This window comes from Urocampus carinirostris, chromosome 2 (genome assembly GCF_059441175.1).
Source record: "Urocampus carinirostris isolate Australia breed hairy pipefish chromosome 2, RoL_Ucar_1.0, whole genome shotgun sequence".
Lineage (NCBI taxonomy): Eukaryota > Metazoa > Chordata > Actinopteri > Syngnathiformes > Syngnathidae > Urocampus > Urocampus carinirostris.
The window spans coordinates 31358489-31430577 of NC_142350.1; the positions used below are offsets into that span (position 1 = coordinate 31358489).

At 38.3% G+C, this 72089-nt stretch overlaps 3 pseudogenes; 2 read left to right on the plus strand and 1 right to left on the minus strand.

Annotated features, from left to right (window-relative positions):
* Positions 1-13969: 13969 nt before the first annotated feature.
* On the minus strand, positions 13970-14109 carry LOC148371648 (U2 spliceosomal RNA; annotated as a pseudogene).
* A 19018-nt stretch (positions 14110-33127) lies between these two features.
* On the plus strand, positions 33128-33300 carry LOC148371649 (U2 spliceosomal RNA; annotated as a pseudogene).
* Positions 33301-33457: 157 nt separating this feature from the next.
* LOC148371650 (U2 spliceosomal RNA) lies at positions 33458-33621 on the plus strand (annotated as a pseudogene).
* The last annotated feature ends 38468 nt before the right edge of the window (positions 33622-72089 follow it).

Sequence of the window (72089 nt, forward strand, 5' to 3'; positions counted from 1 at the left end):
TATATATATATATATATATATATATATATATATATATATATATAATTATTATTATTATTTTCTTTTAAACAAAACACAGTCATTTCATTGTAATACATTTGAGAGAAGTGGATATGTTTCATTGATTTGGGTCAGTTTGTCATTAGGGTGGAATGGTGGGTCCTGAAGGGCAGCACGGCGGCACAGAGGATAGATAGATAGATAGATAGATAGATAGATAGATAGATAGATAGATAGATAGATAGATAGATAGATAGATAGATAGATAGATAGATAGATAGATAGATAGATAGATAGATAGATAGATAGATAGATAGATAGATAGATAGATAGATAGATAGATAAATACTCTATTCACCCCCGTAGGGAAATTCACAGCGCATGTGCGGCACAGTTCTGAGGTCATGAGATTGAACTTCCTGTGTGGAGTTTGCATGATCTCCCCGACTTTGTGTGGGTTTCCTCCGGGCACTCCGGTTTCCTCTCACATTCCAAAAAACATGCATCTTAGGTTAATTGGCCGGTCCAGATTGTCCCTAGATGTGAATGAGCGAGTGAATTGTCTCTCCCTGTGTGCCCTGCGACTGGCTGGCAACCAGTTCAGGTCTCCCCAAGTGTCCCCTGCCCACTGCCCGAAGACGGCTGGTATGGGCCCCAATAGGTACAAGTATTATATAGCAATTACATTTTGTTACATTTATAAGTTGCATCATGCTTTTTGAGGACGGATGTGGCCCTCGGTGAACATTATTATGACATCCCTGTTCTAAATTATTTCTTTAACAGTTTTGTGAGTTGTACTGTTCTGTACTGAATCCATCATCCATCCATCAGTTTATCTTTATTATCCCTTTCAGGTTCAAAGGTGAATTGGAGCTCATCGAACTACGGTGAGGTGAGGGCTGGAAGTTAAATCATTATGAAGGATACCACTATTGACCCCGACCCCGACAGAGAAGCAAAGTGCTTGACGCCAACCCTCAGTCAATTTACTCCTACAGTGGTGTGAACAAAATGCTTCTCAGTTTCACACATTTGGATGGATTAAGCTTTTAACACTCGGTGAAATTCAGCACTTGTTCTATAAACACTTGCGAAGTGTATGTGTCAGAGGATCTATATTAAGTGTGACCGAGCTGTAAATGACCAGAAACGGTGGCGCATCTGTTCCCCGGCCTCGTAACTTTAACTAACTCTCACGCATTGTGATTCAGTTGGAAGTAAAATGCAAACAGTTTCAGGTTTCCAACATTATTTTGAATGGGGGGGGGGGGGGGGGGGGGGGGGGGAATGCATGTGAATATGTGAGTAATGTAAAATTTTCCCGGGGTGAGGAATCTGTTGAGGTAATGGTGCCTGAGGAAATCTGGCTCAGTACATGCAAACAGCATGCAACATTAGTTTGTGACTTCTAATTTAATAAACAATAAAAGCAAAGTTTGTTCACTTCCATGAAATATTTAGTTTGATGAATGTAAAACTATAAACATATTCTCTGCACACATGTATATGGATCTTTGACGTCTAAGGGTGTCAGCCGGAATGGTTGTTCTCACGGTTAGCCAATGAACCTGGGTTCCAAATTACATTAACAAAACATATATTGATTTTCCATGAACCACATCCTAAATTGCATGGACGCACACTACGTCTGTTTTTATATATTACATACTTACTTTTTCAAGTACAATAGTACAATAATAAGAATAATACTTTTGGTACCACTCTACTCAGGTGTTTCTCAACCATTGTTTTCCTTTAAAAACCTTTGCTGACACCATCTCTTGGAAATGTTTAAAAAAATAATATCCCTCACCAGTTTCATGTATATTTTCAAATATTTACCATATTGTCTAAATTGACAGTATACAGATTTATAATGTATAGTTGTTGTGGCCTATAAAGGTCTTAAAAAATATTCACTTTGTGATTACTGTGGCTTAGTAGGTGATACAGGTTATTCAAGTTAGGGGGTGGGGTTTGAAAAGAAAAGAAACAAAATTAAGTGCAACATTTCATTTTATGTATTGTATTATTCTTTGCAGTGCAATCTTGAACAGCTTCATCAAACAAAATAATTTATTAAAAGTACTGTACTACCTAATGAGCAGATAATTAGCATAGAAAAATAAACAAATGTAATCTGCTACCACCTACTGAAAAGGATCAATGATACAGTTGATCATTGAAATAAAAGCAAATATAGTGAACAGTGTGGTATGATTTTTTTTTCAAAGATACAACTGGGCAATTAAACCAAAAGGATGTATTTCATAAACAGTAAACTAAAGTAGTCCTACCAGATAGAGCTTCAGCATGTCACAAAACTGAGTTCACCCCTCACATTTGTGCAGGGATTTCATCATAATGTTTTAGAACAACACTACAGAGACAATGCTTTGACACCATGAAAGGTAATCCGTATAAAACTTATATAGCAGTTTAAATTAATTTCGCCCACAAACAACTCCAAATCTAGCCATTAGTAGCTAAACCCCTGGTAACAAAAGTGAGTACACCCTCAAGTAAGTTTCGATGTTCAATATTTTGGGTGGCCAATATAATTTTATAGAACCAATCTAATCTTCAAGGACATGTTATCACCAGAGGCCCCTTCTCAAGGTTTCTCTTTTTCCTCACTCTGTGGTTTTGAGTTGTTCCTTGCCCGCATGTTGGTTTAAGATCAGGTAATTGTGTAATTGTAATCCTGTGCAGTCCTTTGAGACATTTTTGTGATTAACAGCTATATAAATAAATGTGACTCGACTTGACTTGACAGAGCCTCACTAATTGCCACTGAAAACCACTTCACCATGACAACATGACAAAGTTGAGGGATATTTGAGATCTTATGTTTCTCCACCTCCCGCTTGAGGATGCGCCAAAAATGTTCTTGGCCAGTTCATCCCCTTTTCCTTTAGCCCCTTTAGAGAAGCCTTTCGTCAACTTTGGTGTATTTAGGGTCATTGTCAGTTAGGAAAATCGCTCTGTGAGGGAGCGGGCTGGCTGGGATCAAGGAATCAATGGGACAGAAACCAAATCGTCAAAACGGAATTCAGACCTTTCCTGCAGCAGCCAAACTTAAATAGTATATTGATTAGCCGATTAAAGGCAAGTGTGGTTGTCAGAGAACCACAAGCTATGCCCCCTTTTGACACACTACCTGCAGGGAACAGAGGGAAGCACAAAACACAAAAACCAAGAACAGAACACTTGAAATGTATGTGAAGTAAATCCTACTAGTATTGCCTATACCATTTTGGTTAATTCCAAAAGGTGAATTGACCACGAAAAAAGAAAAGAAAAAAAAAAAAAAAAATTATATGTCGTCAAAAAAAAACAAAAAAAAAAAACAGTAGTAGTTATTTGCTTATAGTAAAACACAGATATTTCATTTGGAATAGATCAATAGAGAAGTCCTACTGAAAGACTTTACCAAGCATCAATTACCAATTCTTGTTGAGCTTTCATAAATTGAAGAAGCAGGCCAATTGTGGCCGCTAGACCTTGAGCGTGGCCAAAACATCTGTATAATGAGGAAATCCCAAATATACTGTAAGAATATAGCCTCCACTGAGAAATGATTTATATGTTTTTTCCATGCACAAAGTTGTTGAAATTAAACCACTTAAATTGGCAAAAATGTAAAAGAATGTGGAACTTCTGGAAAAGCGTCTCGAAAATTGTCTGGAAAAGCTTCTGAAAAAGCTTCTATCATTTTGCGCAGTTTGTGCCTTGTGTTTACGAGCCTCAAAAAGAGGTCATTGATATAAAAAAGCCAGACACTCCAACCTGCCTCAGAGCAAGGCCTTTTCTTTATCTCAAGCCGGGCTTTCCAGCAGCGCTCCAGGGCTGCAGCCGACATGAAACTTCTTACAGGGGGGGAGGAAAGAGAAAATCTGCATGCTAGAAGAAACAAGATGGACATAAAAGATGGACTAAATTGCAGCGAGGACTTTTCTTGTCAAAGGCTAATGGAAACATTTCCGCACAACACAGGGAGGGGACGGCAGTCTCCATTATCACAGCCCAACAGACGGAGCTGGCAGCAGTTCCGCAGAAGCGCTGAGATGCACGCATTGGCCCGGCTTAGCGCCCTCAGCTAGCCCCTCAGGCCTCCACCTGAATTATCTGTGTCAACAGGTTCCAAAATGCCCGCAAGACTCCCATAAACGCACAGGCAGGCGGAAATCACACTTAGGAACTAACTGTTCGTCTGCTTTCTCCCTTGGCTTTTGTGTCACACACTTGCAGTAACATCAGGTCCACCCAACCATTTTAAGTACCATATTTTTCAGAAAATAAGTAGCAGGTTTTTTTTATAATTTTGCCATGGGTGCAACGTATACTCCGTTGAGACTTATATGTCAAATTATTTACACATTATTATATTAGTGAGTAATGTTTTATTTTTGTATTTTATCAATGGTACCTTATATTACTTTGCATGTTATTTTCAAACTAACCCAAAGAGGGCACTCTTTTTGGGACACAGATAACGAATATTTGATTGGATTTCGTGATTTGAATTGAAGATGATCGTTCATTAAACATGCTCTTTTTGCTAGAGATAGCTGGATGAATCTTAATATGTTACAAAGCTCGACTTATACATGTTTTTCTGCTCCTTAATTGTACATTTTTTTTGGCTGGTCAGACTTATACTCCAGATAGTCTTATAGTCTGGAAGATAACACAGTAAAGAGAGGATGGCTTTTCCGACCATGTTTTGTATAATGCTCATGGTCAAAACCATCTTATTTTAAACGTACCTCCGTCTGATTTTTCATTAAAACATTAACAGCGCAAATTATTTTGTTCAGCCTATTTTGATGAATGAGTCACTTGAAAAAGTCCCAATTTCAAGGATCTACTGAGGGTGGTGCTGAAGCACAGCACAGAAACACTGACAAGTGCAGTAAAGTAGATCTTGTGTGGACAGGGTTTGGGACACAGGTAGTCAGGGGGCGAGGCGACAATCACGGTCCAAAATGCAGGCGAGGGGTCAGTGTTTCAGTACACTCTATCAGCAAGGACGACAGTCCAAGTGTTCGGCAGGCGATTCTTCGATACGCTGGGATAACTACAATGCTTTGACAAGAAGGCTTAGAATGCGAGAAGGAAGGCAACAAACTATCACAGAGCCAAGGGGACACAATGTTTACTTTGTGCAGAATGAAGACTCGTAATTTGAGGCTAATAATGACAATAAATCGCAGCTATGGGGAGGAAAATTGAAACAGGAAGTGAGTGACCAAATAAGGTATGGTCAAAAGCCATAGAGGGGAGAAAAGGAGAGAGAAAGACACAAGATTGAGAATGCAAGAACATGACACCCAATTTAGCATTCTGTACATCAACAAGACAGGGATTAATTGGTTTAAGATCAGAATATTGTTGATATTCGGGTTTATAAAGCCATGTAAACATGTACCATAGTCCAAATAAGCTCTTCTTCAGTGTTGAAGGACGGTAGTTTTCTTTTCCTTCGCATGTTAGTTGAATTTTGGGTGATAACAATGTTGGTATCATCAACTGCTACTATTTTTTTAATGGCAGAATATTATAGACACCATTGTGATAGACAAGGCCTACATTCTAGCAATAGTGTGCAAGTGACATTTAAAGCATGCTTTTTATAATTGTTCTGTATCCTTGCAAAACACTGTTTTTTTCTCCATTGTTTATCAATATCCAGCTATCAGTTATTATGACAGCTTGGCGCTGTATAGTAAAGCTTCTTATGCCTAAACTGCTAAAAGTCCATCTGAAAGTCATGCTGGTCTTTTCATAGTTGGATTACTTGTTTATGTAAGCCCATTCTGCTCATTTAATGCCTAGTGTGCAGGCTCATTTGATTCTCCGACATTTTTTTTGCTTTTTGTTGGTGTGGCTAAAAACGTTGGACTTGTAGTACAGACACTACTTAATTATACATGCTAACTCTGACTAACACGTGTATATGTTCACATCTCCCTTGACATTTTCATGTTATATTATGTCATTATTACAAATATGCTATACTTACATTCATACAATAATACAGAGCCTCCCCCCCAGAAAAAAACGGTTTGACCTATTGCCATATTTCAGGCTTCAAACTACAATATAATGTAAGAATCAAAAACATGTGAGACATTCCATGTTCTGCTAACAAACACAAAAAATAAAAGTAGAAGTTGGAAAAAAAATTGGCCCCCTTTGAGTTATTAATTTGTCCACCGCCTGTTGCTGTGATCACAACCACAACTCTTTTTGTCAGGACCAGAACGGAAATCGGATCCAATTGCGTCACGTTTCTCACAAGTTTTATTAAAGGAAAGAGGAAGGGCTGCGCCCACGGTCCGGTGTTCACTAGGCGCGGGAGGCAAGTCGCTCTCGTACTCGGATTTGGATCTGAACACGGAAGTGGAACTTCCGTAGCAAGTAATGGCAGTGTCGAGGACGGAAAAAACAGGTCGATAGCCGGTACAGGAGAGCGAAAACGTGGTCGGGGTCGGAAGCAAGTCGTAATCCAGGAAAGGAGAGTAGACATGCTCAGGGACAAAAAAGGTCAAAAGCCGGGACAGGAGAGTATACGTGGTCATGATCAAAAAAGGGTTGGAACCGGGGAAGAGACAGGCGCAAAAAACGGGTGGGAGTCAGGGTCGAAAAAGGCTTGCCTAGTGTTGACAAAGGTTCACAGACGGAATGACAAAAGGGGACAAGTAGGAGTGGGTTTAAATAGGGACCGGGTGCCAATCAGAGTCCGAGGCAGTTGGCACCAAAGGAGCGGGCATGGGTTATTCACATCGGTAATCATGACATTTTTAGGTATGTCTCTATAGGTTTCACACATCTTGAAGCAGAAATATTTGCCCATTCTTCCTTCAGTTACTTAAGGATTGGTGGCAATGGTTTGTGCACAGCATCGAAAATCACTTTTTATTTAATAGCAAATTTTAAATGTTAGATTTTTCTTGTTTGTGCAAAAACACAAATTCTAATCTGAAACCTTTCCCTGGATTTTAACATACTTAATTGAGTCATTTAAATGATGATCAACAGTCTACTAAAGCCAATTGTGTCAAGTGCAATTATGTGATAAAGGCAAATTCCAATTTGTCCTTGGTGACAAAAGTAAGCTTGTAAAGTAAACTTCAACAAAAATCAAGAAAAAAATGATAGAATGAATTATTCTCTGCATTTTGCTCATAGAACTCACAAAGGTTGAGTTCTGATTATAAAAATAAACACGGGACTACAACCCCTAAAATAATGGTTTCAAATTGAAAGAAATGTATGATTGCCAATGAAGTAAACAGCTTGGTTGGGGAAGGCAAAAAAATAAGGAGCAGTCTTGATGTATCTACCAATCATACTCTGTAGTCATCCATATATAATAAACCCAGCTGATAAATGTTTTAAAAAAGGTACTGCATTATTTATATTTCTCGGGTCTACTTTTAATTGATTTAGTGCAAAATTTTACGGAAGATCAATGTACATCTGAGATTTCTCAGGGGCTATATTAAAGAAAAAAGACATCAACTGTCATGATATCAATAATTAACCCAAATGAGTAGGTACTTGATAACAGCAGACACATAAGTCTTCATGAAGGACGGCAGTAGCTCAGGAGGTAGAGCGCTCGTCTTGGTATCAAGGGATCCCAGTTCGAATCCCGGCTCGTCCGTGTTACATGTCGAAGTGTCTTTGGGTAAGACACTGAACCCCTATTACCCCCAATAAGCAGGTTAGCGCCTTACATGGCTGCAAGGCCGCTATTGGGAAATGTGGAGCACATTGTAAAGCGCTTTGGGAAGTCATTGACTTGAAAAGCACTATATAAATGCAGATCATTTCATGTATTATTTTTATATTATAAATCTATATTTTTGGAACTTACAATCTAAAGAAAATTCCCAAAGGTTTTTAATATTATCAAGAAAAATCACAATCATGTCTGTTGAGCTGCCAAGGCCCTGAGAGAAAAGACACAGAGAGAGAGACAGAGAGAGAGAGACAGAGACACAGAGAGAGAGAGACAGAGAGAGAGAGACAGCGAGAGACAGAGACAGAGAAAAAAACTGCCTTGCTGTAGTGTACTTGAGTGTGGTCAATGCCCTTGTTTGGCTGCCTGAAGTTTTGAGTTCAATTACTGACTGGTCAAATAATTGGAAAAAAAATGAGAGCAGTTCCAGTCAGAATGGATAGTTCATTCCCAGTTTGGTTTCAAATTGTAGCTTCTGTCTCTTTTGGTGTCCGTTTTGGTACCATGTGAATCTAATGTCACAAAATGTTGCATTGTTGCTCTTACAGGCTCATTTTTTTGAAGATTTTTGGGAGGAAATGAAGGGATGATGATTTATGTTTATTTTTTTTTTTCTTCATAAAAACACATATGCAACGTTAACTGCATGTATTTGAAAAAACAAATGTGATTACAAGTATGTTTTTAATGTTCTACTTGAAGTAGTATCATGCAAATATGTAACCTCAAGCATATGACTAATTAGAGGATGACATCAGAAAAGTAAGGCTATCCAGCGCTATCGTATTCCAGTAACGCTGTGACACCATTTTCTTTGCATGATGTTGCCTTGCCATTACGTAAAGACGTCAGATGGTTTGGACTACTTAGATCTTTGGGACCCTTTTGAAACCATTAATACAACATGATACGTATATCCCAATTCAGCAAATGCTGCGTTTCAATGCCATCCGCTCCCCTTTGGTCGCCACATCGTCACTGAAGTTTTCCAACAACTATCAAACAACATGCCGATACCAAGTAAATTGAGAATAGCAACCTCAACCACAACAACAAACATTACCCATTGGAAATCAACACATGGACTGATCACGATCAAACAAGTTAATTTGGAAGTCTGCAACGCAAACCTATAACTAATAATTTAAATGTTTGCTCGTATATAAATCTGCTAATTGGTTTTAATGTATTTGATGTATACTGCTCTCTGCAAACAAGTCCAAAAAAGTGTGGGATTTGAGGTAAATTTCCAAGAACAATTATTGGATATGATCAATGCTGCCTCGTTCTGCTGGTTGTAAACTGTGATCCCATATGCAACGAGGAACATGAGTTCAAAGATATAAGTAAACAAAAAACAAACCTTGCATAAAATAAAAATTGGACCCCTTAGCTATCATGTTCAAACAACTATTAAACTTTTATACTTAAAACAGTAGTTACTTGTGCTCTAAGGCAGTGATTCTTAATAATTTTCTGTCATGTCCCTCCCAAAAAGTATCCAGGTTAATGTTTATTTTTATTTTTTTATTTTGTTTTTTCATGGGGTCACATGAGGGTGTGCTCAACTTCGTATCTATATTTCATACTCAATGCTTATACTATGGGCTATATGCACGGCCTTGAGATTAAATATAAACAATACACGCTAATGGAAGTGCCCCTGCTTCCCATTGCAGTGCAAGTGCAATTGCACTTAAATCTTTGCAGAGTAGAAAAACAAAAACAAGAAAACAAAAGCAAAGGTCAAACCTGCCGCATAACCCCTTGACCGAGCCTTAGCCTGCCCCACTATTTGAAAACCATTGTTCTAAGGAATGATTTTCATGAGCATGTGATACCATACCAAACTAAAAAAGACACACAAGTGCTTCCACAAAACTTGCTTGAAACTGAAGACTTAATGTATTCTACTTCACGAGGCAATTAAAATGACTACTATCTATTCATTCTTCTTTCCCTGCCACCCTTTTTCTACCCCACATTTGTCCGTGCTCTCCATCTTTTCGCACTAACTGGTTTTCTCGCTCAGACAAACCGCTTGATAATGGAATCATCTCAATTCAATTAATGGTCCCGCTGTCTCCCGTCCAAGCAGCGCAAAACACACTTCCACACATGCTGCCCAGGCTTTCGTCTCTCCGAGCTTTAATGCTCCCTGACACCAGTAATGTTGATGATAGCAATAGACGCTGAATACGCTTCTTTCTCCCTCCTATTAATCAGCAGTGAATGATTGTGAGAAAGAAAAAGGGAGGTAGTAGGAAAGACTCTACATTAACAAGAACGAGGCTAAAATTATGTTTTGAGTTTGGTTGGTCATTTACACCACCAGGGTTTATGTATAATAAATGTACATTAGTTAGAGTTAATCACTACTTTTTCCAAAAACGTAACTGGGTTAGTAAGTGAATTACCTTACGGTAAAAGTAACTAGTTACCAGGGACAGTAACTATTTTTGTTACTTTAAAAAAAAAGTTGTTGGATGTCAACGAATTTGACATTTTCCGAACAGTATTCAAGCCAGTTGAAAGAACAGACAGGTAGTTGGGTTATAGTTATTTGTAATTTTTTCCAAATCACCATCAACCGATTTATCATTAAATTGAAGTCCAACAGGAATAAAAAGCAAATAATAAAATGAAATAGAAATCAACATAAAGCCCCAGAAAAATGTACGAAAACAGGCACAAAAACGGAAGTAAACACACAAAAAACGCACGTAAACACGGACAAAACATACGTAAACACTCACAAAAATGTACGTAAACACACAAACCTGTACATAAAAACGCATGGAAAAGTAGGTAAACAGACACACAAACTTACGTAATACACCACTTTGATTGTCTTTAAAGAAACCAGCATTGTTACAACGGAAAAAAAAAATAATTATTCATATTAACCCATGACTGAGAAAAATAACACCATTACATAACCACGTTATTTATAATAGCTTTATCCCCAACGCTGTACACCACAAATAATTATCTGGCGTGAACTGGCGTCAACTGGCATCATTACCCAGTCCCAGATTATGCTATGGAGATCTGATTGATATTGAGCAGGTATCTTGAATTGCTCGCAAGCCAGGTGTGCATGAGAACTTTTGGCTTGGAGATAACATTTACTGGTTTAACGCATTTAAGGCAGTAGTGCAACAAACAGCATGTCTTTACCATTAGGAGCACTGTAGAACATTTCTACATTTAAGGTGGATAGGAACAAATTCGTGGTTTTTCCGATGAAATGCATCAGAATACAAAATATGTGAATGTAACGTCTGCTTCTTACTATATCCTGGGTATTTTTTCAAGCATATAGTTTAGGAAAGTTGAGAAAAAATGATGAGTGATCAAGGATATGCTTGAGGTCTTTTATGATACATTTTCGAGGGTTTCAAAATGGTGGAAAAGTCACATCTGTACAGATTGGAGGACAAATAATTGCCACATTAATCACATTAAGTCAGTTTAAGTTTGATTTATGTGGAAATGTAAAACAAGTCAGTAGAAGTATAAAACACAGCAGCGGCAGCTTCTCTTTTGATATAAAAAGCAGCCATCCTTTGGCCTGAGCAACAAAACATAAATTATATCCCCAAATTGTTATTTCAAAATTTACGTTCAAAATATATATGACAAAAATCAGAGATCACTTACAGAAAACTGCTACTTTGTTAATAAAAAAAATGTGCTTATGACAGCACTGTGCTCTTAACCCTTAAATGTGACTTCTGTGTTAAAATTAGGAGTGTGGCGTTAAATTGTGAAAGAGGAAAAGAGGAAAAATGGAAGAAAGCATACAAGCAAAAGGTGGTTGATTTCCCTCTCGTACCATAGTTACATAGTAACACTGGGAGTTGAAATGTAATTTTTATTCTCCGCATTTTTACAGCATTGGGAAATGAAAGTTTGTGTCAAGTTTGTTCTCCTCCAGAAAACATATTAAAATAAAAATACATTTACAACCACCTTTTCCCAAAAAAATTCTAAATATTTTTGGAAAAATTGCCATTGACTCACCTGTGACGCTAACGGGCCGCATGCGGGTACCATACCTGTCAACCTGTACGGTTTTGCCGTACAAAGTACGTTTATCATGCATTTTAAGACGTGTACGGCGTACGAGAAAATTTGTACGGGAAAACGAAAATTTGTCAATCATGGGTACGATCCGGTATACACCGACTATCACAAAACGGCAAATCAATCATGTCAAAGGAGTTCGCCGCGGTAGCCTCTATCTCGAAGCGAGCGGTTTGATGTAGTGAAAGGAAGTCAGTCTATTTTTAGAATGCAGGCTGTTTTGGCTCAACTCATTAAAGAGAGCCGGCTCTCAAACAGCTCACTTGCTTTGATGCATCATATTACGAATTATTGTGTTGTATAAAGAAGTTAAAAAAAAGGAAGTATAAAAGGAGAAAATGAAAAAAAGACAGGTTTGTAGTTATCCCTTTAATCAGTATATTACCAATAATTATTTAATGCAGAAAATGAATTCATAATTTGAATCAGAAAATGTATTATTCTACTGCATGTATTTCCTTCTACAGTGAACGTCCAAGCTACTTCATTTTAAAACTTTTTTTATATTAAACCTCATTCATGTCGAGCAACTCAGGATCTCACGACAAAATGTTAAATAACAATATATAAGATATAACGAAACACATGTACAGTATAAAATGTTAAACTACATAAATACACGTTTGGAAAAAAAATATGGTGTAAGATTATTTTGTATTTTGTAAGAGAAAATACGACAGGTTGTAAGGGCATGGAGCCGTGGAGGTTGACAGCTATGAGCTACTGATCCGTGGGTTGCTGACCCCAGCCTTAGTTAACAAAAGTATTCACTTCTGGTATCATCTTTGGGTCATTCCTGAATGGAATTATTATTTTTGTTTAGTACTAATCTGTATGCTTGTCAGTAAGGTTGTGCGAATGATGTTAGAAGGCATTTATAGTTCGCAGGTCTTACTTGTAGCTACTAGTGTCCCAAGCTGAGCATGTGCCTGCATGCACACTTCTCTTTGTGTGCTTGACACCGTCTTATTAAAGTGTCATTTAGACAGACACTTCTCAGAGTCTAGCCCCAGGCTGCCTGATAGATTGTAATCATGGACTAAATTACTACTTTCCCAGGCTGTAATAATGGACTCTGAAAGTGCGTCTGAACATGAGGGTGTGTGTGATAGAAGCACCAAGAACCTCATCACTTGTTGGCGTGTGTCCGTTATGAGTCTGGTAAAATTAACAATTTTCCTGATTGATTTATGACTCACTTTGTCACTCATATCTGTCTTCACTTTCACTGGATTACAATATTTCCATATTCTTGTCCACTCTATGAGATGTTGATATGTCAGAATTAATCTAGCTTTGTTTTCTACTTTATACCTTAATGACTATTTATTTGTGTATAACGTGCACTTGTGTATAATGTGCAGTCCTAATTTGTAAATAAAAATCGGTGTAGAGTTTTGTTTTACTTTTTCTCAGGTCCAACTAAGTATTGTGGGTGACGGACGTTGAATACGTGCGGCCATGATTAAAATCAGGTATTGACAATGCAAACTATGAAAACAATACCAACATAAAAAACATGATGTATTCAATTATTGTCCTTAAAGTACAAATAAGAAATACCGCAGAGTTTTTTTCCTTTTTTGCGTTTTGTTATCTTTCAGGACGACTTTCTGTTTTTCTTCATTCTCTAACATTTGTCTCTGGTACCTTGAATAAAAATAATATAAAAATAGGTAAAATCTCTGGGCAGTATGGCGTCGCGGTGGTTATCACGTGTGCGGCACAGTTCTGAGGTCAGGGGATCGAACCTTCCTGTGGGGAGTTTGCATGCTCTCCCCGTGCTTGCGCCTCTCGGCACTCCGGTTTCCTCCCACATTCCAAAAACATGCATGCCAGGTTAATTGGCCGGTCCAAAGTGTCCCCAGGTGTGAATGAGCGAGTGCGTCTGTCTGTGTGTGCCCTGCGACTGGGTGGCAACCAGTTCAGGTTGTCCCATGCCCTCTTCCTGAGGATAGCTGGGATGAGGGGGGTGGTTTAAGGGTTATTGTTCTATTTTCTTTATTCATTATCCATTATCCGTTATCGGTCAGTTCATAATACGCTACAAAGCCAAGGAGCCGGGACTCTTACTCTCAGCCAAAAGGCCAAGCTAAGGTCCTAGCCCTAAAGCCTTGCTGCGATCATTGCGAATGCACCGTTCCCAGAGGTACTGCAATACCGGGCTGATGCGTGGAGTGGACAGAGCAAGCTCTTATTCCATCTCCGGATTGCAAAAATCAATCGTCACATGTACGGTATGTGATTTTAACTGAGCATAAAGTACTCAGTTCCACAACCACAGCCTGATCACAGTTTTAAAGTACTCAGTTCAACACATGCCGACTCAGTTGGGATGGGCTCTAGCACCCCCGCGACCCTACTGAATATAAGCAGTGCAGATAATGGATGGATAGATGAAATCTAATATGTTTTGTATGTCATCTATACCACTGGTGGTATAGAAGATACAATTTGTCACTCTAACCGCCACAACCTGTGTTTCACTCCCGTTGCATGCAATGTTTTGCAATTGTGGTTAGCGATATTTTTCAACTAATCAAAATTTGTACAAATGCTGTGATATGAACTAATATAAAAACATAGCAAATATTGTGTTTTTATTTGCCAAATACCTGATAATATCTTATTATTTATAAAATGATTTGGAACATTTTCTATGAATTAAAACATAAAACAAAATATGGTTGCTATTATGAGTGGCAAATCTGAGTGGCCCCCGTAGTAGTTTTCTTAAGGTTTGTTTCCAATGCTTAATTTAGTATTGGGGTTAAGGTTTCATTTATTTTGGTTAAGCCTTTGTTTTTTCATTTTGTTTTGTTTTGATATGAGATGCATTTATTGATTGGAGTTTTAGATGTTTACGTTTAATTTTTATTATCGTTAGACCTTGTGTATAACGCACGACCAAACTCTGAGTTCCTTTAAAAAAGCACGTTAAACACAAATACTATAAAACAAAAACAAGCTTTATTTTTGAAACACCACATTGAACATCGGATCAAAAGTGTATTTGTTTTGCTTGGTGGGTTATTATATTTTCAAAAATGTATGTCTTGTGATCATAAGGTTTAATAAACATAATTAAAGGGAGCAGAAAGGGGTTGTTACTTGGAAGGGGAAACAAATATCCATTACTTTGATGTGACAGCGATGACGGCAGTGTCAGGAAACACTTGAATGTGTTGATCTGTGACTCCAAACCACTCAAAGACCATATCCCTGCAAAGCTTCCTTCGCTTGACTATTTTAAAATACCAAGAAGTGACGAGGACGTGCACATATATGCACGCACACCCACACATAGATCAATTACAAACCTACAAGTGCCGCTTTACTTCCTCCGAACTCACACTTGTGCGCAGAATTGCCCTTTAGAAAGGTGCAGTATGAAAAAAAATGCCGTTCCTTTTACTACCTCTGACCCTGAGAGAAAAAAAAGAGAAAAAAAAAATGCTCACCCACTTGCCCTGCTCTTATGTGCTCTACTCTCAGACCTCCCAGATTGCATCTCAAAGTGTGGCCACTGAGAAGAGGATGTCAGCAATAAACTGACCAGGAGACGCCACTTTTTATTTTTGAGGTGTGTCTCAGAGCAGTTTGATTTGCATATTTGAATAGTAAAGTAATTTGGTCATATTAAATGCATAGTGTTAGTAATCCTATAGATTATTAATTCTATTTTGGTATCGTTGGACTGATAATAAAGATATACAAATATGAAAATATACATTAATTTATACAGACACATTAATTTATACATGTTGCTGCCGTCTATCCTTACTAGGTTCGCAGGGGTGCTGGAGCCTATCGCAATGAACTTTGGGTAGCAGGCAGAGGACACCCTGGACTGGTTGCCAGCCTTACCCAGGGCAAACAGTGACAGACACCCATTTAATCACACACTCATTAGTAGAGACAATTTGGACTCGCCCACCGACCTGCCATGCAATTTTTTTGTTTTGTTTTGTTTGGTAAGTGTGAGAAAACCAGAGTGCCCGGAGAAACCTACTCTCTGTCAAGAACCCCTTTGGCATTGTGGGAGCACAGTGAAAAAATCCAGATAGGTACAGGAAACGGTGGTCAGGTAGCGTGGCAACCATATCTAGAACACCATTTTTTAGAATCATATTTATTGTATCAATTGTAAACCTAAGCATCGAAGGCGACAATCCAAAAGTTCATCAGGTGGTGATTGTGATCCAGAAGAACGGCAAGGGCACACCGGAATAACAAAAAGCTAAGAATAGAGTGTTTGGGATGTGACAAGAAGACAGTGAACTAGTGAGGAGGCATAGTACTTATAAAGAGAAGAGGACGAGTTGTGATCGGTAGAACCAGACCAAAGAATAATAAACCCATAAGTGATTGGCCTAATAAGTTATCAATAAGTTATTAGTAAAACACCATAAACACAGGGATCTGAGTAGCTGTGTATAACCCACTCACTAAGTGGTGAACTGTGAGGCAGATGCTAACCAGTCAATTGCATGTCGTCATACACATGCACACAGGTACATATAGTATACATATTGTTTTCATACACTTGTTATACTAATATCACATCGCTGTCATGTGAAAAAAAAATGTCTTGGAAATGTGTTTTCATTTTAATGTTAACTAAATTGGCTCGAAATGGTTTGTTTAAGAGTTACATAAAAAGAATCGTCAAGATTAAAAATACTGTAGGTAAAAAAAATACATTTTTCATCTTCCTGAAAGAAAAACTTGCATCTAAGAAAAATTAGAAAAAAATGAGTAGGGTTGTATGTAGCTTTTAATATGACGTGGTGTGTTTGGGGGAGGCATTTAAAGAGCATTTTTAGTGCAGCAAGTAAAAATGTCTATGATGGGGTCGGCAACCCGCGTCTCAGGAGCCGCATTTGGCTCTTTAGCGCAAACGAGTGGCTTCCGGACGCTTTCCCCAAAATGTTTACATATTAAAATTTGTGGTAGCGAAATGTATGTTTGTTTTAATATGGTTTCTGTAAGAGGAAACACATGACACGTAATACTTTTAAGTTTTTCAATGCTGTAAACTATGTGTAATAAATAATACATTTCTGGTACGAGTTCAGGAGCTGCAAGCTTAACTCGATGTACCACTCTTCGCTTTCCTCTCACTCTACTGTGTCAGAAGAGTTGTGCAGCCCAACCTCCACCCGTTTAAAGGCATAGCATCACAAGCCAGGCAGGAGGCTGTTTTCAATAAATTGGTGTATGTTCAGATTCAGATTCGGATATACTTCATTGTCATTCTTGTACACATGTATACAGAACAAAATGTCGATACATCTGACCCGCACAGTTTCCTTAAATATACAGATATAAATATGTAGTATTGAGTTGGAGTATTGAAAATGGATTTTATGTACAACAGTGCAAAAAAAAATAAAAACATTGTAGAGTAAAACACGAAAGTGGGGGGTCATATAATGTACAAAAAAAATATATGGATGTGCAATGGTAGGTAAATAATGAATAACTGCAAAAGTGAAAAAAAACTAACCGAGGAGAACAGATGATTCAAAGTTTATTGGAAATAATGATTCGCATTCATTGACAATGTGGAAGGATTGCCTAAATGTTTGCTCTAAATAGAGAACAAATGACAAAAAGAGTGTGAAGTGAGATAAGTTGCAATTGCATCAACTCTGACTAAATTAGATGTCGGCAAAATTGATATAAGAAGTGGATTGCATCTTTAACCTTCACTTCCATCATAATTTGTATTGCAATGTAGGTGATAATAAAGTGTCGATAACTGTTTGGAAATGGTTGCCAACGTTCCATCCATCTATCCGTTTTCTGTGCCGCTTTTCCTCAGTAAGGTCGCGGGGGGCTGGAGCCCATTCCAGCTATCTTCCGGCAGTGGGCAGGGGGACACCTTGAACTGGTTGCCATTCAGTCGCTGGGTACACATAGACAGACAACACACTCGCTCATTCACGCTTAGGGAAAATTTGGACTGGCCAATTAACCTGACACGCGTGTTTTTGAAATATAGGAGGAAAACTAATTGTCCATAGGAAACCCGGGGAAAACAATGGTTACTACATGATGGATTTTGGTAACAATTCAGAAAACTTATTTGCAGAGTTCAAGAACAAAACCGAAGTAAGACAGAAAAGCATAGACATTTATTTCTAGTTCGGAAAGAGAAAGGGCCAAAAACTGGCCGACAACATCATCGATCAGTAAACCCAGAACCTTCAGTACCAGCAGGGGATGCTGCTGCGTTTTGCCTTTGCACTGACTTGGTTGGCATTCTCTCAGAAAAAAAAATAAAAATATTGTATTATTATAATTTATTTATATGTTCCCTTTTAAAAACATTACTGTTTTCTTTTTGGAAATGCTCGCTGTTTATTTATTTGTTTTTTGCCCGAATAATGGGTTCATTTTGAACCTTTCCATTTTGACTGTTTCTTTGAATCCTCAATATGTTAATGACATCTAAAATTGGATTTCAATATTGCATTTCTCTCATTTTATCAAAGAAATAAAACACACTGTAATTCATTAATATTGAAACTTCATTGCATGCTTCAATCAAGTAGTGTCGTGGTGCATCTGTCACAATGTGCTGCATTAATCCTGATGTTTCATTATGTATTTGTAACCTACTTTGTCATTTTGACAGTAGGCCAATATGGCTAATATAGATGCACGTATAGCTTGTGTTGCATTAAGTTTAATATGTACTGTAAATAAAGCTTTCACTTTTTTATTTGTATTTATTTTTTGGACGCTCCAGACCTTTTGGTATTTTGTTTTCTTTGTTCAAATATGGCTCGTTCAACACTTTGGTTTGCTGACCCTTGCTCTATGACTTCCTGTATGGCATTTTGTATTAAATGTCAATAGACATTTGATAACACTTGTGACATAACTTTTATTTCGGTCTCGAGTGAATTTTCCTTTTTCAACAGATTGTTGGCAACGTTATGTACCATATGTGTGTAAACTCTCCAACACACCCACTTTATAATTACAGACTAGTTGTTTTTAATATCCTCTTGCCTGGTCTATTTGGCCAGTGAGGTGGCAATTTGATTGGTCAGCTGTCTGCCTTTCCTGTCTGATGATTGGATTTGCTTCTCATGTGTCTGGAGCACGCCCCACTATACCAGGATGAAGCAGATTAACGAGATTTTCTGTTTATCTATGCTCACTCCCCCATTCTCTCTTCATCCTTGGCACTGTTATTGGAAGAAAGTGATAATTCCCTAGCACTTCAAACGAAGCCCCCCTAACTAAGACACCGCTTAAGTCTCCTCAGAGGAAAGGCTGCCTGCCTTTGCACAGATGTCTCTGATTAAATCTCATAGAGAGAGGGGAGAGAGCGAGAACGAGAGCGAGAGAGTTGCCTTCTCTCTCACCCACTGCCTCCCGTCTCTCTATCTGCCTCTCTGTTAGCTTACTCAACTGGCTCGTGACAAAAGGGCCTTGGGCGATGAATAAATTGCTTTGGTTTGAGCAGACAGAGAAGTTGGCCAAACAAGCCGAATCAGTGCATTAGAAGCAAATACCCCCTCATAGACTGGAAGTTACCCTTTAGCACAGCCATTGACCGTGAGTGATGATTATGACTAATTGAAAGAGACTTTTGCTACCTGTAACGCAGCTTCTGCAGCTTGAGCCTACTGGACTAAGGAACACAAAGTGAGTGTGGCACAGTGTGATTTTAAATGGTCACAGCAAGATATCTGCAAGAAGTAACTAATGTGAAAAATGGAAATAGCAGGTTATGATCCATGGGTGTAACCAGCCCGTTTTGGTGGGTGTTCAAGCATCCTTAAAGTGAACCCAAGCACCTCCAAGAACCAGGATGTTTTTAAAACTCTGTTTTTCTTTAATAAAGGACAGGCTAGGCTTATATGTGATGAAAAACGTCAGAAAATAAATAAAAACAGTAAAACATAACAAACATGTGAACATTGCAGCGTCAGAAATACTCCACTGTCTTGTAAATTGATTCCTAGCACCTTCCTTGCCACCAGGCCTGCTCTTACTTAATTCTGCTAGTGTCAATTGCTGCATAGTGGCACAGTCTGTGGAGGGTCCAGTATATTACGGTGAAAGTATATTACACGGTGGTTATATTGAACAACTTTTTAACCACCCAAAAACCGTGACTTTTTTTCATTAATAGATATCACTCCGGGCAGCCCGGCGGTGCAGTGGTAAGCGTGTGTGCGGCACAGTTCTAAGGTCTCGGGAACCTCCTGTGTGGGTCCAAATCCAGCTACCGGACTTCCTGTGCGGAGTTTGTATGTTCTCCCCGTGCTTGCGTGGGTTTCCTCCGGGCACTCCGGTATTCCAAAGACATGCATTTCAGGTGGATTGGCCGGTCCAAATTGTCCTTTGGTGTGAATGAGCGAGCGAGTTGTCTGTCTGTGTGCCCTGCGATTGGCTGGCAACCAGTTCAGGGTGTCCCCTGCCCACTGCCTGATGATTGCTGGGATGGGCTCCAGCACCTCCGCGACCCTACTGAGGATAAGCGGTGCAGCTAATGAGATGAGATGAGATATCACTCCTTTTGGCTGCATTGAATCAAATGCCTGCAACCGGTTGGCAACTAGTTCAGGGTGTCCCTGCCCATCGCCTGAAACCAGCTGGGGTGGGCTCAGGCACCACCTGACTCTACTGAGGATAAGCAGTGCAGATAATGGATGGATGGATGAATCAAATGCAACGATGATCAAACTACCTTAATTACTACATGTTTGTAAGCTGTATGTGCGTGATTGTCTGATGAGTTACACGCTTCTTCTGTATTTGCATGTATGTGTGTTATTTTTTAAAATAATTGAGTAAAATCTTGGGATGGTATAATAATAGTGTTTCTGTTCACCACAACCAGGGAAGCAACTGGCCCTGACCAGTAAAGGCATGCGATGACTAACAGCTACAGGTCTTCAAAGACATCTAAAAAAGAAAAAAATCACTGGAATATTCAATCTTTCCGACCTGTATAAAATCCGCCATCCTCATCCCTGTCCCCAAAAGGTCACCGACAACCAGCCTCAATGACTTCCAAATATGCAGTGTAACTGGAAAAGTGTTAAGAGTAAATAACTCCCAAATGGAATATAAGTAGGTAGGGATGTCATAATATTTTTTCCAGATGATACATTTCCACAGATTACGTTAAGTCAAGTCAAGTCATTTTAATTTGTATAGCTCATTATCACAAGGAGTCTCAAAGGGCTGAACAGACCACAGATGATTGTAAACCACAAACTATTATTACACCATCCCCTGATCTAAAACCTAAATGAGGGCAAGGAAAAACTCAAAAACCTCAACATGAGGAAAATGAAGAAACCTTGAGAAGGGACAGCACATGAGGTAGTCCCCCTTCCAGAATGACAAGGCTGCAATGGATGTACAACAACAAATAATACACACATATTGTCAACATAAAATAAAGGTTATTCATATTCTATAGAATAGACGTGTATTTTAAGCCTAGATTTAAACAGTTCCACTGAGGTTGCAGATCGAATCTCAGGGGGAAGAGCATTCCACAGCACTGGGGCCCGAATGGAGAACGCTCTCGAACCTGCGTATCTCTTCTTGGCTCTTGGGATCACTAGTAGACCAACATTTTTAGAGCGAAGGCTCCGGACCGGAAAATAGGGCGAAATCAAATCTGAAAGATATGAGGGAGCAAGTCCTTGCATGATTTACGTTACCTTAACTATAAAAATTGCATTACTCAGAACAATTAGAAAAAGTCAAAAAATGGTTACATTTTATAAACAATGGTAGCACCTAATTAGACTTATACTGCTACTGGCTGGCAACCAGCTCAGGGTGTCCCCTGCCCACTGTCCTAAGATAGCTGGGATGGGCTCCAGCACCCTGCGACCCTACTGAGGCTACGCGGTGCAGAAAATGAATGGATGGATAGTCTTATATTTTTATATCAGAAATAAATTTGTATTAATACCATGTCACAAGTTTGTTGAAACAATCGCTAATGAGCAAATATTAACTTAAAACATTTTCCATCTGATGGTAGCATTACTGTTTTTATATTTCTCATGCCCTGATGGCCTTACCAACATCTGACGAATTAGTAGGAAATATTAACAGAAAAATACTAGATTATAAAATGATATCTTATGCAACCATGGCCTAACAGAATATTGGTACGGCTATTATGGCATACTTGGCATGTACATTGTTAAGGTGAAGCTTACTTTGCTTAAAAAATAGTCTTTTTTTTTTTGCAATGCCACTTACGCTGTAATATTGTTATAGCTGAAACAGCTCTCAATTGTAATGACAACACACGCTCGTTGATTCTCACCTTTTTTTTTGTTAGTATCTTAACACAAAAAGACATCTATTGCCCAAACCCAATCACTAAAGGATATAACTCGAACTTTCAAATAAGTATCTATCAAAGCTCACCTCCAAATAGCACTCCCCATCCCTTCCTGAAAGTTGTGTAATGCATTCACTAAAACAGATATACATACTAGTACTGTAACAAAAAAATAAATAAATGAAAGTATTTTCCCAGTATTTGATACATTTTAGTTTGAATCCGGTTTAATTCAAGTTTGCAAAACCAAATAGCTTTTCTAAAATGAAACAGCAATAAGATCATTAGAATTACTGGGCTAATTTGGCTAGCATGTACTTAAGTAGATCTGATGGGACTGAGCACTGAAACGAACAAACTGTCTGCCAGAAGTGGTTATGTAAACAAACAAATAAACAACAATGATTCATGTTAACAAACACAAATTTGTAAGCAAGTAATATCACTAAATAAAATGTCTTTTATTTCAGTTCATACTGGGCTTGACAAGTGTTGGGACCACGAGAAAGTGCAACAACCGCTATTGCTCATAGAAGCTCCGACCTACCGACATTGTACCATGTCCCTATAAACACAATTATTTTTCTCAGTAAAGAGTACTGTAACGCATTATTAGTAAAATATTGTAACTCAACTGCTTTTAGAATACGGTCCGTTACCCTGCAACTTGTAAAGGGCATAATCATAGTTATAGTTAAATAGTTATGTTTGATGTGATACAAACCTGCACATTTCCATCTGACTGGACCAAAGCTCAACATACAATTTGAAATTATCAACAGCATTTTATATGAAAGAAAATCAATATGTCCATTGTACTTTCATGGACAAACCTAATTTTGAAAACTGCGAATAACTGTCCAATTTTCCTCAGGCTTCATTACAGCTTGAGTTCCACTGATATGGAACTGTGTGGGATTTTTGACAAATGAGCCCCCACTCTGTTGTTGCCATGTATGAGCATGTATTTGCAAATGTATGGTAATAAGTTTGGATATGTGCATGGTGGCATTTGAGAGAAAATGAAGGCTTTGGCTGAGCAGATGCATGCCAAAGACAAAAACATCGATCACATATACGCCCCCCGACACAAACCCCATTTACACCTGGCACCGGGCTACCTGGCATGAATGGTGGTCACGGGAGTCGCTTCAGATCATCTAGGAGGGTATTTGATGGCCATGGTCTCATTTTGCAATAACCTGGCAAGGTCCAAATTCATTAGGGTAAAATTTGGCCCCGGCTGCTTTGCTGTAGTGCCCACAGCATTTGGCCTGGATGCGCTGGGTCGAGCTGCAGAGAGATTTTCCTGGATCCGGAGAGGACCATTAGCGGCTGCTTGTGATGATGGTTCTGCTCCCCAGTGCCCTATTCAGATAAATGCCTTTGAATGATGTAAGCGTTTACCATCTTCACTCACACTCATTGGACGGTGAACAGAGTAGAGGAAAGAATAGACATATTTTACCTTATATTATAAACCTCACATTTTTCTACAGTACTCATGATGCATTATAGGAAAGGGGATAGTATAATTGTTCTGACTACATACCAACTGCAGCAGTGGTCCTCAAACTATGGCCCGAGGGCAAATACGACTCACCTTCGCATTTGGTCCGGTACCCTGAACAATACGATAGAGCATTTTGATGTATTCTTTATAAACTGTACTTATTTGTATAAATGCATTTTTTTTAATTTTACCTGAGAAAAACAACTCATAGGCTGCATGTGCTTTTACTTGTTCCAAGATTCAAACCCATGTCACGTTTATAAGAGTGCTTAATTCTTACCAGAAGACTAACAGATATGTTGATGACCTCATATTAAAAGGCATTGGGTTTTATCTCATTATCACACTGCAAATTTCAATTTTGTTGTGTTATCTAAATGTCAAAATGATAATAAATTTGTTGCTTAAAATTCTTTGAATGGAAAATAATTGGTTGTTATTGTAACATGTGAATTGCACAACAAACATAACATTCTTCTCTGGTACCATGAGTAAAAATAGTGTAATAGTGAGATAAAATCTATTGCCTTTTCGGAGGTCATCTATAGCACTGGTGGTCCTGTGCTCTAAAAACTAAACTGAACTTAGACCTGTTAAGACAGTGTACAGTGCAACAGAGAGTTTGTGTTCCATCGATTTTTTTTCTCCTTGGTTGATCTTTATTTCAATCATGGAGTAATTATGTAATTTCTGCCCACCCTTGGCATAAATGTAATGTGGCTATAATAGCATAGATGTAGCTACAGTCTTAATCAAATCGATATATTTGTCCTAAATTTCAGGCAAGTGTAAAACCTTCTTCTTGTGCACCCTGGAACTGCCTTGCACACATGAGGTAATTTGTAGTAAGATTCAAAAGTTAATTTTATATTTACACAAATACGCTTTTTTACTCAATAGTATGTCTGGGGATCTGTTTGATCTCGACCCGTACATCTGCTAATTAAAGAAAAATGGCGTACACCGCCAGCAGCCATATATTAATTTGTCGGTCATGTAGGTTTGCATGACATTCTTGTTTTATTGGTTTTCAATTCCTATTGTTTTTTATTATGACATGTATCCCAGATAAATCTGCCTAATTGTCCTTGCGGTGCTCATTAAAATGTCAAATCATCTATTTTAAATTAGGACCTGGCGTTGTGAAAGGGGATGTCTGACATGAGATACTAGATCTATGGGTTCCAATATTTAAAGAAGACTCGGGTGGTAGCAGTCATAAAGCAGCCTCTGTAAAGACAAACAAGACAGAAACACCCACATTTCTAATTAAAAATAGAAATCAAAGTTTAGGTGTGCGTCATTAATCCGGGATGGCTTAGATGTATTAGTATATTATTTGATGATTTATCAATCGAAGATAACGCTGACCACATTGCAAAACATAGAGTGCAACGACATATCTTTACCCACAAGACACATAGGCTCGATTTTTATTAAAACTATTTAAATCGTGCGTGGACAATATAAAATATGTACCGACAATTTCCTATGCCTCATGTTAAGAAGTGAGGCCTATCTAAGAAAGGTGTTTGTATGTGTGAATAGTGTAGTAATAATAATAATGAGAGTACCTTAGAACATATGCTCAATCGAACTGACATGAAGTCACACACCACAACACTGCCGCTGGGGCATACCAATGCACAAATAGGTTTTACCATCCCTCTAACAGAAATAGTAATTAATAATCAACCGCGTTAATAACAGACTTTTTCAGGCTGTGCCATTTTCAAGAATTCTTATCATCTGCTGGGATGTATGGTGTTTGATTAATGATTACATTTCCTTAGCAAGGCCTCGTCTCTTTATTTATTTTCCTCGCCTTGACCACATTGAAATTTCAGTTACGGTAAAGCTGTAAAGTACTGTAAAAAAATGTATGCGTTGGGTTCATCATTTTTGTTGTCAATAATTGATTTTTATCATGGCTCCACATATTTATTCGTGATTTACAATACCTAGTTTGGCCTTATCAGAAGTTAAACTAAATTGTATTCAAAATTTTAATCAAAAATTAGGGGAGCAAAATATTATTGTTTGCACGCAATACTCAGAGCTAGAACCAGTGGGCTAAAGGACAGCTTCTTCCATCAGGCTGTCAGGACACTGAACCTGCCCTTCCCTTCCCACTCTTTTGCTTTCTGCCAAATAAATGCAAAACTGCTCTGTGTGGATTCTACTTTGCATATTTTTCATTCAAAAGCTATATATTTGTACTTTTTTAAAGGCAAAAGAAAACGTGCTGCTATTTGTTTTAGCAGCTACTGGTTATTTGAATTGTGCCTTTTGTATTGCATGTTTACGTGCTTAAAAGAGGGACTGACACGTTTGACAAGAAAGTTAAAATTGAAATAAATAAGTTATATATTAGGGGTGAGTGAATCAATCTAAATGCTGATAGTATTGATACTAAGCAAGTACTTAGATCGGATCGACCCTATTGTCCTAGGATCTTTACTTTGGTCGTCCATCAATTTATTTAAAGTGGCAATTCTCTGCACATACATTGCAATGCACTTACAACTAGAGTCTGTCTCCAATCATTACCCTGTAAATATCTTTTGCCTATCAATCCTGAGATTATTTTTATCTTTTATTCTCCTTCAAAACTCTATTATGTGATTTTTCCTGGATTACCACCGCAAATTGTGTTGTAAACAATATTCATCACGTTATCATTAATGAAAATACAGACAATTCTAATTATTTTGACATTCTTTTCAAAACATGGTTCGATTGGAGGTATTTGAGTTGAATTGTTGACATTGTGATACACTATTTGTATTACCGTTACATTGCAGATTTATTTAGAGGTTTTGACCCTCTTGATTTCTCTTCTGAAAAAGTAATGGTGGAAATATGTATGTGTTTGTATTTTGTTAAAGTTCACATTGTAGTTTTTTAATAAAGAATAAAATATTTGTTGTTCCCAAGAATGTAGTGCTTTATAACTAAAAGGTATCCATATTGGATCGGTATCAATCGATACTACCATGTATTTACTTAGATTGGAGCGATACCAAAATCCCCATGTATCACCCACAGTATATTTATATATATATATATATATATATATATATATATATATATATATATATATATATATATATATATATATATATATATATATATATATATATATATATATATATATATATATATATATATATATATATATATATATATATATATATATATATATATATATATATATATAGGTTTGTTTGTCCATATATATACACACACTGTAGGTGTGTATGGATATAAAATAGGATTGGCCGTTATTCCATTGCATTTTCCAGAGCAAATGAACTTGACAGATGGCATTGTCACCTAAAGCCTTGACTACCAACCTGATTATGCAGAAAACAATACAATAGAGCAGAGCAAGGGAATCATTACCAGAGGATGGGATTGGGAGTTTCACGGCACAGCCCGACACCTCGCCGACAGGCTAGGACACTGCAGCAGAGCTGAATAGAATTAGACTTGTGAAATTGAGCAGCAAGAATGAGTTTAACATTAACTGGGTTATGGTCCGGCAATCTGTCATCAGGCCTCAGCCATTGTCTAGGGCTGCTTGTAAAGCATATGAACTCATCCGTCATCTACTGGTCTATTAATGGCTCCAGCTCAGGTTTAAAACTGTTGATGTATGGCAGCCGGGACAAACATTCCTTGTTGCTATGTGTATGGAGTATGAGGACTCCCTTTCAAGGTGTATGTTTTCCAGCATACATTAGTAGGTACCCGTGGTGAGTTCAGTGCTGTACAGTATCCGTTGTATCTACTTTTGATCTTAAATAGAGGGTAATTGAAAACTTATGGCCAGTGTCGGGCACGTAACTGAAAAAAAGTAATTAGTTAGAGTTACTAGTTACTTATTTTAAAAAGCTACCACCCATAACACAGATACCTAAAAGGTAGCACATTACTCTGAGAGTAATTATCTAGTTACAAATTACAGTGAACATACTCGAATAGGTGCCCCCTTAAACTGCTTTAACACAGATAGAAAACCTGTACACTAACCTGTAGAATCAGTGAACCCTACATATTTTTTGACTTTTGCAATCTTGAGAGCTTGCAGACAACCACTTAACCGAGGCTCTCCATTTTTTGATTTTCTCTCTGGGCTTCAAACCACTAAAGACTTTCTAAATTTCTGTTTACTGTCCAAGATGTTTTCTTTTTTTCTACCGGCATGGCGAATTGCAAAAATATTTTCACGAGAAAATTACCAAATTTCTGTAAATCAAGTCACATGTATTTGTATAGACCATAATCACAAGATGACCTGAAGGGTTCTCACAAGTTGTAATCCCCCTTCCAGGATGACCAGGGTGCAAAAGAATCTTTTACCATAACATTATGTGCTCACGTCAGCCTTATTGATTACCCGTTTGTTTGTTATTCCTGTTCAAGCCACGCCTCCGACCCCATGTGTTACGTAAGATTTGCTTCTGGTGACAAAGTACCAAATATGCACATATAAGCAGACCCTGTATTTGTTGTAAATACAGCTTTGATGCTAGTACATACAGTAGGTGGAATGTCTGCATAAGAAAGGATTCAACAAGCCTAGTACTATGCGATAGAGACGGCACCACCATACCTGTAATTAGGTGTACTTTGAAGGTGAACAAAATCCGTTAACTGAAAGTTCCTGGTGGATCAAGGCTTGTACGTGACATCATAATTGATGCAGGAGTAATCAGCAAGCTTCATTTAATAAGTGGACATTTGCAGTTTACCACAATGGAGTAATGACATTAGGGTTACAAAATTGTATTTACATCAATCCATGAACACGTTCCCTAGTAAAATATTAGTGCTAACACTGCAGTAAGTAAATACCGCACTGTAAGGTGCACCGGATTATAAGGCGCACCCCCCAAAAATAGTTATTTGTCCTATATTTTCCATACATAAGGCGCACCATACATAAGGCGCACCAGACTATAAGGCGCTACAGTGGGAACGTCAACAAAACAGTCAGATAGTCCAGTCAAACGTATTAACCCCTAACATTTCGACGGCTCGCAAAGAAGCAAATGCGTGTCTTAGACAGGTACGGTGTCTATACGAGGTCAACAATCACTCAAATATGTTATTCCACAAATTATTAAAAAGGTTAAACTTTTGGGATTTAAGGAATGCCAACCATTTCTTAGTTTCTATTTTATTTTTTGCTGGCAACTGTGTGGACAGCAAAGTAAGAATTTCATCCTGCAGGGAAACTTGGTTCTTTACTGTGCATATGACAATAAACACTTTGAATTGAATTGAAAAATAGACTTATCACAGAAACATCAAGATCAGTCTGAAACAAGATACTGGGAAAATATTAAGCCAGGGTAGCTCACCAAAGTCGTCTTGCAGCCATCATGTTCAATAATAATACACAACCACGGTCCTCTTATATCCGTGGGTGTAGTAAATCCAACCGTGTAAAATATTTACATACTCCAAAACACGCAATAATGCCGACGAATAAAAGATGAAATCTCCGAGAAGCAGACGTTGCTTGTTGCTAACTGTCCCATAATTCCGATTGACAAATACAGACTACTAAAAAATGTTTTTTCCAGCCCATAGAGCAACCTAACTTGAGATTCACATGTTTTTCGACCAAATGCAGGCTTTGCTTTATGCCGTTTTAGCACGAGCCTGTAAATGCTAAAAAGGACCGGCCTCCTTTACCTCTGAATAACTTTAGCCAGTAATGACCAATTCAAATGATGTTTCACACATTGGTTAGGAAATGAAACGCTGGTATATATATCCCGGCATACACCGCAGACAACTTCTCCTACGGGCAAAAAAATCTAGTCGGCAGCTGCTTGCCTTAGTCGCGAGACCTTGCCACTCAATATTGATCCATATATAAGGCGCACTGTATTATAGGGCCCGGTCACACAGCCATTTGCATCTGTATCGAGGCTGAATCACGGCCAGAAATTTCTGCCTGTGAAGCAGACGCTGTTGGACGCTTTGAGATCGCCATACAGACGAGATACAGCAGTGCTTTACACGCGGTCGGAAATTCACACACGGTTGGCCGCGCGAAAAAGTTTTGCGCTGCTCAAAACTTTAGACCACGTGTTAACCGCGGGCGGCACACGTGGTACACACGAGGCAATGACGCGGAAATGACGCGGGACGACGTGCTATGGCCGCGGCCAGGTCGTGGTTACACGTGGGCAGGACGCGAAATTTCAGCGGGTAATCGTGGGTGGAGCACGGTCATAGCATGTTCTGCGCCTGTATCGCGGTGTTATTACGTGAAATTAGCGTGTTACGCGTGTGACGGTCAATCGCCTTTCTCTGCGTATATACAGCACGATTTGCCGAGCACACGTCAGTTGTGCTCGAGACGTCAAGGGGTGAACATGGATCCCCGTCACCGTAGTGACCTCGTCTTAATCCATTTTTATTTCTTGACATTTCTTTTCATTTCATAACAAGATAATAAAATAAAAATGAAAAACTATTACAATAACCTATTGGCTTCTTCGGTGCCATAGCTTGAAATCTTGATCTTCACGGGACTGAGTCTTGAGCGGTTATAATTTCTACAGCCCGGTGTTATGCCGAGAAATGCATCCCTGCCGAGATTTGCATCCCCTCGCTACTACAACCACTTTTACCTCGTTTTATCTCACTTTTATATCACTTTTAGGGAATGTAATGGCGAACATATAACCAAATCCCCTTCGTCTTGCATTTGTTGGGAATGTAATACAACATAAACCATTCCGTCTTTGTTTTTGTTGTGAACGTAATCGAACGGTAATGCACACCGTATATAAATCACTTTTGAGAACTGATATGCACTCTACCGTAAAGCGTATTATGCAGAAATAAGCTTTATGGTAGAGTGCATAACAGTTTCAATACGAGCGATTTGAATAGAAAAAGGCAAAATAAACATGTTACCTGCTCAAAAGTGATTTGTATACGGCGTGCATTACCGTTGGATTACATTCACAACAAATACAAAGACGGAATGGTTTATGTTGTATTACATTCCCAATAAATGCAAGACAAAGGGGTTTTGGTTATATGTTCGCCATTAAATTCCCTAAAAGTGAGATAAAAGTGAGATAAAACGAGGTAAAAGTGGTTGTAGTAGCGAGGGGATGCAAATCTCGGCAAGGATGCATTTCTCGGCATAACACCGGCTCGGCAGCTTTTATACCCGTGGTTCACACGCGGAAATGACGCGGAAATGACGCGATGAGGGAGCGGAACAGTCGCCGGCGTCTGTTTTGCGGGCATACCACCGATGAACAGCGGGTTGGCCAATTTTGCGCATTTTCCATCGCGGGCAACCACCGGCAAAAAAAAATCGCAAAATTTTACCCGCGATACAGACGCAAACGGCTGTGTGACCGGGCCCATAAGGTGCATCATCAGCTTTTGGAAAAAAAAAAGGCTTTTAGGTGCACCTTATAGTGCAGAAAATATGGTATAATAAATTATCTGTTGTACCCATAAGTCTACTTTTCATCTTGAATAAAGTGCTATTAAAAACCCATGTCACGACCATGTTATACTTTGTTTTCATTATAAGTGCACTCTGAATGCATTGTCTGCTTATGTTCAATATTGTATTTGTTTCAATTAAACATCAGAGCTTGTAATGTCATGTCAACATTCCATTTCTCTTACAAATTCAAACACTACATACTCCCTGTTCAATGAGCTTGCCCTTACCCAGAGGCAATTTTGTCCTCGCTGCTTAGATGCACACTCAAACGGGCCTGCATTACACATATTCACAATATACTGTATAGTCTGTAAATCTTAATAAGTGAATGTGTGGATGGACAAAATAAACTATTCCATAACTCCAAATATTTAGAAAACTAAATGGGATGAATGCATCCTTTCTCAATGTACGAGAATATGTATACGTGTGGAAGCAAGTGTGTATTTTCTTTTTTTATATATGAACTGAAAGTTTGACATTTGGTTATTTGCAATGCACACGATAAATGCGGTAGTTGCAGACTGGCACAAATAAGACACTTTGAGTTTGTCGCAGGAAGTTTGTTTTGCACCATTTTCACTCCAACTCAGTTTTCTTTTTTCCCTCACGGTTTTGACGGTGCAAATTTACAGGGCACAGAATTATGTCTTAAAACACTTGAAAAGTGAAGCCATTATGGGGGGCTCAAGCTTAAAATGTGACTTTAAAAAATGGCACAATGAATTAATAAGTGTGGTTTAATTCTTAGGCATTTACATCTGGAATCGATACACAAGTTGGAATACCCTGTTCCATTTTAATTTTTGTTAGGAAATAACCCGTTTTGGAGTTAAATAAGGAAGCTAATAGACTGAAAAAGCCTTTTCTAAAACTTCAATACTTTTTAACAGAGTAATTGCAAAAACAGCGGAATATAATTCAATGCATTCTAAAGTCATTAAAATGTGCAAAATCAGGTATCATAATATATTTTTGCATCCTTGTGTAAGGACCAGCACACAGGGTAGACCCAATCGCGTAACGTTTTCTCACAATTTTATTGAAAGAAAGACGAAGGGCAGCACCCGGGATCGGATGCTCGCTGGACGCGGGAAGCCAGACGCTCTCGCATTGGATTGTGATCCGAATACGGAAGTGGATCTTCCGTCGTGGGCGATGGCGGTGTCAGAAACGAAAAACGGGTCGATAGCCGGGACTGGGAGAGCAAGGCGTGGTCGGGGTCGGAAACGAGTCGTAAGCCAGGACGGAAGAGTAGACGTAGTCGGGATCAAAAATGGGTCGGAAGTCAGGTTCGGGAGAGCAGACATGGTTGGGATCAAAACGGGACACACGGGAGCAAAACCGGGACAGCCGGGCGTCATGGTCGAAAAAGGCTTGCCTTGTAAAAACAGAGGTTCGCAGACGGATTGACCACAGGCGACCGACAGGACTGGGTTCAAATACGGACAGGGAGCCAATCAGAGCCCGCAGCGTTTGGAGCCAAATGAGCGGGCACAGTTGATTCATGACGACTTGCAAATATTTTCCTCAATATTGCAATATTTAAACATAAACATAAACATAAATATTTGGAAGAACAATAATGTAGGTGCAACATGTTTTTGATACAGCGTTTCGGTCATTTTGTTGTCGCAATATCCAAATCCAATTGGTTTGAACCAAAATTATGTTTTTGTTGACTTATTTTTTAAACAAAAACAAGTGAGCTTGTTCTTCTAGAATACTGTGAAGTTAATTTCAATGCATTTTGACAGTAAGTCTTTCGTCAATGTTATATTTGAAATTGAATTAATTTGTATTATATACTTATATATGAATTGGAATTGTCTTGACAGTTTATGATAACAACATAATTATGGAGCATGATGAAAAATAGCTCAGCTAAAACAAAGATGTAAAACATGGCACCGAGATTAAAACTAGTGTGATGATGAGATAAAAATCAAAGCCTTTTGCTTTGACAACTACTATCCCAGTAGGTTTGCGGCTAGGATTCAGCACTGCCATGATCTTTGATTTTTGCAATCCGGAGATGGAATAAGAGCTTGTTCTGTCCACTCCACGCATCGGCCCGGTATTGCAGTACCTCCGGGAACGGTGCATTCGCAATGATCGCAGCAAGGCTTTAGGGCTAGGACCTTAGCTTGGCCTTTTGGCTGAGAGTAAGTGTCCCGGCTCCTAGGCTTTGTAGCATATTATGAACTGACCGATAACGGATAATGGATAATGAATAACGAAGATAGATCAAAAACCCTTAAAAACCCCAAAACCCCCTGCCTTTTGGTTAAGATTATTGCGTAGTTTACAACTTATGTAATTACAATTGTGCAACTTTGATTTTTGCAATCCGTAGATGAAATAAGAGCTTGCTATGTCCACTCCACGCATCGGCCCGGTATTGCAGTACCTCCGGGAACGGTGCATTCGCACTGATCGCTGCATGGCTCTGTGGCTAGGACCTTGACTCGGCCTCTTGGCTGAGAGCAAGTGTCTCGGCCCCTTGGCTTTGTAGCGTATTATGATTTGACCGATAATGGAAAATTGATGAAGAATATAGAACAATAAACCTTACAAAATCCCCCCCTCACAGATACAATACAGGTTCGATTCCTGGTGCATCCAATACTGACCAAACCAGATCAGCTATATTTATGACTAATCAATCATTGTCAATTAACAGTGATAAACTACCTTAAAGCACACCTACAGTTTGATTTCATTTCCGACCCAGTACCAAACGGCCTAGTACTGGTCCACAAGGAAAAATACAAACTAAGTCAACTCGAAGTGACCAAATCTTACCATTTTTTTTACATTTCTCTTTTCATTTTGTTGCCCATTACTTTACAAGGTTTTTGTTTTTTGGGCGTACCAGTTGCAGGAAGATGGCAGACATTTACTTACTAGTAATTTTCAAAAACGCATGATTATGTGATAAGTAATTGTTTTGCTTATTATTATTTTTTTTTAATGAATGAAGCTTTTTTGTTACATCCATGAGGCACTAAATAATACACAATGTCCCTTTATGTTGCACAATCCTTCTTCAAGTTTGAGATGATGCAAGCGAACAAGTAAAAAGTGAGAAAGGCTGTAAAACAAACAAAAGCGCTTCGATCTTCAATGTGATGAATCACTGAGTTGCGAATCCCTATTTAAGTTAATTGCTAGCAGCATGAGAGATTCCTCCCTTTCTCCTCCTCCATGTTCAATATCAATTTTCAGGAAGGAGCGAGAAACGGAGAGAGAGATAGCGCTGGCCTGTTCCCCAGAGTCTCACCAGTGGCCTCACTGATAAAAACTGCACTAACAGCACTTAGCCATTTCGTCGAGCGAGTAAACAGACGCACAAACACACACTTGTGCCAGCACACAAGCTAACACAACACACAGCGACTCTTATTCACAGCTGTGTGCGGTAATGAAGGAGAAAAGATGGGCCAATCGAAGTGAAACAGGGAACAGGCTGGTGTCATCTGCTCCGTGACCTTCTGAGAAGACGCAGTCTGTGTGTGTGTCTGTGTTTGTGTGTCTTTGCGTGCATTTGTGCGTATGTGTGTTCTGCTGAAGAAGTCTAGAGGTCAGACCTGTGCTCACTGGAGGGAATTAACATTAGTCTGCTTTGCTAAGGACAGGCTGTTCCCCCTGGAGAATGCAGGAATTGCGCGAAGCCTTTTTTTTTTCCTCCAGGACTTTTACTGCTATTTTGTGTTACTCGGACAAATTACCAGACTAAAAATCACACCTAAAAAATGAAAATTGGCTAGGAATTTAAACGTGTGCTCTATGATCTGGCGTATCTTATATGCAGATACAAATGCATACCGCTATTTTACCATATTTGGGGATCAGACTTGGATAGCAACAGTTAGAGTGCTAAATCCTAACCACCAGACCACAAGGGGCATAGGTGCCATATGAAAAGGTATTGGGTTTTATCTAATTATCATAACGGTTTTAGTCACGGTACCAGATATAAATGTAGATACAGAAAGCAAATAAAAATTGGCATAACATTTTGTTTCACTTTTTTGCACTTCAAACTCAGCATTGTAAGTGACAAATGTTAATAATGTGCGGCTATGATTAAGATTATTCAGTGTGATAAAGGTGATATCCGAACCAAGGCTGGCCTGACATTCAGGTCGGGCCTTAAAAGTCAATCATTATGTCCGGGTTCGGTCGGCCTGTCATGATTACTGATTCGGGGCACATGCGGCTGCCCCGGTGGCGCCAACAGCCCTGGTCGCTGATTGACTCCTTGCCACTTTTTAAACCCCCCGACTCCCTGTTACCGGCGTCCGATCGTTGCGAACCTTCAGCTCCCGCTAAGGCAAGCCATCCGAACCTGACTCCCTGATTTTGACTCCTGTACGGCTCCAGGCTTCGACCTGTTTCCGTTTGATCACGTCTCTGCTCCTGCGCCCCGACAACCCGACCTGCTTTTCCCTCTTCGACACCGCTATCGCTCGCCAGAGAAGTGCCACTTCCGCGTCCCGAGCGACCTGCTCCCCACAATCAACAGTCACTGGATCGTGGGTGCCAGGTTACGTCTCTTTTCAAATAAAACTAAGAAACTAACGCAATTGGGTTCCCGTCTCCGTTCCTGGTTCATGACACGGCCTTGGCTTCTCTCGCGCTGTTTTTTGTTTTTGTTTTTTTAACTATCCACCTGCCATTGTGCATTTTTTTCTTTGTGAAGGATTCCAGCAGCATCTTGCAGTCCTGTCCCCTTCTTTTGTCAGTGTACTCATCTGCGCGCTTGCGCTTGTCGTCCTTGCATGCCTTCCATGTCCTCACAAATAAAATATGAAAATTGGGGTTTACTTTGAGCTCAGTCTCTTGAATCGAGTTTATTGGGCAGGCTCGGGCTGGGCCAGGCAGGCTTGGGTCAGGTCGGGCTAAATTTTTCCCTCTAAATGACAATATAAGCTATTAACGTAACGTAATACTTAAAATGTGTTTATTCAATATCCTTCAAAGTAAAGTTCATCATAGAGATACACCAGGGACTTGTTTCCCTTTCGTAGTTTTTTGCATTTATTTATAGCTTTCAGGAAGACTTTCTGTTTTCTCTACTTTCTAACACGGTACTGTGACTAAAATTAGTGTGATGATGAGATGAAATGTAAATGTCCGTAATTATGAAGACATATTGAGATTTTTGTTTATGGTAAAGTTTTGTACAAATTGACATTCTATGTACTATCGTTTGCATTGTTTTTAAATGAATGCATCGGATAACTGTTCTGCCTTTGAGAAACCCCAGCTCTTACTGTTGTTTAAATTCCACGCTCCTTATAGTCCAGAAGCCCTTACATATGAAATAATAAGCTGTACTTGCCCAAGACAAATTACAGCATGGTATTTAAGTGATCCGTCAACTGTGATATTACAAAAAGTCTATATTTGGGGGGGTACGCATTTTAATCAGGTACACTTTAAATTATGGAATCTACGGTAAAATTAATTCCAAGTAAGTACAAGTGTGTGAGGTGAATGGCAGATTTCTTTATATTTAAGAGGATCGCAACCACCTCAGAATGCATCACAAAATGTGTGAGCCAAGTCCACTCACAGTCAATAACGAAGGCAAGTGTGTGATGGAGTGAATAAAAAAAAAAAAAAACTGCAAATATGTTAAAACTGGATTATTTCCGCTAAGCCAACCACAAAAATGGAAAACAGAAAAGCGTCACCCTTCAAAAAAAGGTTATTTGCTTTTTAGGGCCCTTCTTATTATGAAGAAATTATCAATGATGTTAGAAATTATGTTAGGCGGACAGTGTGTATTATTTGCTTCCTCCTAGAGGTTAACAAAACATTTTATTCAGAAAAAAAATATTTAAATAATAAGCAATACTCTTAGCCTGGAGAGGGATGGGCGGTGTACTTACCCAAAGTATACATCAGGAAATGGTGCCTGTACGATTCTAGTGGTTAAGGGAAGCATATGAACTATCATTTGGAGTAAATAGCTGTGAGCAGAGCTCAGCTCACTGAAATCTATGCAGTGCTGTTCGCACCAGAGATTGCTGATTTCCCTTCCATATTTGTTTCTGCACCAACTTGCATATACATAATTCCATTCTAGCGCATCGCTGTTCAATTAGAAATGTTTTTCTTTCCACATTGAAGTTTAAATTTTTGTTTTAGTTTAAATATTGAGAGTTAACATTTAGTAATTAGATAAATTATGGCCTACAAATGTAAGCCTTTATACTAGTGTGAACTTGAAATGACAATGACAAAGACTTGTCGAAACAAAAAATAACAGAAGAATAAACAACAAAGATATTTATTCCTTAAATGGGAATACAGTATTTTGTATTTTACACAATGGTTAATTGAATTGAACTGTCTTTATTGGCATTAATAACAATGCAAAACACATGTATGCAACTTGTATGCAACAAGATATGACATGGCTCTCTTCAATGAATGAATGCTGAATGAATGAATGAATGAATGAATGAATGAAGGATCAGCCTTTATTGTCATGATACAACTCGACATCTGGAGGGCTTCTCTTTTTAGTGCAAAGCAAGACAAATTGAAAGGAAAAAAATCTGTAAAAGAATGAAAATGTAAAACAACATATGAAAACAATGTAACAAGTACTGTTTACAAGGGTGGAAACATGCAGTATGTTGGCCTGGAGAGGAATGGGTGCCACCAGACTGTACTTGCCCAAGACACACCATAGGAAATTGTGCCCCAACGACCCTAGGGGTCTAAAGAACCAACCAAGCAACTAACCAACCACCCAACCAAACCACCCAACCAACCATCCAACCAACTGTTTACATGGATACATACAGTTTAATTACATAAAACTGAGATTATCTGAGATTTTGTGGCTGATACCCAGTGATGTGCAGTCAGGGAAGGCAAGTGATGCTTTACTTAACCTGTCATCATATAAATTTGAAATTAAAAGTATATTAAATGTCAGGCAGAACGGAAGGAAAACAGAGATCTCTTGCACTCGTTTCTTGGTTTTTATTGGAAGGAAGGAATGACAAGGCGTGATTCTTCGATCCGTTGTTTGACGGATTGAGGAAGCTTGACAGGCGGGCAAAGGCTTGGCGGAAATGGTCGCGGACAGGCGGAATCGTCGAGTTGTTGGTCGGGGCTGGAGCAGAAGGGTGTCGTCGTGTTCGGAAATGTGATCAGGAATCAGACGGGAACATTCGGAAACGGGTCGGCAACGGAGATCAAGTAGAAAAACAGGAGGCAGGCAAATAGTCGAAGGGAAGGGCTTTCTGAGCAGATGGCAACAGGTAGCATAGTACTATCAGACAGCTTGTTTCTGGAAGCTGAGGAATTAAATGGACAGGGTGCGCCAATCAGCTGTCCTGGCTGTTGGTGCCAAATCCTGAGCACAGGTGTTCCAGATCCGCGTGATTGTGACATTAAATGCTTATATGTATTCACTTTCAAGGTTCTTTCAAATATAGGTTTTTGGGATTGTCTTTTTTTTAAATCACAAAATTTTCACATCATTTTATGGATATTATTAATACAATAATTAGGTGATGTATCCAGGTGCTGTAATTTGTAGATGCAGAATGAGGTGCACAATTATGTTTGCTTTATCACAGAGTAGAGGTAAGAGCTTGGGCCCGATCCCGACCCAAGATTCAGGTCGGGTCAAGCCTCAAATGTCAATCATTAACTCTGCCTTGGGCTGAGTTGGGCTTGTCTCTGTTTTTTCAAATAGCCTAATACTTTTCAATGAAAAGTTTCAAAATATTCTAACCAGCGGGGCCACAAGACTGACAGATCGCAAGGCAGGGTGCGGAACGGAGGAAGGGGTGAGACTGGAAAGTCTATCCTCATCGCCGATTTAATGTTATGTTAATAAGGAAATTGGAAACCGGCTCTGTGCACTGCTTATTTTCGTTTGTTAACAGTAGCCATTTTTATCACCACACTTTACAGGAACAGCACACTTTACGGCCGTGACTTCACGTTGTCATAATATTAGCCTGTGGCTGAGTTTACACATGTCATGTGTTCTGTGGTTCCCTTTCTTTGTCCAACAGTGCCAGCCTGAAAATCAGTGCACGCATGCATGTGAGCCGCGCATGCACCCGGTGGTCAAAGTCACACTTTTTTTCCTCCGTCCTCTCGCAAATAAAATATGCAAACTTGGGGTTTTCTTCAGGCCGGTCCTTCAAATCATGTTAGTTTGTCAGGCTCTGGCTGGGCCGGGCCTCAACACCCGCAGGCCGGGACGGGTCGGGCTGGAATTTTTTCCCACCTCAATTACAGAGGGTGGGGCCAAGGGTTCCAATTTGGCGCACACTTCAGCCACAACCAATAGAAATAGCGATAGGACTAGCATGCTAAAAGCAAGTCGAGCCATTCAGTAATATTGTCATTGCATGTTTTGTTCTTTATAATGGAGGATTAGTTATCTATTGAGCCTTTTATTAAAAAAGGTGCATAGACTTAATTTAAAAGTTAAGATAAGTGAATAAAACATTTTGTCAATGCAACAGTTCTTACACTGCTTCCTTGATCTACCAATCAAATAACGAGTAAGATGTAGGTTCATTTATTTGTAAATCTGACTGTGCCTCACTAATTAAGTACCTTACTAAACGTCACTGCTAACACCTCATTAAGGTCTTGGGTGGGCTATTGTCTCTATACTGGCTATCGCTGAATAAAAAAAAAACCAATGTGATAAAGAAAGAGTGATCAAGTACATAGTTTTGGTTTGAGAGAGCTAGGATCAAGCTTGATTCTGTAATTGATACTCACTTTATCCCACCTCACTAAGAAGATTAGACCTTCGGGTGTCCTATTAGCCGTGCTCTCTGTGGGCTTTATGGCCGTCATTCAGCTTTTCCAGCCCTCTTTTCTCTGAAATAGTCTTATTTTTCACTTTTAGGAAAAAAATCAAAATAAATGGTGAATTTAATTTGTAATGATTCCCGATCTTTCTTTTTTGAACTGGTTTGATTATATAACAAAACACGGATTCCATACATATATAAAATTGCTATTACGCGAAATATTTTAGTGTTTCAAAAATATCTTATAATGAATCCCGAATAGAAAGTAGTTGAGCCGGAACTTGTTGAAGGAAACTGTTTGAAATAGACTTGGTGTTTTATTCACTTTGAGAGCTAATGTGCTCTCCTTCCAAACTTGTTCGTACTCTATTTCTCTTTAAATTTGTCATTTTAACAAAGACCAAGCTGATCTTTAAGAGCAACATGCTGAGCCAATTAGAGCACTTGAGACCGCCAAATGCTTCTCTCCTTTATACTGGAGTTTGCTGCTATACAACAACCGCTGCAACTAATTGGATATTTTATACAGCAGTCAAGTACCGAGGACAGATCTGATGTATTCAAGCATGTTTGAGAATTTGTCTGGTTTGCAGCTGGTAATGTCAAGCGCTGCTACATTGGGCTTGGAGCTTTGAATGTCTGTCAGTAAAAGCTCTGCTTGAATTCAAGTATAACGCTGTGATTTGGGTCACAATTTTTTAGAGAGTACATAAAGAAAAGGTTGACAACTTGTCACGAACATCATTTTTAAAAGAGTTTTAATGTCAATATGTAATTGTACCACTGATGTGCGGTGAGGTTTGTGTCTAGTGAAGCATAGTGAAATCTTTTTTATCAATTTGATTGGTTGAGCAAAAAAAAAAGCAATATATAAACTACCATAGAAATATAGGGTTTATCATGTTATATTAATGTATAAATGAAGTCTTTGCGCTACACTTTTTGAATAAATACATAGGTAATCTTCCATTATAAAAATCATAACCTTTGTGTTAAAATGTCTGAGCGTAAATGAGTCAAAAGAGTGCTTTGACCCAAAACTACATTTCCCACAATGCCCATCGACTGCAATATCTGCAAAGTGACGGATCACCGCAACTGCACGACAGTGTTTCAGTATGAATGCTATTGAATGACATTGAAAAATTATGCCCAACATGTCAAAAATATTGTAGTTTATGTTATATGTAGTAAAGTACTTATATTTTATACTGTATTTGTATCCATAGTGGAGTAGTTAGCACGCTCGCCCAACCGGTTCCCGGTTTGAGACCGGGTGGAAACATTTAAAGTCCAGGAGAGGGATGGGTGCAACGGGGCTGTACTTTCCCAAAACAAACCACAGAGAATGATCCCCCTACAACCCTAGTGGTTAAGGGAACCAACCAACCAGTATGTATGTCTGCATTTTTTCCAATGCTACTGCAGTGTTTGAGACTTGAATACCAAGTAATAAACTCAGAACAATTTTTGTGTCGGGAGAAGTTATATTTATTTTGCATACTCTTTTATTACATTTAGTTACATTTAGGCCTGGGCAATACGACCAAAATGAGGTAATAAAAAAAACAACAACAAAAAAACATTGCACATAATCTGAGGTAGAACAGTAATCCCCCAAAAACCATAAATAAAAATACAAATTTTAATGCACACTCAGCAACATTCATCAATCCATTTTCTGCACGGCTTATCTTCACTAGAGTCGCGGGGGTGCTGGAGCCTTTCCCAGCTGTCTTCAGGCAGTGGGCAGGGGACACCCTAAACTGTTCCCCAGCCAGTCACAGGGCACACAGAGACATACAACCACTTACACTCAGGGCCAATTTGGACCAGTCGAATAAGCTGAATGTGGAATGATAGCCTTTTGTAGCAACGACGTAGTGTTTGGTGACAGTTGTGGAGCATTTCAGGAAAGCAAAGACTTATACAAAATGATGGCTTAAAGACAGTTTAAGAAAAAATGCATAAGCAAACAAAGAAGGTATTTGACTAGGCTTGGTTGGGCTCATTATCCGAGAAGCGGAGGTTTTCTTATGAGTATACTCCTTATCTCCTCATCTCTTTTTCTTTGTTCCACAGTCCACGAATCATAACACCTTTTAATCTCTCGGTGAGTGGAAGGAGGAGCATCCGACCGAATGTGCGTACACGCCTTATTAGTGTGGCGTGAACCTCTGGTTTGGAAAATTAATTTCAAAAAAGAAAATGAGCGGATTAGCTCCATGAGCGTGCTATTTAGATTTTAGGGAAATTAGGCCTGATGGACTTAACTGATGCGGCTGATTAGTGAGTCATTATCTAAGCCCTTTATTTCGGCCTCGCTTGTGCAGCCGATTTGACAACTAACGTTTCCTAGATACGTGCTACTATGACGACGTGTGGGGGATTAATTAACTGAAGAGTGCTATCTCTTTTAGAAAAAAACACTACATGTGTGTTTTGTTGTGTGTGTGTTCTATGGATATACACTCATTTGTCAAATTAAAGAGTTTGGAACGTCAACCTTATTTCTGTACGGTCCTCAACAATCCAGTACTCGACCCCCTCCTAGCTCATTCTAACACTGGCATAAATTTAATTCTTCCACTGTCAAAGGTTTCTATATTTGTATGTCATATACATGTTTTTTCAAATCGTTTTGCCACATACTGCTCGGGCACTCCTTTTACAAGGCTACAATAAGCTCTTTAAATACCGAAATGGGTCATTTCCAGTTATATTAATTTAAATATTTTAAATCATCACATCAATACTTGAATAAGGTTAAACAGTTTCTGGTAATTAATTTCCTCTATTATTGTCCATATACTCAAATGTACTTATTTACTTCTTCTTTCAGTCACTTGTTGCCACAATATATCTCTTGACCTAGTCTTTATACAGTGTCTACATTGTTTTAAATGGTGATCTGATGTACTGTTAGGAGGACTGCCTTGAAACATCTGCAGTTCTCAGTCTGAATAAAGGACTGGTGTGAAGCTGGTGCCTTGGAAAAGTTCCACTAACTTCTGGGTTCTGCCCCTTTGGTATTAAAAAAATGTTCAGCCATTTTAAAAGTGCATTTGTTAAAACATTACAGCCTTGTTATGTACTTAGTAACCCACAATAGTCTGTTCTATTTATTTTATATTGATTTATTGAAACATAAACCTCAAACTACTTTCAACAGTGCTTGGTTTTTCTCTTCTCGGATATTGATACAAACACATGGAGGAAGAAAAAGCCTGTCCTCCTTCGGTGCTCTAGAAAATGTATAACATTTGAGAAATGTTTGATCAAAAAATAACCTAAATTGGATCCAAAAGACACCAACCAAATCGGTTGTGTCGCTCATTTAATCACAAAAAATCAAGTCAAATAAATATACCTCACTGCGTGTAGTGAGAATTGTGTGAGTTTTTTAATTATATTCATTTCATTCTTTGAAACCATCACATCACTATTGTACTCAAGTTAATCATTCAGTGGCAATTAATGCACTTTAAAATTGTCCATATACTCACATGTTCGTGTTTACATCTTGCTTTATTCACTTGTTGCCACAATATATCCCTTGATCTAGTTGTTATACAGTCTTTACATTGTTTTAAGTGGTGTTCTGAATTACATAAGGGAGAACAAAAACAAAATCCTTGGAGTCATTTATTTAACCTTATGCTTTACGTTTCAAAAACTATCTATCTCGAACATTTAGTTTACTTATTTGTGCAACCCATTTTTGGGTTATTTATTCAACCCAACTCTAGGTTAAGCATATAATTTAGTGGGCGTTTAATTGATGTCCTTTTTTTAAATTAAGTCTTTGGACCTAAGTTTAAGGTTCAATATAAATATTAACAAACAGGGTGAGGAAAAGTCCTGAATTTTATTCAATTGTATTTTGAAATATTGTATTTAGTTTGGCGTGCAAAATGACACAAATTTTGAGTTGTCTTTTTTTTTTTTTCTTGTGGGTTATTCATGTGAACCTATGTTTTGGGTTAAATAGTCCCCCAAAAATATGTGTTTTCATAGTTGGACTGAATTTGAACTGCAAAGTAATTTATCCAAAATACTGTATCCAACAAGCCGTGTCAAATGGAAACCCTAGAGACCCAATTTGTTTCAGGGATGAGAATCTCTCAAGAGCACAAAACATGTTTAGGCTGTCTTTGAATAATACCCAGCTTGGGCACATTGTGTTTGTTATTTATTAAATTTAAGAAAAATGTTAAAATAATGAGCCGGAATTTTGTGTTGGTCCACTGTTGACGGACATGCAAATGGTCGTTTTTCGGTTTCTTTTGACACAGTTTACTTACCATTGTCAAGAATTGATGATATCACATTGGAAAATAAAAAGGCGCGTTACATATATTCTTTGTTAATCTGTTAAACGACGAGTTATCCCCCCCAAACATCATCCAGTGTTTATTCATTGTCTATTAATCTTGATCAGTGTTCACTTAACTATGGAAGGATATTTAAAAGGCTAAAATTAATTATTCTCTGTGTTGAATCCCAAAGGGCCTTAATTCTTTGTTTTTCTTGTTAGAAATGTCATCACAGTCTGACAGCGTAGAATGTTTTTTTGCCTTACCATTAGGAGTTCCCCTGATTATGTCTTTTGTGCTCAAAGGAAAATCAAAAACATTATACAGTTGAATACATTATTAAAGCACATGCCAGTAAATAAATCATACAATCCTTCACATCCTTTGAAGTGAATCCATACATTAATTTTGAAATCTAATATATCCATTATTTCCTGTGTATTACAATTCATCATTGTGAGAATTGCATTCATAGTAGGAAATTGTAATGATGAAAAACACATTCTAATCCTGCCAAATATTGAAAATCCAATTTCAGTATAGAAAAAGACAATTTTCAGATTTAGAAAAGTAAAATCCTCAAAGCATTTAAAAACACCATTTATGGATTGAAAGTATTTCTTAGGCTATGTTATTGAAAAGAAAACACCACCAAAGTAGCAATCATTAATAGCGTTACTGTAGACATTTGGTGGGAATGTAATTGTTTGAAATGATATCTGTAATAATCAATATGTTCAATTCGAAAAATTGGATGATTTTGCTAAACACGGGTATCTAACGCATTGTTTTTCTACGGCAAATGATCAGTATCACAGTTTCTTGTTTTTGCTTTCAGGTTCTGGTTACAGTATGTCTCATCATCATCAGCTGCACCGCTTATCCTCAGTAGGGTCAGAAGGGTGCTGGAGCCCATCTCAGAAATCATCGGGCAGTGGGCAGGGGACACCCTGAACTGGTAACCAGCCAATCGCAGGGCACACAGGGACAGACAACTCGCTCGCTCATTCACACCTAGGGACAATTTTGGACCGGCCAATCCACCTGAAATGCATGTCTTTGGAATGTGGGAGGAAACCGGAGTGCCCGGAGAAAACCCACGCATAGAGAACATACAAACTCCGCACAGTAAGTCCGGTAACTGGATTTGAACCTACACAGGAGGTTCCCGAGACCTTAGAACTGTGCCGCACACGCGCTACCACTGCACCGCCGGGATGCCCCTACAGTATGTCTATGCTTTAATAAGAATAAAATCTATCTATCTACCTTGGTCATATCCCTCAAGAGGGGTGACCAATAGCAAGACAAACACATACAATAACAAAGAAAATAAAAGGAGAAAAAAACAGCAAAAAACACACACAACATTTTTTGGACCATGGCCAACCCAATTGCCCAAACACCCAGACAAGTTAGGCACCTCTGCACCTAAGTTGGTCATGCTTTTGTCTCTCCAGATGAAATGGGACACCAGAAAGCGGCCATGTCACTCGGGTCAGGGTGACACAACACACTTTTTTGTTCAACAGCAGGGCCCGACAGCTTTCACTGGTTTACCCCTGTCGCATCATACGGGTGCCGAGCCCATCCTTAATAACGCGTCCACAATTCCACTATCCTTTCACAACACCTCTCCACTCCTTCCTATCACCAACAAGAGCTCTAGCTTCCACTATATGCAGACCTCTTTCCTAAAATACTTTTCATTTTTTTCATTATTTCACATATGTATGCAAACCTCAATCAGAATTTTTATACAAAAATATAATTTAATTTAATTTATCAACTCTCAAATAAAATATTGGCTTACAAAAAGTTACTGAAAGTGGATGCAAAATATTGAGACTATGATCATGTTAATTTGAAATGGCATCCGACAAAAATGTGTTTAGGGACTTTGCTTGATTTACTTTTTTTCCCCAGTTTCATACAAAATGTGTGCTTCATAATTTGCTAAGAACTGTAAAAGTGCACTATAGAGGACTCTTATTATTTGATGGCTCTGACCTTTATTTTGTTCTTAGTGTATCAGGAAACAATTGTGATGATATTGATATGTGCAGGGAATATACAGGAAAAAAACATACACTTACAAGAAATGATTAATAAAAACTAGATCTATCATTATTGGAAAGTAAAACGGTTAAGGTTGAAGGCTACATTTGCCGTAATTACTTGTTTGTTTGTTTTTCTAATGTGGTTTTATGATTTCAAATAAAGGACAACAAAACTTAGAAAATGGTTGAGGCTGTGACAGGCTGTGACAATTTTCTACTTTGGATGATTTTGCTAAGTGACCAATGGCATTCCTGTACATATTCAATCAGGGCATTCCTCAGCAAATAAAGTCTGTGTTAACAGAATGTTCACACCTTCATCCGCCAAGGTTGAGGTGTAAAAATAGCAAGAGGACGTAGCTTCAATTTAGTGTGCATAACCCGAGTCGTTATTAGAAATGACAGTTGAACTCGATGAAATTGTATTCCAATTGGAAGAGCAAGTTGCTATCATACCAGGGTAATTTCTTATGCTGTGGCCATGCCAAATCAGCGTCAAACTTTGGTAAATGTGTTTAAAAGCCGTAATAGCGTATTACCATGCAGTCCCCCCCAGTCTTCATATGTGGACATCATTAATCTGAAACTTCGATTTGCATGTAAATGTGGTCAACTTTCATATCATCAAAATACACAAGTAATACCCTATCAGGAAGGTGGGAAGTGTGTGTGTGTGTGTGTGTGTGTGTGTGTGTGTGTGTGTGTTGGTTTGAGCGTCTGTGAATGCACGAGGAAAACGTGTAAGAAAAATTGAGTTTCTTGTGACTAAATTTGTGACTTTCAGCACTGGCCTTGTTTTTAAACAACGTTTATGGGTCAGTGTGACCTGCTCTACTTTTAATCATTACTCCCCTAAATCCATCCATCCATCCATCCATCCATCCATCCATTATCTGCACTGCTTATCCTCAGTAGGGTCTCGGGGGTGCTGGAGCCCATCCCTGCTATCTTTGGGGCAGTGGGCAGCAGACACTCTGAACTGGTTGCCAGCCAGTCTCAGGGCACACAAAGACAGACAACTATTCACTCGCTCATTCGCACCTAGGGACATTTTGAACCGGCCCGTTAACCTGTCATGCAAATTCTTGGAATGAGAGAGGAAATCGAAGTGCCTGGAAGAAACCCACGTAGGCACGGGGAGAACATGCAAACTACATACGGGGAGGCTTTGGTAGCTGGACTTGAACCCTGAACCTCTGCACAGTGGGGCTGCGCGCTAACCACCCAGTCACCTCGACGCATAATTCATAGTTTTTAATCATCCAAAGAGAGGATGAAAAGCCAAGAGACTAAAAACATTATTATTTACATTTATTGTTTCCACCCCAAAGAAAATGAATTAATATTCACAAAAACATTTTTTTCAATATTTATTTTGAAAGAGACAGGAAGCGATGTCACATTGTGAGCCATGTTGGTTCAATATTGTTAGACCAGAGGTCAGCAACCCAAAATATTACAAGAGCCATTTTGGATCAAAATAAATAAAAATAAGAAATGTCTGGATCTGCAAACAATTTAGATCTATATATACACTTTACAAGGAAAAAAAACACATACTATATCTTTATTAATGTGAAAATCATGTCTTTGTCATGTTTGTCCTTCTATAGAAACCCTATGTTTTTCTATTATCACACATTTTCTAAAGAGGGCCAAGGAGCAACTATGCTGCGAACCACTACAGGGTTGAGTTACTAGAATGGAGGGTACATTTGTGATTATGCTGAAGCCCAAAACCCAAAAAACGTATACACTGTACTTTTGCAGTTTGGCTGTTGCAGCCTTCAACTTCTTACCATAATTTAACTGTAGTTTTACATCACATTTTTGGGGCTCAAACACTTTAATAGCAATTTTTAAAAAAAATGACAATCAACATCAGAAATCAGACCATTTATAATTATGACTACATGGTGCCTTTTCACCCTGAAAAAAAAAAAAAAGAGAGACCCAATCACATTGCCATTAGACTCTTCGGAAACTAAGGCAAGCCACCGTAGACAGGGGTTGCGTAGGAGTCGGATTTGGGCACAACACCGGCTCGGGAGCTTTTATACCCGTGGTCCACACGAGAAAATGACGCGGAAATGACGCGATGAGGAAGCGGAACAGTCGCCGGCGTCTGTTTTGCGGGCATACCACCGATGAACAGCGGGTTGGCCAATTTTGCGCATTTTCCATCGCGGGCAACCACGGGCAAAAAAAAAACGCAACATTTTAGCCGTGATTCAGCCGCAAACGGCTGTGTGACCGGCCCCTTACAAAGAAACCAGGATTTACAACACTCGTATTCTTGTTTTCCTGTTTTGCATTTCACTTGAATTAGAATTTCCTTTATTGTAATTGATAACAACGCAGTGCATACTGTTTACAAGATTGGACACCACACTCCAGGATAAACACTTAATAAAGAATTAAAGAGAAAAATGAAAAAATTAAAAGAAGACTGGCCTGAGTAGTAAGTGAATCTTAACAATAGTCATAACAATACAGCAATGAAAAGTAGTTCAATAACATTGAGCAATGTTCACAAAAAGTTGACAAGTACCGTATTTTCCGCACTATAGGGTGCACCGGGTTATAGGGCGCACCCCCAAAAAATAGTTTTTGGTCCTATATCTTCCATAGATGAGGCAAACCTGATTATAAGGCGCTACAATGGGAACGTCGACAAAACAGTCAGCTGATTCAGTCAAACTGATTACCCCCTTAACATTCCCAAAGCTTGCAAAGAAGCAAATACGTGTCGTAGACACGTGCGGATGCGGTGTCCGTACGATGTCACTCAAATGCATCATTTCAAATATCATTCGGAAGGTTAAAGTCTTGGGATTTAAGAAATGCCAACCATTCCTTAGTTTCTATTTTCTTCTTCGCTCGCAACTTTACCGTGCATATGACAATAAACACTTGGAATTGAGTTTAATTCACTCAACTCATCACAGCAACATCAAGATCGTTCTAAAACAAGATACCGGGAGAATATAAAGCCGCATAGCTCACCTAAGTTCTCACGTTCAATAATGATACGCAATCATGGTCTTCTTACAACTGTGAGTGGAGTAAATCCAGGAGAGTAAAATATTTACAAATACAGACTAATGAAACATGTTTCTTTATGGCGTAGTTTAGCAAGCTTGCTATTCAGTCATCTTTTTCGGCCAATTGCAGGGTTTGTTTTGGCCCTCTAGCCTATCCGAGGCTTCGAATAACTTCAGCCAATAGCGATCGATTTAACGGATGATTGACAGATCTTTTTCGGCCAATTGCAGGGTTTGTTTTGGCCCTCTAGCCAATCTGAGGCGCCGAATAACTTCAGCCAATAGCGATTGATTTAATGGATGATTGACACATCTTTTCCGGCCAATTGCAGGGTTTGTTTTGGCCCTCTAGCCAATCCGAGGCTCCGAATAACTTCAGCCAATAGTGATCGATTTGACTGATGATTGACACATCTTTTTCGACCAATTGCAGGGTTTGTATTGGCCCTCTAGCCAATCCGAGGCTCCGAATAACTTCAGCCAATAGCGATCGATTTGACTGATGATTGACACATCTTTTTCGGCCAATTGCAGGGTTAGTTTTGGCCCTCTAGCCTATCCGAGGCTCCGAATAACTTTAGCCAATAGCGATCGATTCAAATGATGATTGACACATTGGTTAGCCAATGAAACGCCGGTATATAAAGCCCAGCATACACCTCGAACTACTCCAAGTTCGGGGGAAAATCGAGTTGGCGACTGTTGCGTAAGTTGCGAGACCTTGCGATTTAATATTGAGCCATATATAAGGCGCACTGTATTATAAGGCGCATGGTCAGATTTTGAAAAAAAATAAGACTTTTAGGTGCGCCTTATAGTGCGGAAAATACGGCAATATCCAAATACCCATCCTTCAATACAGTCAAGCTAAATATGTTTTAGAGTATTGTGCGCTTGTTTTGGGTGGTGTATACAAACATGTGGACTTTATTAATTTTTAAATCTTGAAAACTGTTTTTCCCCAATACTCACACCACCAAAATAAAAAGCAAGAACATGGAATGTATCAAGATAGTGTGAGCGGTAACGCCAGAAAATAATGTGTTGTGACCGTTTCAAGATGTCCAGCTGTAGCATGCAAAAACTTGGCTCAGAAGAGAGAAACCTGCCAAGAGAAGTTATGAAAACAGTACCATTTGTTCTTCTTCTATATCGACCATCGCAGTCAATACCATTGAGTCATTGGGTAGAACTCAAGCATACAGCTTATTTTACGATTTACTTCAACATAATAACTTATTTTTGAAGAAGAATTGTCACATTACAACACCTGAGAAAATAAAAGGATATTGCACATATGTATGATAACATACTTAAACAATGCCCAATACTATAAACTAAACATTTTAAAATGTTTGAAGGGTGGGTGATTACGTCATTATTTTCTTTGGTGCTAAGCTGTGTCTATTAATTGTGCAATTCTGAAATCATCACAGACACTATCATTGAGTCCTTGAGTAGATCTAAGTGTACAACTCATTTTTTAGATTCTAATTCAAGGCAAGAATGTAAGGGTCAAAGAAAAATTGTCAAATTCCAACACCTGAGTTAATGGAAGGATCTTGTATAGATTATAAGAACATACTTTAACAATCCCCAATATTCTGAACTAAACATACTAAAACTTTTGGAGGGTGTCTGTCGTTATTATTTTCGGTGCTAAACTGTGTCTAATAATTGTGCAACTCTGAAACCATAACAGAAAATATCATTGAGTCATTGCGTAGATCAGAGGGTCCAAACTTTCAGAAAGTGGGCCACATTTGGTAAACTGAAAATGAGTGAAGGCAGACTCTTCGGCCTGTAATTCTTTGAAAAGTCTTTCGTAAATTCACCCTCGTGGATGTTTTTCAGATCGCCGTCGCTACTTCGTAGATCGCCTTTGTTGCATTTTCATTTGACTTGCAGGATCTCATGAATAAGTGCTGCTCTGCTGTTAAAGCAGCTTCCACTCTTGCTTCCTTTTCACTGCCTTTGTTTCCAGTTAGCTTTTTGCGGTTAGCATGTTTGTCTGACAGTGCCTCTTTTCAGACAGTACCTTCTCCACGTAAGTATAGGAACATACTCTTACGATCTTCAATATCATGAACTAATCATATGAAAACTTTTGAAACGGTCATTATTTTCATCAGCGCTAATTCTGAAACCATCGCAGACCATTTCATTTAGTCATTGTGTAGTTCTCAAGCGTACAACTCATGTTTTTACATTTTTATTCAAGCCAAGTTTTTTCCAAAGAGAATTGTCAGGTTTCAACACCTAAGAAAATAAAAGGATTGGAAGTATATGAACATACTCTAACAATCCCCAGTAATATAAACTAAACGTATACAAACTTTTGAAGGGTGACTATGTCATTATTTTCTTAAGCGCGAAGTTGTGTCAAATGATTGTGCAATTCTGCAATACTTCAATATGAATCCCACTCTACATTTAATAAATGGAAACTTAGGAGCACAGCTACACAGTCTGGATGATGGGTGGGAAAAAAGCACTGGGTTAAAGATAGACATGAAGAGAGAAAGGGCAATGGCAAACCCTTTCCCATCATTATCCCATAAAATATCATTTGATTGGCTGTTCAGTGGCAGGTGCCTCAAGCAGCAGCCGCTCTGTCATTGAGCTAAAGGGGAGAAACACACAGCCTCTCACTTTTTCTGTCAAAGCTCGCCGGGCTGAAATGGAATCATTTTAAATACCATGACAGTAGAAGGTGGAAGGGGATGTGACGGGCCTAAGGGTATACATAGACCCCATATGCTAGTGACACTGATACAAGTGTAATTCTAGACTATTAGAGTGACACGGGCGATCCACCTGAACCTCGGCCACACGCACCCACACAAACCCGTTAGAAAACCCAAACACGAAGACACTCATTGAAAGGGGATGTATGTGGAATAGACTGTCATGCCATGAAAATGTAAGAAATTCTTTAACCTGGCCTCGCCTGATACCGGCCCCTCTTTGAATATTTCATAGTGCCAAAATGATGTATTAACTTGAGACAGGTACGGCTCAGTAGGGCAAGGTAAAAACCACAACGAAAACAGCAGGGTAAGACCCGCTATGTGTAATACAGATGCAAAAAGGTAGGGAAGAACCGTTTCTATACAGTAGTTGAGGATATATTTTGTTTTTATCTGATCATCTACCGTCACTAAAACATGATTCACACTCTTGGGCCAACATCAAAATATCAAAGGCAACCATGAAAAGTAGAAACACATTGGTGAAAGCTGATTTTAAAGGAAAATCTCCTAACTAATTGAGTCAAATAGAATCATTTAAAAGGACACTGTGTGGTATTTGATCACTAAAAGTTACTGTATTGTGTTGTGCAACCGGACCCGAGAGCTATCAAGCACAAGGAAGATACAAACTGTGAAGACTCAAACTAACCAGCCTTTTACAAGGTTTTGTTTTTTCTAGGGTACTCTTATGTAAAATAAATACAAATTTCTTAACCTGAGTTTTTACCGTATATGACATTTCATGTGTTTTTGCTTATTCCTCAAAATATTATCATTATTTATTATTGTTTTTCCACTAAGATGCATTAAATAATACACAATGTCCCTTAAAGGTACACTGTGTCATGTCCAGCATGGTCGCCGTGAGTTCATTGCATTACTTTGCATTATTCTGTTCTGTTTGACTTGAGGAAACCTGTAATTGCCCGTTCTGAGTAAAAGCCTGTTTTGTGAGTATTCCTAGTCTGAGTTCCTGTTTGTCTGTAAGCCTGTTTTTTTTTTTGTCCCTGAGTGTTGGACGACTTTTGTTTCCTTAATAAAAGTAACTGATCGTTAACGCAAATGAGTTCACCCTTCCTGCCTCCTGCCTCCGATCTGGTCCGGTCTCGTGACACACTGGATAATATTTGACCACTAAATTTTGCTGTATTGTGCAACCAAATACAAGCGCTAAAAGCACAAGATAAAATACAAATAACAGAGACTCAGAGTGACCAAACCTCACCTTTGTATTCTCATGTTTTGCTCAGTTTTTTGGGGTACCCTTGGATGGAAAATGGCGGACAATCAGGCTTTTTCACTCTCAGTGAGATCATGTTTATAAAATAAATACAATAATATTGACCTGTATTTTTACCGTATATGATATTCTTTCTGTTTTTGCTGATTCCTCAAATAATTTTTTTAAGATTTTTTTTTCCACTTACAGGTTTTAAAGAATACACATTCTCCCTTCAAAGGTACAGTGGGAAATAGTTGACCACTAAATTCCGCTGGCCTGTGTAGTGCAAACAAAAACAAGGGCTAAGAAGCACAATTTAGAATACAAACAATGTAACCAAACCTGAGCGTTTTTCACAATGTTTTAAGGTTTTTTGGGGTACCCTTAGACGCAAGGAGGCAGACAATCATGAAAATTTCCCTCTATGTGAGATCATGTTAATTTCTCTACCTACAAGTATTTAATACAATGCATGTTTATATGATGCATCATGCGTATTTGCCTAAAGTTAAAATCAACATTGTCTCTCTTTAATGGGAGTTTAATGACAGTTGTTTTGGAGACACTAAATCATATGAAATGTTCTTTTAAGATTTAGATTAAAGTGTTCCCTCATTTAATGCTGGGGTTTATTTCAAGAAAATATAGACGCTGCCCTACTTACGAGCGGACGATCGTTCGTAAGTTGAATTTGTTCGTAAATTGCTTCAGTGCTTATTGTATACGTTTACGGTTTATACAAGTATGTTTAAGGCTTGTATAAATAACCTGTATTGTTTTGAAACTGAAAAATAAACGTTTAAGAAAATAATACGCTCTTTCACGTAACAATGCAGGCTGAATGATAAAGCGTTGTACTGAGATACAAAGCTACACATTAGGCGTTGGCATTCTGAGAGGTCTGTGAAGTCCTCTAGAGACTCTTTGTGATTAAGGGTTATACAAATAAATCTGAATTGACTATACAGATAAATATAAATAAAGTTAAGTTTAACTTACTTTTGGAAGACTTCCTCCTTCATGGTAAAAAGTGGGCAAAAAAAATAGTGATCCTACCATTTTCTCAACCGCATCAAGCTTTCCTATTCCACTTTCGTTTCAAAAGAAACGGCTCGCCTCTTCTTTACACTTTACACAAACCATATTGAATGGATGCGCAAGATATTAAACAATCAAAATGTCGAAGTTCTTAGTTTTTTCTTGTTTTTTGTTTTCTTCTGTACCTCTATATGTCCGTACTTACTCCAAACAATCCCTGGGATTCAAAATACCTGTGACATGTAATAGAAGTTGTACAAGTTTCAAGGTTTTCACAGTTGTATTTCACTTCCAATTCTATTTTTGTTTGGAAATAATACCAAAACTGTGTAGGTTATTCTTGTATTTTGTAGTTTTTTTGTTGTTGCACTGAAAGTCAATATGTTTAATAGGCATTTTGTTGTGTCATGCAGGGATTCCAGTTTAAAGTTACTTAGTATAAAAAAAGTTAAAACTAATTAAAAGTATATAGGAGAATAAAAACAAATATGTTGTTATAATTAAGTACAATATTATATTTTTTTAACACAATAGTGATTCATTGTGTGCAAAATATTTAAGTTTTATTATTGGTAATATACTAAACAAAGACATCACACCCCAAACCATTATTTTTCTCCTTTTTCTGCTTATTATCTTCTTTTTTTATATGTTCCACTAACGTTTTACTCTTTCTTGCTTTGTTTTTCTTTTGTTTTCTACTCTATACATTATTTCTTTTTTTGAGTCTTTTTCCGAGCAATATTTTTTCTTGCTTTTTTAAATTTTATCTTTTTTTTTCTTTTATTCTTTTATTTCACTCCCCCCAACGTTTTACTTTTTTTCTTGCTTTATTGTTTATTTTTTTTTTATTTTTTTTTTTTCCTATTTATTTTTAAAATTGTCGTTTTTAACCATTTCATACTGCCCTCACTAGTACATGTTCGAGTGGCCAGAGTGTGTCTATGGGAGGGCACTGCCCACCCCAACCCCACCGATAACACCCCGGATGCTGATTGTAAATGGCAAAACTTTTTGGAAGCCGAAATGCGGGATAACGTCATTGTTATCTATGTGCACAATTCACTCGGTTTCCAGTAGCTACAGAGCAAAGAGTGAGCACAAATTTGCATTTCTGTTGCATGAGGGGCCTTGTTTGTCAGACTGGTGAACCGCCATGCAAAAATCGAGCATTAGCTAAAGTTATGACAGGGATCATGTTGTTGCACACAGAAAAAACAACAAAACTAGCATAAGGCTTTACTCGATTATTCATGTCTAGTCTAAACCTGGATTTATTTGTCATATTAGCAAACGGTAGAATTGAAGTAAAATCCGTCACCATGTAGATGTCAATACATTATTTTACTGGACTCATTAAATTAACACACAATGCTTCACAAAGAACGTGCACGTAGTAAAAGTGCAGGGATCCCAAAATGTGTCCGGTAGGATGATAGTTTTAGGTTACTGCCTTAAAATGAAGGTTTAAAAGCATAATGTGTATTGTGTATTGTTCAGTGCCTCCTAATGGTAAGTCATCATTAAAAACCTCATTATTGATTGAACAAAAGCAAAAAAGAATGTACTATGTTATTTATGTGCATTTGTTAAAAAACGTGTGGGTCGAGAAATTTGCATTTTTTTACATAACATAAGCCTCACATAAAGGGAGCTATTATAATTGCTAATTGTCCTGGGTTTCCCTAAAACAATAACATTCCTCAAGGCCGGGCAAAAAAATGTAGAACAAATGGTGCGGTTCTAATAGGTTGAGCTGTATTTTTCTTGTTGGCTAAGCTGCTGAGTCAGCAAAACAAAACAAGTCATCTGTTCAGGCAGTTATTACATATGTGGTAACTTATTTGACTGCCGGTAGCATATTTTTTCAGATTCAGATTCAGATCTACTTTATTGTCATTCTAGTACACGTGTATACAGAACGAAATGTCGATACATCTGACCCGCAGAGTTTCCTCGAATGTACAGATATAAGTAAAAGTTGTATTGTATTATGGCTACGTATAGTATTTTACCATAGTGCCGATAGTGCAAGAGCTAACCAGATGTGCAAAATGGGCATTCAGGTTAACAAGTCAGGTAAACAGTAACATTAACACTGCACCGCACACTGCAGTACCTCTTCCCAGAGGCTAGCAGAGTGAACAGTCCATGATGGGGGTGAGAGGGGTCCCCGATAATGTTCTTAGCATGGGATAGGCAGCGCTTCTGGCCAATGTCCTGAATGGAGGGAAGTGTAGTCCCGATTATTCTCTCTGCTGTCCTCGTTACCCTCCTCACACTACCCCAGTCGGTAGCGCTGCAGCCTCCACACCACACAGAGATACAGCTGGTCAGGATACTCTCTATGGTGCCCCTGTAGAATGTGATGAGGGAGGGTGGGGGCAGGTGGGCTCTCCTCATCCTCCGCAGGAAGTACAGGCGCTGCTGTGCCCTCTTAACCAGTGATGCAGTGTTCACGGACCAGGTGAGTTTGTTTGTAATGTGCACCCCTAGGAACTTGATACTGCTGACAACCTCCACAGCCTTGTTGTTGATGCAAAGTGGGGCATGTTTGGGCTGGTTTTTCCTAAAGTCGACAATGATCTCTTTAGTTTTGTCAACATTCAGGACCAGGCTGTTGTCCCTGCACCAGGCCACCAACTGCTCCACCTCCTCTCTGTAGGCCAGGTCGTTGTCGTCCCTGATGAGGCCCACCACTGTTGTGTCGTCAGCATACGTTGTTGGTATTCAATGTAACTCTGAGAGTGGAATGTCTTTTTAGGAAGAAATGCTGAGTCAACAAAACCAAAGAAGCGGAGTCAGCTTGTTTTTCTAGCATTTATCATATCTATCGTAACCTATCGTGAAAAAAAAGGAAAAAACAATAGAGTAATGCACTTGAGTGTCTGTGAAAGAAGGTGATCATATCTAAACTCCTTCCCCTTTTTCATGGTTGGCCGGACACACGAACAAACAAAAACAAAAGATACATATAATATACATACAAATACTTAGACCCCAAATTAAAATATGATCAACCTCACTTTGCTCGCGGGGGATAAATATGTTTTTTTTGTAACGCATTTTAATAAAAAATGACAAGAAATACATGGAATCCATCCCGTCCATTCAAATCTGTTGTGAGAGAGTTAGCCAATAATTGAATTCATTTTAATGGCCAGTGATTGCCAATGACACTGTATCGCCAACAATGTCACAAAGGTCATCTAGCAAGGACGGGCCAAGGGGGGAAGACGATGGGATGGCTGCCATGATAAACAACCTTTAGATTTAAGGAAAGGACATAAAGAGAAAGCAGAACCAAATACACAACCACAAGTAAGATAAAAAGCCGTGGACAAATAAATGAGTCAGAAAGTGAAATTTATTGAAATGGAAGAGAGAAGTGGAGGCAGTGAAGCAGATAGGGCCCATGGGAGCTCGAGCGAGAACAAAAGCAGCCCTTCTGCTAATTGACTGCAGAATTAGCCCCGTCTGCCCCAGTGGGACCCTGTGGCAGATGGAGGCCAACCGGACTCAAGAGCAGAAAAAAGACCGCAAAACCTGTCACCAAGATTGCGGGTCACAACGTTGAAACACCTTCCTTGTTTTAACAGGACGTTGCCAAGCATCTTGATCAGGGGTCTCAAGCGCAATATATTGGGGGCCGCCGGAGTCTGGATGAGATTGGGTTTTCCACAATAAAACCTCTGATAAAAATGTTCCATTGTTCTGAAATAATTATCTTTGAATTGCTACACAAATTAAAATCTAAAAATTTAAAAATAAGAAATAAATAAAATAATACATATTAAAAGAAACCAATTGAAAATAAATTGTTCCATAATTTGGGTGGGCTGCGTCTACAGTCAAAGAGTATATTATTTGACCACTAGATGTCGCTGTATTGTGTAGTACAACTGAAAACGTTGGCTACAAACCACAAGTAGGAACACAAACTACAGAGACTTTATCGTTTCGTACAAAAAAGTAGAAAAACATCCGAGGAAGCTTTTTCATTTTTAGGGGTATCTGTAGCATCAAGATGTCAGATAATTGTGTCAGCTCCATCTAGATGAGGCTCATGTGAAATAAATGCTAATTTCTCTACTCAAGAGTATTTTTTTAAAATGTAAGTTTATATTACATATATTTATGCTTACTTTTTAAATGAATACTGTTTTTCAATGGCTGGCACCGCGGCTGAGTATTAAGTACGTCCGTGGCACAGTTCCTAGCTGAAGGAATTGAATCCTCCTGTGCAGAGTTTGCATGTTCTCCCATGCTTGCGTGGGTTTCCTTCCACATTCCAAATACGTGCATGTCAAGTTAATTGGCCAGTCCAAATTATCCCTAGGTGTGAATGAGCGAGTGAGTTGTCTGTCTCTGTGTGCCCTACTGGCTGCCAACTAGTTCATGGTGTCCCCTGCCTACTGCCCAAAGATAGCTGGGATGGGCCCCGGCAGCCCCGCGACCCTGCTGAGGATAAGCGGTGCAGATAAAGGATGGATGGATGGATGAATCGATGAATGTTTTTCAATGAAAATTGTTTTTACCATGTGGAGGTGCTAAATTATACACACTGTCCCCTTAAAGTCAGCAAAAGAGCCATAAATATGTTTAAACACTAACAAATACAAATATCTGATCGAAGCTGACATACAGTACTTTAAGAAATATGGGAGATAAATCCATGTTTATTATTTGAAACACTAGACAGGACTATTGAAAATACAGTTTATTATTTTTTAGCAATAGGGTAGATATGGGTCCAAAAAACAGATCCTTTGAATAGAAAGTGTTTTTGGCCAGACAGTTTTATTAAAAACAGTTGAGTTTTTATGTGCAACAACTGGGCCAGAGTAAAGGATTACTCCCAAGATTGGAGTTCCTCTGTCACTTATAAACACAATCGGAGGTGCCACTAATCCACATATTTTTTTTAATGTTCCCAAAAAGTAAATATTTAAAAGAACATTGTGTATTATTTAGCGCCATATAGTGGTTAAAAATAAGAGAAAATAATGTGAATTGGAATCATAAACAAAAATATGTGAATTGTCATAAAAATGTGCATTGTTTAAATATGCATAGGTGGAAAAGATGGAGTTTATTGGACATAATGGGTCAACAAGACCCAGCGGCCTACGAAGCAGCGAAGCAGAGTGGCAAGGGAGCGGTGTGACCGGAGGAGGAAGCGAGGTTGTCGGGCCGGGCTAACCGCTAGGCTAAAGGCTAAACCCTTCAAAATGCCTCTCCCATCCATTTTCCTCTCCAACGTTCGCTCTCGGGACAATAAACTGGACCATTTACAACTGGAACTAACATCGGACCGCGAGATGACGAACTGCTGCGCTATAATTCTGACGAAGACATGGTTAAACTTATCTATCCCGGCTGACGCTCAAGGAAACTGTGCGGGTCGGATGTATCGACATTTCGTTCTGTATACATGTGTACATGAATGACAATAAAGTATATCTGAATCTGAATATGAATCTGAATAAGATGAGGATCTCCTGACATATTTCAGCTATTTTGCTGCATAGATAGATAGATAGATAGATAGATAGATAGATAGATAGATAGATAGATAGATAGATAGATAGATAGATAGATAGATAGATAGATAGATAGATAGATAGATAGATAGATAGATAGATAGATAGATAGATAGATAGATAGATAGATAGATAGATAGATAGATAGATAGATAGATAGATAGATAGATAGATAGATAGATAGATAGATAGATAGATAGATAGATACTTTATTCATCCCCGAAGGGAAATTCACATTTCCAGCAGCATCCCTGAGCTGAGAACAATACAATAATAAAGCAAAAAGAATACAATATACAAATACCCAGTGTGACGTGCAAATGCCCACTGTAGCGTGTTATATAGAATATCTAAATAGCGCTACACAAAATACATATTGCAATAAAATTCGGTAATATGCAATGTAGGTGGTGTGGTTTAATGTGGGCTTTTACTCTGCCGGGTAGAGTTAAAGAGCCTCATGGCATGAGGAAGAAAAGATCTCATCAGTCTGCCCGTAGTACAAGCCAGTGACAGGGTACCCCCTCCAAACAAAAACAACAACACATGTATTTATTCTTCTCCGTTTGCATTGTTTGTTTTTGCCTTTTTTTTTCCCCTCATAGTTTTTCTCGATTGTTTTATGTTTTTTTTTTTTTATTTCACTTTTCTGACTTTTTTTTTCATTTCTCATTGTTCTTATATTATTTTTGGCCCTTAATTCATTTCTTCCTTTTTTTTTTGATTTTTTATTCTCTTCTGTTTTTTCTTTAAACTTCATCTTTCTTTTACCGTTGTCAATCTTTCTTTTCTTTTGTGCTCTTTTTTCTTGTCATTTTTTAATATCTAATCTAATTTTTCACTTGTTTTTTTTTTTTACCTTTTCTGACTTTTTACATGTAACATCTTTCCTTTATTCCTTTTGTGTCATGATTACCCAAGTGGAGCCACCTGGGGTAATCATGTGGCGCGCTGGAATGTGCTTCCTGATTGGTTAATGCTCCCTTTTCAAACGCGTTACGCGGAGAACTCTTTGTCGGAGGATTACTTTTTACCCCGTTTGACTCGCCTGATTTTCCTGTGTCTTTTTTACTTGTTTACCTGATTCTGCATGCCTCCGATCCGACCTGCTTCCGTTCCACGCTACGATCTTCTCTTCAGTCCCGGTAAACTCGACCTGCTTCCGTCCCACGCTACGATTGGCTACGTGTCCCGAAGCTGTCTTCACGGCGTTGCTGCTGACGTTCGACGGTCATCGCGTCTCCCGCTAACCCTGTACGCTTCCCCAAATAAAAGACTTGTAATGAACGCTCTGGGGTCTCCTGCTCTGTTCTGGTCCTCCCTGACATTTTGCCCTTACCTTTTTTTCTTTTTTTACTTCTGTGTTATTACTTTTTTCTTTTTTTTTCTTTTTTTTCTTTATTTTTCCATGTTTTAATCTTTCTTTTTGTTTTTCTTTTATTTTTTATTTTTTTCCTTTGTTTCTCTTTCTGTTTTCAGTTTCAATACCTTTTTTATTTTTCTATTCTTTATTTTTTTCATTTTCTGTTTTTCCTGGTTTTTTTCTTGATTCCTGATTTTTTTTTAATCTTTTTTTAAAATGATTTTTCTCCCTTCATTGTTGAAATGCATTTCAAAATGTTCTATGGAAAAACTGCATTTCTGTACCTTTGAGTCTATATCCAATTTATATGTGCTTTTCAGAACTCGTTTTTGGATTTATTACACAATACAGCAAGCTCTAGTGGTCAATGATTGCACACTTTCACTTTGAAAAAGAAAATGCAGAAGTCCTTCTAAGGAAGCAGGAGTTGCTTTCTCTTGAGGTCTGCACCGTGACTGTCATCGTAATCTGATATGACAAATTCACGTACATTGGATTAGCTGCCGGTGGTGAAAGCCAGAGCGGTTAATATTTGTTGATGTTGCTTTTATCCAGCGGGTCCCCAGTGTCCCTGACACTGTGGTTACAAAGGCGAGTAAAGAAAGGAAATGAAAGAAGGGCAATGATTGGAAATTAATAGAAAGGAAAGGCAACAAATAAAAAAAAAAAGCAGGAGGGAAAAACGGGCTATCATTTTGTACGCCGTCATAATCTTTGATGTTCTCCGACTCTTGATGTCGGAGGCTATGAAAAATGCTTAGCTCAATTTAAGCCTCTCGCAAAAAAGGCCTAACAACTGTAATTAAATCATTAAATTCTTGTCTACGCTTCACAGAGCATTGAGAAAATTAACTTCCCACCAACCTCATTTTCTACTTGAACATGAAATAATGTTTTTTTTTCCTGGAGCTCATATAATTACAAAGCTAACATCTGATAGAGTCAGCATCCAGGGGGGATTATCACATGCATGAGTATTAGACCTCATTACCAGCTTGACTGCAAAATTATTACATCTTGTAATTGGATGGTGAGATTTATACACAGATTGGCCGGGTTTCTGTAAGATTGTAATTACAAGCTTCATTGGTTTGCTACTTATCGGAACTTCACAGAGAAAACAACTGGTAAAATGAAATGAGCATTTCATTAACCTATCGCCTTATCAGGGGAAAAACCTGTGTAACGTTCATGTTTGCATTAACATAAATAGGATCATTCATTCTGCTGCCAGATAGCCTTGACTGGACCCTCTGGGGGGGCGGAGGGGTATTGTGAGAGGGGAGAAAGGACTGGGGCCCAGTTATGGGTAAGTGTTTGGCACGTTACTGAGTAATTAGTTACAGTTACTTGACTCAAACAGCAGTTGTGATAACCCCCCAGGCCCCTATTAGATTACTGACCTCCGACAGTAGTGTGTTACTTTCAAAGTAACTACCTAGTTACATATTATGCACACATCGAAGCCCACCTTCTAAAACGGCTTAAAAAAAGCCACATATTTAAATATATATAAGAAAATGTATACACCAACCCGCCGAATCATTTCATTGATTTTATTCATTTTACTTGTACTCTATTGAGAGCTTGGAAATGAAAACAAAGCTGAGACACTCCATATGCATTTTGTCCTGTATCTACAACCCCCTCGAAGATTTCTTTCTCTAATTTTGGGTTACGTCGAAGATGTTATTTTCTCCAGGCATAATGTTTCACAAAAATAATGTTGCATGTCCTTTACCTTAAATTCCGTGCTCAAGTTTGCCCCATTGATTTAGTGTTTTGTATATAAGCCAAGCGCTGCCCATAATTCTCTACTGGAGACAAACAACCAAATATGCACATAGAAACTGACACCCTGATTTCAGTATTTTACTTTATAGTTAAAAATACGGCTAAATAGTTAGTATATAATTTAGGGAGTATATCAGTAGGGAGAAATGATGTTCCCTCGTACTTTGTGCTTGAGACAGCGCCAAGTATTTAGTTGTATTTTATAGGTAGATATAAGCATTGATCAATACCAATCCGATACAGATCGTTTTCCCATTCAAACGCCATGATCATTGAGTAATTGAACATCTCCTCCTTTGAGTTAGTTTACAATTATGTTAGCACAGATATAAAACAGCATTTTTTATTAGATAACTAGAATGCAAACTTTAATAATTTAAAAAGATAAATATACATATTTACATTACAATCATTTCAGAACAAAGTCAAGAGAGTCAAAACAAAAACAAAGCAGCAATGTAATGAAAATACAAACGCTGTCAACAAGACACAAGTTCAATATGTTCCATTGCACAATAATCAGAAAAAAAGCGAGTAGAAATACAACTGTTTTTTGTCATTGATAACAATGCAGTGAAGATTGTTTACAATGAGATTAGATGTGGCACTCTAGGATAGACATGTGAAAAATACTGAAAAGAGAAAAATAAGACAAACAGTGAAAAACATTTCTAAAGTAGTACTTAAAGAATGGCCCAAGTTGGAAGTGCATCATAATATAGGGGCAGAGATCGGCACTTTGAAGAAACTGATTGGGGAGCAAAGTATTGATCCCAGGACAATAATATTGATCCGATCAAAGTACTTGCTTAGTATGGATAATATCCAGATTTGGATCGATTTGTCCAGCCCTAAAAAAAATGCCCACCCTCTTATGTTGTTACATTCAGCGCTGTGTTACTGGCGTGTTGAGAGTTACGTCGTTTTGTAAGTGGAGGAAGAACCGGCATCAAACAGAAAGTATAGTATGTTTTTAAAGAGTAAAGCATTATCTTGTTACAAAATGTTATAAACAACGCATTACAGAAGTCGTTACCAAAGAAAGTAATTGCGTTCCCTTGTACCGCATTACTCCCAGCACGGGTTATATTCATTCATTTTCACCCCATTTATTTAACCTTCATAATCCTGCGTTGATGTGGAATGAAGGAGAATTGACTCAGTAGGAGGCGAGCGGGGAGAAAGACGAGGGGCGTAAAAAATAATAAATTAGTTGTCTAACGTTACAAGGGATGAACTCAATATATCTATTACTTAAAGTCTAACTGACTGTGAAAGTGCTCATTTCACGAGAGACGGAGCAGTGAGCTGCCGGGCACTCGCGGGGGTTCGGGGGCAGGCCTCGGCCCTCCTCCCTTTCGACTCCACCCCCCAAACCGACCTCTCTCAGCTTTGATGTTTCCTCTTTCGGTGTTAACAAACTCGGCCCGTGTTTCCATCTTGCTCAAACACAACAGCGGGCGCAGATTGGATGCCCACCTAAATAACATTGGCGCACAATGACAGCGGACGATCGATCTGGACTTTGATGGGCGCTTCTCATACAAAGGGAGTGTGTGTTTTTTTTGTGTGTCTATGTTTGTGTGTTAGAACAGGCCTTCATTAAGCACAAAACAAATGTGTACAACAGGATGGGGTAGAAAGGAAGGAAGAAAGGCGTAACAAGAATGATAGAGGTGAAAGGGGGAAGGGTATAATGGTTCAATTGGAATTCAAACTCTATTTTTCTCCTGTTAACAACAAATTTCATGGTGGAGCCGATTGTTTGACTGAAACAGCTGAGCGCTGCTGATGCAAGAGCATCACTCTTTCCAGATCATCTGGCCCTCTTTTGAGTGGAGGGGCGCTTGTTTCGCGCACTTCATTGTCTGTGTTGCTTTGGGCGTGATGTCAAATGTCACACTGTCGCCCCACCACAAGACACCGGACGTTCAAAGTAATTGTAAATACGGACAACATTTTTAGGTTAACGTTATGTTCTTCTAGCAATGATACCTTGCGTTTGCCCTAGATAGAAAGCTGAAACCTTTGTATTTTTAAATTCTTACCACATTAATTTAAAATGTATGTTTTGAGGGCCCGAAATTTCCCCTAAAATATTAACAGTTCAAACATGTCAGTGGGAAGGATAGATTTATTTGGTGTGTGCTTACAAATTGACAATTTTGGTCCCACACAGTTTTACAAATATATATTTGTTTCCACTCTCAATCAAAAACTGGTGTCGTAAATTTGTCTTACTGACACCATCATGTGGCTGAAATCATTATTGCAGCTTATGTCAACAAGCTCCTTTTGTTGCACGTGCAAGTATGTGATATTTTAGGAATAGCTCCATTTAGCTTTGTTGGGGTATGGGTTGACATCAATACTGTATTTGAAACAGTCTTTTTCTTACTTTCACCATTTTCGTTCTAGAAAAAAAAAGAACATGTGAAATCACTCCCCATGGCCAGAACACAGTGTAAAAGTAAAATCGATGCAGTTAGGTGCAGTGAAAGTAATATATAAAGGCTTTTTGAACTCACTTGAACATTGTTAAATTATACCTAATAAAGTAAGTAATTGTAAGTGGGTTTTTTTTTTGCGATCAGTGAAATAAGTTATTTTTTAAATCTTTTTTATAAGAAAAAAACACTTCGTAGTTCCAAACCCATTTCATGATTTCATCTCACCTGCATCAATAACATCTGGTTCAGGGATTTTTTTAGCTAGCTTTTGGACGATTAAGAATAGTTTTGTGGTCACATATATATACAGTGATACCAAATACTGTGATTTTTCCTTAGTTTGCTACAGCAGTTTCTAGCAAATTACTAAATACTTGTATTTCATAAAAACAAATAAAATCCACCCCATTCCACCAAAGTAGATAAAATAAAAACAAGCAATACTGATTTTCACATTGAGAATGTTGATGTACGTAGGTAGGTGGAAAAAGCAAGCGAGATAGCTAAATGAATAGGTAGGTGGAAACAGTGCCTAAGAATCTTCTTAGTCCCTATTAAAGAAAGCAACCCTAGAGCATGATGCTGCCACCACCATGGTTGACATTGGGGATGGTGTTTTCAGGGTGATGTGCAGTGTAACTCTTGCATCAAACGCAATGACTTGCATTGCATGACCAGAGTAACTTATTCCACATGTAATTTATGTCTTATTGCGAATGCCAAAGAGGCGATTTTTTTGGTATTCTTTTAGGAAAGGCTTTCTTCATGTCACTCTTCCATAAAGAGCATATGTATCCAGAGTATGACTAATTTTTGTCTTATGCATATTTTATTTAAGCTCAGCTGTGTATGCCTGCACGTAACCCAATGTGCCCGTGGGCCTTTTGTTTGCTTTTCTCATTAGTTTTCTCCTCTTTTGGGCCGAAGGCTTAGGGGGACAGACAGATCTTTGTAGGTTTTCAGTGTTTTTATATTTTCTCAATTTTTACATAATTGCTCAGGCATTGCTCCGGGAGATGTGTAAATGCTGCAAAAGAATCTTGTATCCCATTCCTGCTATGAATTTCCAGTTGTGTTCTTTGGTCTTTATGATGCTGTCTGTTCTCTAGTGTCTGCTTTCACAGAACTCTGATCCCATTACAGAGCAGACTTAAGGTAGGTAGGTAGGTAGGTAGGTAGGTAGGTAGGTAGGTAGGTAGGTAGGTAGGTAGGTAGGTAGGGAGGTAGGGAGGTAGGTAGGAAGGTAGGTAGGTATGGAAGGTAGGTAGGTGGGTAGGTAGGTAGATGGGTAGGTAGTTGGACGGACGATTGACATATCTGATGGACTGAAAGTAAAATAAATCTACATTGAGAATTCACTTAGTTATCACATTCAAAAAAGGCTATTTTTCATTGATGGTGATCAAATACAGATCCCCATCAATGAAAAATAAAATAAAAATATGTGGTTGAAATTGCGTACTTTTTATGTTTTTTTTTAAATTATTATTACTTTGACTAAAGATGGCAAAAGTTTAAAAAGGGTGTTATTCAGGGCAAAACAAAACAAAAAAGCATCCAACACAACTGCTCTTAATATGTTTGTACATTTTTGAGTATTTACCATGTTTATTACCAACCCAGTAGTCCCCAAAGAAACTAAGACCGAGTCAGTCTGATCAGTGATCAAGGTATAGCTGGTTTGAGAGGTTGAAGCATCCCAAAGAGCATGTCAGCAAACACGAAAACAGCAGGTTTCAACCAGCAATAGTTAGTACAAAGGCTCACCAAAGAGCAAAGCAGCACAACACGATAACACATGAAAAGAACGAAATCTAATTAAAATTCCATTTATCATGCTGTCTGTTGATCATTTTTATCGACTGTATATCCTTTACGCCCCCATCAAAGAGTGGAGATTTCAGCATAGAAACATCCTTTCCCTAGTCTTTAAAATTCAATTAACGCTGTTTAGAAATAAACATGGGAATTCGATCATTTTAATACAGATTTGCATGCTCTCGGTTTTCTCCGCACTGAGGAAGCAAATCTGAAACGGGAAAGCAAATACTGTGAATGTTTCCTCTTCCGAGCATTTCAGTCCTCGTTCAGGTTTAGCATAAAATTAAACTGAGACAAAAGAACGAATGCTTATTTTTGTGTTTGATGTTTTTTTTTCCCTGTACATCTTCCTCATTTACTGTACTTTGCATACATCTGCAGATTAATTCTGAATTCTTTGAATGAGCCTTTACAATATAGACGGGAAAAATTAGGTTCGATGCCTTGTGGCTGCTAGGAATTGAGCTGGTTGTTCATAAAAAATGTTAAATACCATGTAATAGAATTATCTTTTCAATTGCCAAATTACCTAATTAGCATCTGCAGTCTTTGCTGCTGCGATTGCGTGTGTGCAAGAAGATTTTGCAACAGGTTGAAAAGTAGATATGCCAGTGGCGTGCTGTGAGGTTCATGTTTGGTGAGGGACAGTCAGATTTCATATAAATAAACCTACATCTTATTCATTTTCTCGTTAACATTACCTTTAGCCTAGAAAAAAAAGATTGAAAGACAAATAGTCCATAATGGGGAAAAAATGGCTTGATGGTTCGACTTTCTGTTAGATTGCTAAAACTATAACTCATTCTATTGTCTGGGATAATGGAGAGTGCCGAATCAGAATCATAAGAATCACTATCGCCCTCAGCCATGAGGCAAAATAATTGCCTGCCTCACTCTGTGATTGGAGAAGTTCAGCACAATTATATGTTTTATATCAATTGTAGCATTAATATTCAAAAGAGAATGTGAATAATTACCAATTTTGAAGGAGAAAATCCCCAAAATGTGAAGTATATTGAGAAAGAAAGAGTGGTTTTATATTTTTAAAACAAAGGTGAGGCAATTATATGTTTTATATAAATTGTAGCAATAATATTCAAAAGAGAATGTGAATAATTACCAATTTTGAAGGAGAAAATCCCCAAAATATGAAGTATATTGAGAAAGAAAGAGTGGTTTTATATTTTCAAAACAAAGGTGAGGCAGAGTCTCACCTGCCTCCCCTCACTAAGGTAAGGAAGGATATTTATTAGTTAAACTTTTTAAAATATAATACAGTAATCCCTACTTTATTGTGGGGGTTGGGTTCCAAAAATGAACCGTGTTAGGCGAAATCCATGAAGTAGAAACCTTTATTTTTTAAAACTATCATACAATTTAATACTCTATTATACTCTGAGACCCTGAAGAAAAACCCTTTTCCCAGTCTCATTAATTTTTTCATCAAAAAAAAAAGAACTGCATTGAGAAAGTAAAACAAAAACCTACTATATGTCTGGACTTGCTGTTAGCTTGCTAATACTATTACAACTTATATAGTTTAGGGCTTGGACGCGTGCCAAATCAGAATCCGTGGACTCATGACCGCCCCCTGCAATGAAACAAAATAATTGCACTCCTAGACTCCAGACATGCACAAAAACTTAAGCAAACACACTCAAAAATTTAAGCAAACATGCACAAAAAAACGTATGTAAACACACACACAAAAATGTATGTAAAAACACACAAAATTGTACATAAACACACACTTACCTGTACACAAACACTCACAAATCATATGTAAATACACACACTAAAACGTATGTAAACCCAGACACAAAAGCGTATGTACAAACACAAAAAAATGTACGTAAACACATGCAAACCCGTACACAAACATGCATAAAAACTTAAGCAAAAACGCACAAAAACGTATGTAAACGTACACACACAAAAATGTACGTAAAAACACACAAACCCGTACACCAAAGCGCACAAAAACTTATGTGAACATGCACAAAAACTTAAGCAAACACGCACAGAAACGTATGAAAGCACACACACAAAAACTTACGTAAAAACACACAAAAACATATGTAAACACACTAACCTGTACACAAACACGCACAAAAACGTATGTAAACAGGCAAGAAAACATATGAAAACACACACAAGAACGTACGCAAAAACATACAAAAATGTACATAAACACACACAAACCTGTACACAAACGTGCAAAAAAACGTATGTAAACACGCACAAAACTGTAAGTTAATGCGCCCACGAAAATGTCCGTATGTAAAGCAACACTTTTGACAGTCAGTAACGGTAACGGCACTGTGACGGCGAGAAAAATGGTTACTTAGATTACTTTGTTACTGAAAAAAAAAAAACACAACAAAAATCTTTACGTAACGACATTATATATAACGGTATCACTGCTTTTAATACATATGTGCTTCTAATTATATGATTGTAATATTTGGCAGAAGACACTTTAATTGATTATTTTTTAATTTCCATTTCCAAAGGTCTTTGCTGCTAGAAAAATATGTTTTTTTTTCAACTTTTATGTGAATTCATTGTAATTCTCTCCAGGCTTACATGCAAAAGTGCTGAAATTGTTTAAAAGGCCAGCCCCCAATCACTACATCTCTCGCTCTCACACTCACTCATTCCATCTTTCATTCTCTCCTTGGCTAGCCATAGCTATTCATTAGCTTGAGCCCCTATGGCAATGAGAGTCTTTAACCTCCATTAGATCTAATGTTGATATGTTTCCCCAGCAAAGAGCCAAAACAATTAACACCCCTACTCACATTTCTCTCCCCTTGGCCCCTTAACCACATCAAAACCCCAGGCCCACCCATTCATTACCTACCCCTGAGAATGCCCCTGGGAAGTTGAAAAAAAGGCATATACTTGGATGTCTTTCGGATGGTGAAGCAGTAAAGAAAACGGAATAAGTTAAAGGACACTCGTCCACTATAATAAAGTCGCGTCCTTCCGGTTAAACGGTGCCTCCGTGTGGTTACAACCGCTATTCATCTCAGACACTTAACTTCGATGAAGTAACCTCAAGGGTTTGAAGTAGTACACATTTTTGTTTTGTTTTTTACAATGTAATACACATTCATTGAGGGGGTTCTGCAATAGTGTTACAGAAATCTCAAGGGGCATGTTTTTTGCTTCACCTTCATTATTTAGAGCAGTTGTGATTATCACAAAAAGTAAAAATATATTTTCAACAATATGCATTAGAACAGTGTTTTTTAACCAGTGTACTGGGGCACACTTGTGTGCATAAGAGCTTGTCTAGTGTGCCCCCCAAAAAATGCTCTATTCTATAATTGCAAAAAAGCAGGAAATTGTTCAGTATTCTTAATTTCTTCCAGTCCTCAGATGAGTAACTACAACATTCATCCTTATCAGTAGGTGGCAGCAGATTGCTATTTCTTTTTTGATTCCATTTATCTACTAACCATATACTCGTGAGGTAGAACAGGGAAGTATAGATACAAACTTATTTCATTTCAAATTCAAAGTTTAAACTTTATCAGACATACAAAATAAGGAGAGAATACATCAATGGGGCACATGGAGAGAAGCCTTCAAATAAGCAAGTCCAGCATGCACTAAAGCCCTTTGTTTTTATTAAATGTTAAGGTTTGCACAGAGAAATAACAACGATAAATTGAATAATGTAAAACCTTGCATGTAATTTTGTTATTTATTAAAATTATTTTAAAAAAGGGAGATAAAAAGATAAATAGTGGAACAAAAACTCATTTTTTTATGTTTGTTATGTATGTTTTTTTGTCATGTTTCTTCAAAACAAAAAATTCAATATAACAGCAAAGTTATACACCAAAATAAAAAAAATAACCTGTATTACCTCCTGAGCCACAGCAACCACAGAAGATAATAATCCATCAATCCATGATCTGCACCGCTTATACTCAATAGTGTTGCGGGGTTGCTGGAGCCCATCCGAGCTGTTTTCGGGCAGTGGGCAGGGGACCCCCTGAACTGGTTGCCAGCCAGTCAAGGGCACACAGAGATAGACAACTCACTCGCTCATTCACACCTAGGGACAATTTGGACCGGACAATTAACCTGACATGCATGTTTTGGGAATGTTCGAGGAAACCCATGCAAGCACAGGGAAATCATGCAAACTCCACACAGGAGGGTTCAATCTTATGACGTCAGAACTGTGCCGAACACCGCTGTGCTGCCCCACTAAAGGTAATAAAAAAATTAAAAAAAAAACACACTATCAATTTAGAACAACAACATAAACTAGTGCTGTTGATTATGTTTAAAAAAAAAAATCGAAGGATGGTATGCTTTGAGATAATTTTAAATGAAAAAAAAAGTTAGCTTTGGTTTAAAAAAAGTTGAAAAACACTACATTAGAAAAACAACCAGAGGTTAGCACTTAGGTAGCCCATAGTGTTCACTCAGCATTCAGCTTTGTGACAATCATTTTATAGAAACAAGATTATTCCAAATGCTGTGTTTAATATTATTGCTGATCCTGAAACATGATTTTAAAAGGACATGGTGAGTGACATTGTTTTGAATGATGGGCAAACATGTAGGACACATCACTTAAATGTGCTTTTTTAAAAATGCTAGTGGGTCAAGAAATGTGTATTTATTTTATGTATTTTTGAGGCTCACCTAGAAGGAGCTGATATC